General features: G+C 43.0%; 1 protein-coding gene across 1 annotated transcript; it reads left to right on the top strand.

Annotated features, from left to right (window-relative positions):
• Positions 1-39,916: 39,916 nt before the first annotated feature.
• Positions 39,917-71,216, top strand: LOC134496742 (vomeronasal type-2 receptor 26-like). Its single transcript, XM_063302451.1, has 6 exons — positions 39,917-40,163; positions 65,156-65,277; positions 66,237-67,100; positions 68,091-68,318; positions 69,126-69,252; positions 70,324-71,216. The coding sequence occupies exons 1-6, from the start codon at positions 39,917-39,919 to the stop codon at positions 71,214-71,216; spliced, it is 2,481 nt and encodes an 826-aa protein (XP_063158521.1).
• The last annotated feature ends 873 nt before the right edge of the window (positions 71,217-72,089 follow it).

The raw sequence follows: 72,089 nt of genomic DNA, 5'->3' as shown, positions 1-72,089 counted from the left end.
AACATTCTATATATCTACCACCCTAAAGCAATGTTGGGTGGGGTAAGTGGATTTTTGAAAAAAAGGAATTTCAAGACAAAATGCAGCTGCTTGACTTCCCTCCCTTGGCTTTCGCTCAACCTCATATTGGCTATGTCTCTGCCTTCTGCCTCACTGATCCCTTTTATAATATGGTATGAGGTATGAGGTATGATTAAAGCCATGAACATCTTAACTCTTCTCTGATTCTGGTCAGTTTCTAGAAGTTCATTATAACCTAGATATATCTCACAAAGCGTGTTGCTACTTCAGATTTAAAATCATTACACGCTGTAGTGTTTCTTGTTGTTGAAGTAGTGAAAACATGGCACTCCACAAAATATTTTGATTCTGTAAAGCAAAATACATGTCTTCAACTTCAGTTCCATGAGAATTCCCAACATGAGCTTCTTCTCCTGTAATTACAGCCTTGGTTTGACTGTGTTCCTTCTGGAAATCGCTACAGATTTTGAGAGACCATGTCAGCTTCAGAAAATACATGGTGATACTTATTCTTGGAACAAAGAGGAGACCTCAAACTCTGGCAATCTCAGAGAGTGTTTTCCAGGGAAAGCAGAACCTTTGGTCCTTTTCTTTTAGATGTGTGGGTTGCTAGCTCTGCTGCTGCAAATACTCCTTGTCCTAAGAGTGAGTGAAACTCATATTAAGATCTGCAGGGACAAGGAGCCACATTCTCCACTTCATGAGTATCATCAATTGGGAGATGGCATTGTTGGCTTCATTACTTCTCAGGCATACATAATTGATGATGCAATAACCTTTAATGTAGAACCTCCACCAGCAATGTTGGATGAAATTATGTATGAAACTGGCATTCTACTTTTGTTTACTAATTTCCAAGACTTTCTTTAGCAGCATCAAACTAAACCAATTTCTTGGGGAATGCATAAAGTTAATCAAATAAAAATATAGGCTGGTGGAAGAGAAATTGAATCCTTTCTTTACAGGGGATGTAATTTAACATGATAGGAAAAAAGAGTTGAAGCTTTTGAGTTTTGTACAATTCATTCCTAAGCAAAGAAGTTTAAAAGAAAGTAAGAATACTAAAATCAAGAATACTAAAAAAATGAGTACAGGTATTCAAGCTCTGATTTCTAAAGTTCACTCTGATTCTACCACCTTACCTTGACTCTGCTTTCAAACCTCAACTTCTGTTTTGGGAATTACTTTGTTGAGAAACTGCTTTTGGGAATTTTTTGATATGATCTGAAAAGGACAATATTTTTGGTAGGTTCTGTTTTCTACAATCACTAAACCTGGGGGGAACAACAATTTTCTCTTATGATTAGGTACAATCTAAAAGCAACAACACTCAAGATTGACTGATGTTGAAATTTGGCTCCTAGCAATATTGGCTGTGGATTTTAAAGAGGTTTAAGATGATCAAATGATCTTATGTAAAGGACCAATGTGTGCTTAGGTATTAATGTACAGTATCATCTGAGTCATGGGTTGAACAAAAAAGCAGTAGCATATCCAAATAGAAGAAAGAGTAGCATATTGGGGCGGGCGGGGGAAGCATCTATAAGGATCACTCCAGTAGCAAGATTCTTGAAGATCAGTCTTACAAAGAATACCTTGAGAGGCTAAGGAGCATTAAATCATTGGATGCAATTGCCAGGTCAGAGCAAATATATTATAATCTTAGACTAACTGAAACTCAGGGGAAAAGAGATCTAACATAGCATGTATACCAGCGACTAGGTTGAATTATTATTTTGCTTTTTGTGTATGAACAGATTATATGCTTTAGTCTCAATAATTACTTGCCATACACAGACAAAGGATGGCATATCCAGAAGATGGTATGATACCATTTGAGGTTTTACTTTTTCCCTTTTTCTTTTTGCATGACGTTAGGCTGTGAAATGGCTCATTCTTCCTCTTGTTGAAATAGCTTTAAATACGTTTTATAGCAATTTATAGCATTCATATTTATTAGGTTTTTTATTATACTTTCTTGAGTTTTAAGAAATGTTTAATACTTTGAGGAACTTCATCATCTGACCAGTTATTTTTGCTTTAGCAGTAGCTAAGAATAAGACATACACACATTCTTTAGAAATACTCTACTAAAACAGAGCTTCCTTTATAGTATGGTGCCTAAGAATTACCAGCATATTCTGGCCTTGACATTTGCAATAAAGGAAATTAATGAAAACCATCAGATTTTATCCAATTTTACCTTGGGCTTCCACATCTATGACAGTTATTTCAATGCAGAGTGGAGTTACCATGCTGTCATACAACTCCTATCTTCACTAGAGAACTTTGTCCCCAATTTCAAATGTGGCACCCAGAATAATCTGATGGCAGTCCTTGGAGGACTGGATCCAGATGTCTCCCTTTATATAGCCACTGTCTTGGAAATCTACAAAATTCCACAGGTAAGACATCCTTCTTTCTGTAAAGGTGTAAAACAAGTATTTACCTCTTTTTCTTTTCTCAAACTACATGCAGCTTTTCTTGTTTATTAAATTATACAGAATTTCAAAATTATACAGTACATTTCTCTGAAAGTGAAATGAAGCCCAACAGCAAAGAACAACAGCCAAACGTCCATTGTTGAATCAATTTGAAAAAGGGAAGAAAGAAATAACGCACTAATTCTATGCTCCATTGATTTCTGCAGCCTCTCCCATTGATTCACTACTCAACCTCATGGAACTGATTAAGTACTCAAACTGATGGCTGCAGAGTGTAGAATAGAAATAATAATAATGATATTAATAATCATAATGCTTGATTACATGTAGAAAGTAGACAGATGGGATGTATTAAGAGAGAGGTGTTTATTACCAAGTCTGTAGAGCAATTCTGATTCAACAGAATGAGAACTCTCCCTAAGAAGGATACCAACATTCCAATTATGCCTCCTGCCAATTTTCATTCATTCCCAAACTTCTTTTCTGTTAAGTCCCTCTCCCCTTCCGCCCGCCATCCTCCAGTGCTGCAATCAGTGGTGGCAAGATGGCAGGAAAAATAATTCCCCACCCATCCATACTACCATCAAAAACATCATAGTTAAAGATCCAGATACAAATGGTAGCTACATCCAGGAGTGCAGTGGGCTTCCTCAGCATTGGAACCACTGCTTGTTTCATTGATGGCCAATTTCTAAGGATTTAAAAATAGGAAGAAAGCTGATTATCAGGTTGAGTCAGGAAAAGTAAACATCGCAATTGTCTCTCATTTCTTTTACCACCTTGACTTGCAAACCTTCAAACATAATAGCAGTCTTCAAATTATTGCTGGTTACAGTATGTGCAAAATAATTTGTTATTTCAAATTAGAACAGGTGTGTCATTATCACTGGACTTTTCTCCTTTCCCTCCATATCTCTCTTTAGCTCATATATGACTCTCCTCCAGTGATGGAGGATAAAACCCCAGGTCTGCCTTTCTATCAGATGGTGCCTCGAGAATCCATCCAATATGCAGGGATTCTCTCTTTGCTTCTGCATTTCAGATGGTTGTGGATTGGCATCATTGCTATGGATAATGATAACGGAGAAAGATTTCTACAAAGAGTTGTTCCCTTGTTTTCCCAGAGTGGTATTTGTTTTTCCTTTATAGAAAAAAATTTAAAACCATCTTTTGATACAGATGGAAGAGAAAAAATGCTACGTGGGGCAAAAATACGAGATAAAATCATGCTCAGTGAAGCCAATGAATTAGTGGCCAATGGAGATTCTTATTCCATGGCTTTTTTTAGGTGGCTTCCATATCTATCACAATTAGAAGATATTACTAGTAATCCAAAAAGTAAGGTGTGGATAGTAACAGCCCAGGTGGAACTCACATCATTTGTCTTCCAAAAAGATTGGGATTCAAGACTTTTCCATGGGGCCTTGTCCTTCGGAATACACTCCAATGATCTACCAGATTTTGAGCTATTTCTTAAAAATAAAATCCCATCAAGAAATAACCAAGATGGTTTTATCATGGACTTCTGGCAACAGGCCTTTGGCTGTGTGTTCCCAAATCCAAGCCTGGGCAAAGTGGAAGGAGAGATTTGCACAGGGGAAGAGGACCCGGAGAGCCTTCCGGCAACTTTCTTTGAAGTGCAGATGACCGGTCACAGCTACAATGTCTACAATGCTGCTTATGCAGTGGCCCATGCTTTAAATGACATGTTTTCAGCTACAGGACTCAAACATAAGGGAAAAGGAATGGCTAATGAAGTGGAAGTTAGGGATTATCTCTTGTGGCAGGTAATTTTAAGAATATCTTTAGTTAGAATTACCCCATGACTATGAGTTCCACATTAAGCTTCAGAAAATGTAGTAAAATCCCCTGCTGAGCTCTGAGCAGCCTTCCTTGTTTGTTTTCTTTCCCCAACAACAAAAATCCTCCATTCTGAGACCAGAAAGTTGATGTGATGGCATATTTTGCTTTGAATCAGGAGTTACTTTCTTTCCCAATTCAACCAGCTTGAGAGACTTTTCTCCCTGCAACATTAGTTTGGACCTGAACCAGGGTAATGGCAGCAGAGGTGGCTTTGTCAACGGCATATCCCAAGACTCATATCTTTTTGTGTTGCAGAGTAGAAAGGGATATACATTTCCAGCATCTTCGACAGAAATATCATATTGCCAAAGTTATTTGTACTGTATAATAAACATAGAACTTGATTTTCCAAAAACAAACATGAGTTGTACAGTTTGATTCCTGTACTGAGCACTAAAACACTTCTCATGCTATGAAGCTCAGGGACAAGGACATTGAAGCTGGTGAGAAAGTCAAATGAGAGGATGAAAATGAGCACAGACCAGACACAGAATTTTGCTCATTTCTCATGGTTGCAGAAAGCCTATCTCTTGTTCTTATATTTAGTAGCAACTGATGAAAGACCAAACTTTGTCATAAGAATAATTATATTTTCGTTATATATGAACACTTACTAGAAGGCAGTTGTATGTTAAATGGACAATATAAATTAAATACATCCCAATCAATCAATCAATCAAATATGGTTTTGCATGCCACAGCTACTTGACAGAAATGTGCATAGAATTGAAGAAGACTCTTAAAGTGAGAACTGACTTTGGAGTCCAATCTATTAGTTACAGTATAATTGGATCACCTGAAAATTCAAATCTAAGAGAACCATCCATTGCAATATTTCCAGATGTTGCTCTGCTTGATCCTACCTAGTCATTCTTGTTTACCTTCCCTTTTTCTTCCCTTTTCCCTTTCCATGCAGCTCCACCAGTTTCTGAGAGCCATCTCCTTCAACAACAGTGCTGAACAGGGGAAACCATTTCTTTTAACCAGGATGGAGAGTTGGTAGCTGGGTTTGATGTGATCAACTGGATTGTTTCCTCCAACCAGTCCTTTCAGTGGGTGAAAGTTGGGAGGGTGGACCCCCAGGCCCCTCCAGGCAGAGTGTTCACCCTCAATGAGGACACTATAACATGGCACAGCTGGTTTAACCAGGTAGGACTTCTCCTGTTTTGAAAAGCAGACCCCTCACAAAAAAGCCATATTTCACTAATACCATGTTAAATGAATGTCATTAAAGAATGATGTTTCATGGTCAAATACTGCCCTAGATTAGAAAGTAGATCAGCATGTGGTAGAACAAATGAAGCTCAACAAAATTCTGTATTGTTTTCTCTGCTGCCGAATTAATTGAAACAGTGGCAGGAGACTCCAAAAATCTTCTGTATCATAATATTGCTTTCAGTTTCTGTATTATTAAAATTGCAGATTTTTTTTTCTTTAATTGGTTTCACTGAGATATTTAGTACTTAGAATAAAGGGAAAAAAATAACTTGTTTTAAGCATAGAGTTGCAACCTGACTTAGTTATGTCTAAGATATTGAAACTAATAATGAACAAATGTAATGTTTTCAATTTTAAAAACTTACTGTTTCTTTAAGAAGAAATGCAACTAACAATAAGAACATATTTTTATATTATCTACATGATGAGTTTTCTTTTACAGCTCATCCTACAGTTACTGCTTTTTAGATCTCAATAACATGATTGACAACACATCATTAAACAACATTAAACAACACATGATTAAAATTAAGGAGATATATTAATCGTAACTTAGTGTAGATTATTCACTTAGTCCATTACATTTACTAGAAGTTGGAAACACAGAGGACTTTTCCCTCCTTTCCTTTTTGCAACATTGGAAAAATTAGCTCCTGAGGAATTTCCTAGAATGATTCTCATTATACAGGTTTAATTTTTCCGATGAATATTCTCTTTCTTTGTTGCTGGATTAGGTACAACCAGTCTCTCTGTGCAGTAGAGTTGCATTCCAGGTTCCAGGAAGAAAATGAGGGAGGGGCAGCCATTCTGTTGCTATGATTGCATCCCATGTCCTTCAGGGAAGATTTCAAGCAAGAAGGGTAAGCATGATGATACACCCTTTTATCAGTCATGCATGATGCCACATAGAATGGGAGGTTGTTTCTGGTGTGAGTAGGATTCTTTGGGAATAATGTTTTGGCTGCTTCCATTCATTGAGATGTTCATGGCTGAGGATTCAAGAGACACCTATGATGATATTGCTTTATGATCACAGGTGATTACCACATCTTGATGTTGAAAGTTTAAGGAACCAATCTTACCACACCATCCTTACCACCGGAGGCACATTTGACATATGGCTGGAGGATTCCTTGCATTCTCATTCTCTACTCCCACTCCCTTGCAGTTCTCTTTAAGGCTTTATTAGGATCAGAATTCAGTCACAGTCTTAATATAAACTGGGAAAGGAAAGCATGTCATTTGTTATTACTATCCTTTTTTCCCAAAGGGGACTAAAATGTGTTGTATCTTATCTAGCAAAGCAATGCACAAGCTGAAACACCAGGACCACATATTATTCTTGGACCTTATAGATGAATCTAAGGAGATCTTATAACCATATTGGAAGCTGTAATATGAGAAGAAAGGAGAAGTTTTAATAAATGACTGTAGTGCAATCATAGTATTTATACTGATTTTTAAATTAAAATATACCATTTATTCCTTAAGAGTATGCAGTAACTCTCATTCTATGTATGTAATTTGAGAAATCAGATCCACCCTGTCAATGGGACAAATAGAAACTGTGGATAGGATTCCTCAACTATTTTCATTTTTAAAAAGAACCAAAAATAGAAGATATTCCAAGTATCATGGGTTTGTGAACATGGATCTCTCCAATTCATCCAAGAAAATGGTATTAATTGGATAAACCTTTTGGATAAACCTAAATCTCATTGATTAGATAAATCTATTTAATTACATGAATTCAACAGTGGTCAGTGTATAGATAATTTGGAATACACACACATGCACAGAGAGAGAGAGAGAGAAACAAACCATTAGGAAATGTGATGAAATGTTGCACAGTCTTAATAATAAGAAATATAGTTTCAGTTAGAAGAATTATATATCATTAGAATTAAATTATTAAAATCCATCTATACAAAAAGAAAAGATATAACCAAAGAATTGAAAAACAAAAATACAATGTTCATTTGTTTCAAGTATACAATCACTTTTGTTTGCAATGTTGTTAACAACTTGCAAATATGCAAGAATTAACTTGTATTTTTCTAAATCATGATTACTCTCTGAGTTAACATACAGCTTATTAAAAAGCTATTATTGTGGAATGTTGGTCAAGCTTTATATGAGAAAGTGAGTTTACAAAAAGCTTTTTTCCCCCTAGGTATGAATGACTGCTATAAATGTGCAAATGAAAACTATTCTAGCAAGACTCAGGATTTCTGCATCCCCAAAACTGCAACCTTCCTGTCTTTTGAAGAACCTTTGGGACTCTGTTTAGGGTTGTCTTCCTTTGCTCTGATTACAGCCTCCGTGCTTGGCATCTTTCTGAAGCACCACAACACTCCCATTGTCATCGCCAACAACCGGGACCTCACCTACATTTTCCTCATCTCCCTCCTGCTCTGCTTTCTATCGACCTTGCTCTTTATTGATCAGCCTGGGAAGGTCTTGTGTCTCCTTTCCCAAACCACTTTTAGTATAACCTTCTCAGTGGCTGTTTCTTGTGTGCTGGCAAAAACCATCATAGTTGTTCTGGCTTTTCTGGCCACCAAACCAGGATCCATGCTGAGAAAATGGGTGCGGAAAAGACTTGCCAATTCTATTGTTCTTTCCTGTTCTCTTATCCAATCAGGCATATGCATTCAATGGAGGACCAAATTGTTCTGGAATGTAATCAAGGTTCTGTGACCATGTTTTATTGTGTGCTGAGCTATCTGGGCTTTTTGGCCATGGTGAGTTTCACTGTGGCCTTTTTTGCCAGGAAGTTACCAGATGCTTTTAATGAAGCCAGGTTTATTACATTCAGTATGTTGGTCTTCTGCAGTGTTTGGTTATCCTTTGTTCCTACCTACCTGAGCACAAAAGGAAAGTATATGGTAGCTGTGGAGATCTTCTCCATCTTAGCCTCCAGTGCTGGACTGCTGGGCTGCATTTTTGTCCCCAAGTGTTTTATTATCTTGTTGAGGCCTCAGTTGAACAACAGGAAACAGCTAATAAATTAAATTAAATGAACTATTTGTATTACTGTGTATTTGGTTATCCCTTGCAGAGTAACAATTTGTGCATTTTTATTTCTCTTCTTTCCAATGTATAATGCCTGCCTGCCTGCCTGCCTGCCTGCCTGCCTGCCTGCCTGCCTGCCTGCCCGCCCGCCCGCCCGCCCTCCCTCCCTCTCTCTGGTGGACCTTAAAATCCAAAGACCATTTGGTCTTGCTACAGTTGATTCAAAACCTGTTGTTCCTCTTATAAATGACCAGACCTCCAGGTACTAAGAAAGAACATCAACAAGATTACTTGGTTGCCTAACTGGAAATGTATGGTTGAGTATCATCAATATACTGTTGAAACCTAACCCTCTGTTCTAGCCCTGGAGGAAGGAGGAGAAGCACACAGCAACATGCCACCCCAACCTATAGGTATATTATGATTGATGGTATTGTCAGTTGCTGACAGATAAGGACAGCGAGGATGGATGCACCACCCCCATCCCATCTCTACAAGAGGTCACCCACTAGTGCAATCAAAGTTGTTTCTGTTCCTTGCTTGGGTCTGAAACCTGACTAGATGGAATCCAGATAAGATACTTCCTCCAGGGCCCTCTACAGCACAACCACATTTTCCATGTTGGAAAATTAACTAACACATTTGGATTCAGAGATGGCTTCTATAGGAGAAGGTGGACCTCTTACCCCTTAGGGACCAGGCCCTTCTCTCAAGGATGATTTCATCACTCCCCTGGAACCAATTGCAAACCACTTCTCAGAAAGCCTTAGCCAATCAAGAGGGATATGGTTTTAAGGTGGAGATGGCTGAGCTTCCCAGTCCCACCAATGCCTCCATCACCTCACTGGGACATCTGCTACTGAGAGATGTCCCACAGCCACCTTAATCTGGACAAGGACATGCCAGATTCCTGCAGCACCATTTCTGCTGGTTCTGATCCTGTCATTGTACTGTACTAAACAGCTGATCAATGCTGATCCAGCAGCCCACATCAGGCAGCCCACAGAAACTTCAGAAAACCTCTGGCACAGACCAACATCAAGTGCAGCATCAAATACGATGGAGTCTCCATCCGCTACCACTTTCCGTCTTCCCAGAAGACTTTCTCATCATTAGTGTTGTCCAACTTCTGTGTCCTATGAGACATCCAATATCTAACCTGGTTGCCATATCAAAGTATATATTAAAAAGTAATTGTAACATAAAATAAACAGTGTAAAGTAAGTATTGCTTTGAATCTAGTCTGCATTCGTAATACTCCAGAATATCAGCTACAGACCAGAACTGGAAACATTCTTAGTACACATTCTCTCATTTCACAATGGAATCTATATTGTCATAAGGACAATTTCATTTTCCTAGATGAAACATGCAAAGACAAATTACTTGGGTCCAACACTCTTGAGTGGGATGAATTGGGGTGCTTTCAAAAGAAGAGGAAAGCTGCTGGGCTGAAACTGGAAAGAATGGCAATGAATACTGTACCTTCTGATGGTCTTGGAGTTGGCTGCTTGGAATTTCCAGGGAACTGGAAAATCCAGGGAAGTGGAAGCAAGAATGTCACCTTTTTCAATAATCCTGATTATTCCTATAGAACTATGGAAAAAGTTAAGGCAGGAATCTGGCTTTACACATTTCAATTCATTTCACTGTTTAGGTACTAAACTTCAATTATTTCTTATGCTTAAGTTGAGGAATCTTCAGCAAGGTCCGTTACCTTGCCGTGGTGCTGGAGCTTGAGCACCTCAATGATGCCATGAGCCAAACCGTGAAGGGCCACCCAAGACGGGAAGGTCATGACAGAGAGGTCAGACTAAATGCGATCCCTGGGGAAGGTAATGGCAACCCACCCCAGTATTCTTGCCATGAAAACTAAATGGATCAGTACAACCAGAGATATGTCAGTATACCATCGGAAGATGAGACTCCCAGGTCGGAAGATGGTCAAAATACTACTGGGGAGGAACAGAGGATGAGTTCAGCTAGCCCCAGATGTGACGACGCAGCTAGCTCAAAGCCGAAAGGACGGCTAGCAGCCAATGGTGCTGGTGGTGAACGGCGAATCCGATGTTCTAAGGATCAACACACCATTGGAACCTGGAATGTAAGATCTATGACCAGGGCAAACTGGATGTGGTTATTGGTGAGATGTCAAGATTAAAGATAGACATTTTGGGCGTCAGTGAACTGAAATGAACTGGAATGGGCCACTTCACATCAGATAACCACCAGACCTACTACTGTGGACAAGAGGACCACAGAAGAAATGGAGTAGCCTTCACAATTAATAGTAAAGTGGCTAAAGCAGTGCTTGGATACAATCCAAAAAAACGATAGGATGATCTCAGTTTGAATTCAGGGCAAGCCATCTAACATCACAGTGATCCAAATATATGCCCCAACCACAGATGCTGAAGAAGCTGAAGTAGAGCAGTTCTATGAGGATTTGCAGCACCTACTGGACAACATGCCTAAAAGAGACATTATTTTCATCACGGGAGACTGGAATGCTAAGATGGGCAGTCAAATGACACCTGGAATTACAGGAAAGCATGGCCTGGGAGAACAAAATGAAGCAGGACATAGGCTGATAGAATTTTGCCAAGACAACTCATCTGCATAACAAACACTCTCTTCCAACAACCTAAGAGACGGCTTTATACATGGACTTCACCAGATGGACAACACTGAAATCAGATTGACTACATCCTTTGTAGCCAAGGGGGCACAAATCCATACAGTCGGTAAAAACAAGACCTGGAGCTGACTGTTGTTCAGACCACGAACTTCTTATTGCACAATTTAGGATCAGACTAAAGAGATTAGGGAAGACCGAGAGATCAGCTAGATATGAGCTCACTAATATTCCTAAGGAATATGCAGTGGAGGTGAAGAATAGATTTAAGGAACTGGACTTAGTAGATAGGGTCCCGGAAGAACTAGTGACAGACGTTCGCAACATTGTTCAGGAGGCGGCAACAAAATACATCCCAAAGAAAGAGAAAACCAAGAAGGCAAAATGGCTGTCTGCTGAGACACTAGAAGTAGCCCAAGAAAGAAGGAAAGCAAAAGGCAACAGTGATAGGGGGAGATATGCCCAATTAAGTACAAAATTCCAGAGGTTAGCCAGAAGAGATAAGGAATTATTTTTAAACAAGCAATACACGGAAGTGGAAGAAGACAATAGAATAGGAAGGACAAGAGACCTCTTCCAGAAAATTAGAAACATTGGAGGTAAATTCCAGGCAAAAATGGGTATGATAAAAAAAAAACAAAGATGGCAAGGACCTAACAGAAGAAGAAGAGATCAAGAAAAGGTGGCAAGAATATACAGAAGACCTGTATAGGAAGGATAACAATATCGGGGATACCTTTGATGGTGTGGTCAATGAGCTAGAGTCAGACATCCTGAAGAGCGAGGTTGAATGGGCCTGAAGAAGCATTGCTAACAACAAGGCAGCAGGAGACGATGGTATCCCAGCTGAACTGTTCAAAATCTTGCAAGATGATGCTGTCAAGGTAATGCATGCTATATGCCAGCAAATTTGGAAAACTCAAGAATGGCCATCAGATTGGAAAAAAATCAACTTATATCCCCATACCAAAAAAAGGAAACACCAAAGAATGTTCAAACTATTGAACAGTGGCACTTATTTCACATGCCAGTAAGGTAATGCTCAAGATCCTGCAAGGTAGGCTTCAGCAATTCATGGAGCAAGAATTGCCAGATGTACAAGCTGGGTTTAGAAAAGGCAGAGGAACTAGGGACCAAATTGCCAATATCCGATGGATAATGGAAAAAGCCAGGGAGTTTCAGAAAAACATCTATTTCTGTTTTATTGACCATTCTAAAGCCTTTGACTGTGTGGACCATAACAAATTGTGGCAAGTTCTTAGTATGGGGATACCAAGTCATCTTGTCTGCCTCCTGAGGAATCTGTATAATGACCAAGTAGCAACAGTAAGAACAGACCACGGAACAACGGACTGGTTTAAGATTGGGAAGGGAGTACGGCAGGGCTGTATACTCTCACCCTACCTATTCAACTTGTACGCAGAACACATCATGGGACATGCTGGGCTTGAGGAAACCAAGGCTGGAGTTAAAATCTCTGGAAGAAACATTAACAATCTCAGATATGCAGATGATACCACTTTGATGGCTGAAAGTGAAGAGGAACTGAGGAGCCTTATGATGAAGGTGAAAGAAGAAAGTGCAAAAGCTGGCTTGCAGCTAAACCTCAAAAAAACCAAGATGATGGCAACCAGCTTGATTGATAACTGGCAAATAGAGGGAGAAAACGTAGAGGCAATGAAAGACTTTGTATTCCTAGGTGCAAAGATTACTTCAGTTGCTGACTGCAGTCAGGAAATCAGAAGACGTTTAATCCTTGGGAGAAGAGCAATGACAAATCTCAATAAAATAGTTAAGAGCAGAGACATCACACTGACAACAAAGGTCCGCATAATTAAAGCAATGGTATTTCCCATAGTAACATATGGCTGCGAGAGCTGGACCATAAGGAAGGCTGAGAGAAGGAAGACAGATGCCTTGGAACTATGGTGCTGGAGGAAAATTCTGAGAGTGCCTTGGACTGCCAGAAGATCAAACCAGTCCATACTCCAGGAAATAAAGCCAGACTGCTCATTTCAGGGAATGATATTAAAGGCCAAACTGAAATACTTTGGCCGCATAATGAGAAGACAGGACACCCTGGAGATGATGATGATGCTAGGGAGAGTGGAGGGCAAAAGGAAGAGGGGCCGACCAAGGGCAAGATGGATAGATGATATTCTAGAGGTGACGGACTCATCCCTGGGGGAGCTGGCAGTGTTGACAACTGACAGGAAACTCTGGCGTGGGCTGGTCCATGAAGTCATGAAGAGTCGGAAGCGACTAAACGAATAAACAACAAAAATGTTGAGGAATGGCTCATCATTCTCTCAGTTACATATTTGGGGACTGTGTTCAATCATTTAGCCTTACAGATTTTTTTTCTCTTTTGGTTCCTTCAATCAGTTTTGACTCTGGCAACTGCCTGGAGAAGTCCGTGAAGGTCACCAAGTGGGCTTCATGCTAAAGGCAGGGCTCAAATTCATGGTCTCCCGGTTTCTAGCCTCGTGCCTTAACCACTACACCAATCACTCTTAGGTCAATATATTTTTCCTGGAGTGATGTTAAAGTTGGAGATTAATGTCAGTAACATCAGAATAAGCAGTTTATTATGGACCACCTCATTTGATACAGAGTCTTAATGTCCCATCTTTCTTTGGGCGGAAGAGAACCGGTGCCCGCACTGGCGAACTAGCTGGTTCAATGAACCCTCTTGCCAAGTTTTTGTCCACAAACTCCCGTAACAAAGTTAGTTCCTTCTGAGTCATTGAGTAAATCTTTGGCTTAGGCAATTGGGTGTTAGGCACCAGCTCAATGGCACAGTCAGTTTTCTGATGGGGGGGAAGTTGATCCGCTTCTTTCTCCCCAAACACATCCGCAAATGCCTGGTATTCCTCCGGTAGACCCTCAAGAGAAGGGGTTGGGTACTGCGGAGTCGCAGCTGCCGCTACCCCCACCACCTCCTCTGGGGCTTCATTCCCCTCCGGTGCTTGATAAAATCCGCCCCTAAAGGTTACAGTTCGATAGACCCAATTTATCTGAGGATTTTGTTGGACCAACCATGGGACACCCAAAACCACCAAAGGACCCCCCACCGGAGCTACCACAAATGACAACCCTTCCCGGTGGCTACCCATTTGCAAGGCTACCAAACCGGTGAAATGCGTGACCGGTTTGCCCCCTGCCATGGATCCATCCAATTGGGTGAAAGCTATGGGTCGTTGCAATGGAAAGGTGAGCAACTCCAAGGCAGCTACCACGTCGGGATGCATTAAGCACCGTGAGCACCCAGAATCAATCATCGCCCACACTTCTATCATCTTCAAGCGGGATCCCAACTTTACTTTCACAGTGAGAATGCGATAGTTGCCACTCACCAACACAGGCTCGCGCCCCTCCTCTACCACCTGCCCTGCGACGCCCTTTAGAGCAGGTGGCTGGCGTTTCCCGCCGGCTGCAATTCTGGTTCACCCTCGTCCCCGTAGAATGGCACGCTTTCCAGCTCGCTGTCAGCCCCTGCTGCTTTCATTTTCCTTGGCAGAGAGGGGGACTTCGCAGTCAACTTTCCATGCCGGTCCTTGCCCTTCACCCTCGGGCACGCCGCCGCGTGATGCCCCTCCTTGCCGCAGCGCAGGCACTGCCCCTTTGCATAACGGTGCTCCTTCTCCTCTTCCCATGAACATTGTCCGGATCTTCCAAAGGAGCCTGAAGGGCGGGTGGGTTTTCCATCTTGCCCCGACTTCATCGCCTGTCTCTGCGCGAACACCTCATGGGCATGCTCAGCCTTTCCAGCGAGCTGGATCCACCCATACAAGCTGTCAGGATCATCTCGTCCCAGCGACCAGCACAGCACTTCGGTGTTTAAACCATCCTTGAACAACTCTATTACAGTTGCCTGCGACCAGTCTTCCACCTTCCCTGCTGGCGCTTTAAACTCCAGCGCGTAGTCAGCCATGGTTCTCGATCCCTGCTTGAGTTCTTTCAAGGCATGCTTTGCCCGCTCCTTAGCTAATGGGTCTTCGAAATGGTGCTGTGGGGCCCAGAGGAATTCGTCAAATTTCTCCAGTTCAGGGGCTTCTGACTGGCACATCTGTACATACCAGTCCACTGCCCTCCCCTTAAGCTTGGTGGCAATGGTGATGATTTTTGCTTTTTCCGAGCAAAAGAGCGACCCCCACTCTTCCATGTACGCCTTGGCATTCGTCAGAAAGAATGAGAGTTTTGTCGGGTCTCCATCGAACTTGACAGAGAAGTCCCTCAGTCCTCCGCCCGGCGGGCTGCACCCCCCCACTGGCGGTTCAGCTGCTTTGACAGCACCCAACTGCCTCCACTCAGGGACGAGCGGCGACGCTAGTTCCACCCTGGGAGTCCGGTCCCCCTCTCTCGGGCGAGCTCCCCTTCTCCGTTCCGGAGACTGTGCCTGGGAGGAAGGGGTCGAATGCCGCTGGCTTGACCCCTCCCGCACCTCTTTCAGCAAACTCAGGTCCATGCTCATTTTCTGCAGAATGAGCTCCAGAGAGTCCATCTTCGACTCTAGCACCCGAATTCAGACTGGAGTGGGGGAGTCCCCCCTCGGCGGCACCTGTACCACCGTTGGGGACAGCGGGTATCTCTGCCTCCAGGACAAGCCCCTCACCTCTGAGAAGTCCCCCCGACTGTCGTCCCAGGTGACCAGTTCGCCCGGGGTCATGACCGTGGTCTCTGGCACGGTCTTCATGCCCGCAGCTTCGCCTTCAGACCCCGAACTCGCCTCCTCCTGAATCGCGGAGAGTTCTCCCAGGGGGGCTCTGTCGGGGCGCATCATGCTAGAGTCGGGCTCTCCCTCACTCAACCCATCACTCTCCACAAGTAGCACATTTGGATCGGTCATCGCCAGCACTCTCCCTCACAGGATCGAAAGAACCCGTCTTTTCCTGGATAGGGACCAGCGGGATTTGAAGTTTTGGAATTCTCAGCTTTATGTAATGGTTGCCTACCCCAAACACTCAGACTCACAAGAGGTTACTTAAATGAAAACTGGTTTATTAGGGAAATTATGGCAGATACAGAGAAAGCTGAGAATGACTAAAAGCGCGCCAAATACAAACTAAAAACCCTCGGCTCCAAACGTAATCCCTCCCCCCTACCGGCCATAGCAACCACCCCCCTCCCAGGTGCTGGTAACTGTTTTCCACACATCCTGGGAAAGCAACCTTGAACACATGAAATAACCCAAACACATTCCAACCCAGCAGCCAACAGATAACAACTCCCCGAAGAGGAATCTTCCTCCCTCCCGAGATCAAACACGTATCAGGCAAATGACATGCGAAACATTACGATGTACCAAGCCCATTGAAACGGTGAACATGACACATGGGGTGATATGGTGGGAGACTGGGAGCGGACCTTCTTAGGGAACCTGGGACTGGTCTCTTATACTGGTTCTGCATTTCAATGCCTTGATCTTAGCCCCAGTACCCTGTCACCAGACCTTCAGTGGCCCTGGCTTCCAGCTGATTCTTCTAAATGCCGGGACGGTCTGTAATAAGGCCTCCCTCATTAGTGATTTAATCACTGATGAGAGGGCCAGCCTGGTGCTCACAATTTAAATTACTCACCATTTGACTCATCTCCACCTCTGCTCCGCACTTCTGTAACTTCTCTGCTCAGCCTTGTGCTGCCCAAATTAAGGCGAATTGGCTTTCTTCCCCAGGATCTTACCACTCATCCTTGTCAGACAATTAGAGTGACTGCTGTTGGTCGGACTGGTTGTCAGAACTGAGGACAATACTGTCAATCACTGAATCCAGTTCTGCTCCTCTCTTGCCTTTCTACCAGAGCATACCATGCAACTCTAAACCGATTATTAATTAGAATGATAGAAAATCAGTATCCAAACTATGCAATAGATCCATATAGGTACCACTGTAAACTAAAATCCATATGACAAGTTATTCATGTCTTAATTTTTCTTGAGTAAAATTAAGAAAATAATTCAGTTGTCACTATTTACCATCCCTCCCTCCCTCCCAGCCTATTCATGTACACCAAGTTATTATCAAGGCTTGAGCAAACAGGTAATGGAAGGGAAGCCATTTGTTGCTAATCTTGCACCCCAAGTCCAAAAGAAGGTAAAACTATACTATACATATAATCTCTCTCTCTCTCACACACACACATACAGACACACACTCATGCACACGCATCTCAAAACAGATTGGAGCTATTCAGTTTCTTTGAAAGCTTAACTATCAAATAGGTTCTTAATCACTTTTCTTTTTCTTACCTTCAAGAATCCATATTTAACTAATAATAATACAATGTTTGGTAATGATTATCACCAAAATGCAAAAGAAACATTTTAACATAATCTGAAAGTTTTATGCAGGATTTTTTTTACTCTTTCCAACTTACCGAGTCTTTAAATGGAAATAAAATTTTATTCTATTTTGTTTTTATTTCTTCAACTGATGCGGCCACCCACATGCCAAATGACTTGGGGTGGCTAAAAGAGGAATAAAATAATCAAAAGACATACAAGAGACATTTGAAAAACACAGACACAGCACTGGGGCAACAAGCCCCATATTGTACCTCATACTAAGCTGAGCTTGTGTAGGATCCAGGCCCAGTAAGAGGAGGGATTTTCAGTATGTTATAATTTTCCCCTAGATGGCACACAGTGCAGGACAAAACATTTTAGAGGTTAGTTCCTCAACGTTGGAAAGACAAATTTATAGCCTCAGTTACCCTGTGGGTTAAAGACCTGATGTTATTTGCATCTTATGAAAGAGTTGCCTATAGATATGAAACCTGCATGAAGGTTATAATTAAAAATGGTTATTTTATTGAAAAAAAAATGTGACTGTCTCCCCCCCTCCCAATTTTTTAACATTTCCTTCCCAGTTTTTCTCTGTTTTATTAAATACAGTAAAGAAAAATAAGAAAAAAAGGCAGAAAATGTTATTGTGGCCAGAATCACACATTTTTGTTGGAGAGATTGCAGGGGGAGTGGAAGTTCTTTTTCTGACAAGCAGAAACCACACTGAGATGAGGAATTAATCTCTAGTGTTTATTAATGCTAATGTAGACAGAAAATCCTACCAAACTGAAGAACCATGAGAAATCCCAGACTTATATCCCCCAAACGTCACGGTGGGTCTGTTCTGTGTCTCTTTGAATGACAACTTAACTCTTCTCTACTACGCATGCATTTTCCCCTCTGGATGAGAGCTTCCTCCTGCTCACCTCCCGATCTCATGACACTCTCTGTTTTTAATGCTCCTCTTTCTGCAAAGCAAGCCAGCATCTCTTCTCACTATAATGAAAATTTTACAGAAATATGCTTGGAAGTGTTTCCAAGAGCTAACTTATTCCAGGTGCTGATATTCGTTCCTTGGGTTTTTGCTAATCGTGTTGAAAAGCTGATTAGAACTATGAGAAAGTCCATGAATATCACCTGTAAAACAAAGTCTTAACTTTTGATCTCTCTCCTCCCAGTACTCCATTCCAAAGAAAAGTTAGTAATTTCTTACTCAAGGGGATGCATGGAAAAAAAAAAAAATCCTTTAAAAATGACAAATGTGTTTTCTTTAGAAATTCCAATGAGAATTCCAATTCTGAATACCTAACCTTTCCCTATTCACTGAATTAGCTTAAGGACTACAATTAAATTAGCTAATGTAAAACTGCAGTTGTTCCCAGAAATCAATGCAGTGACATAGTCAATTTATTATGGCATAAATATGACCTCAAGCATTTGGGGCTGAGGGTAAGAAACAGGTGTGTGTGTCAGTACAGTCCTCCATATTTAACACTTGGAACTCTAGGGTGGTCAGAGGAATGTTTCTGCATCTAAGTGAGATTTATAAAAATGACAACTGTAAGGAGCATGAGCAGATAGAAAAAAATCTGCAGAAGGAAATTTCCTTATCTTCAGGATGTTTATAGTAGTGATATTCCTGTTAACCTTGCTTCCATACCTGGCATACAAACCCCCCACTGTGAAATGCAACATCCAGTATCCAGGACATCCACTTCACAAATACCATCAGGCTGGAGACCTTATTCTTGGTGGGATTGCATCTCATGGGGTTTTCCTCTCCTCCACCAAAGACTTCACAAAAGAACCTCCACCACCCTTGCCAGAAGAGCTTATGTAAGGAATTCATGTTTTGTCTCATCCTATTTATGATTTTCTTGCACTGTTTGGTGGTCCTCCAACTATAGAAATTATATCAATACAACTAAATCAATTTCCAAGAGGTAGGCAGCTGTGATTTGTATACTTACACATAACCTTGATGGCACAGTTTGCTACAGTGTAGAAGGAAAGTATTTCATTTTTCTAAATGTTATTTTTGAGAAACATTTGTTCACCCCCATCTATTTCCTTTGAGGCAAAGGAGACCCTTTCCACCTCCAACAACTTAACTGTTACGCTTTTAAAAAAAAAAATCAAATAATCCTTTAAGAAGATTCTTTTAATAGAGAGGGGGCTTCTAAAGTTAGATCAGATTTATGATCTTCTCTCTTACCAAGTCCTGTATCCCAGCAAGTTCCTCTATGATTCTTCTGACTTGGGTTTCAATGCATCTTTCTACCTTATTCATGCTATTTTTATTCTAAGTTACTATTCCATGAGATCTCTCTCTCATTTGTCTACATATTTATCAGATTTTTTCCCAGTTAGGTTTATCCTGAAGTACTGTTCAGATTCACAAGAGTCATAACTCTTTTTTGAAAATGTCTTTTTCATCTTTATGAACGGTTATGTTGTACAATCAAAATTAGAAGAATTTGATTTTATGGTACCTTACAGTACGGTGAGTATTATACCCAAGAAAAATGATACATAACTTCTATGGTAAAGAGTAATAAATATGATAATAACGTATTGAATTTTGGACATGTGAATTATTTCACTGACATCCAACACAATTCTCACTGTAGAATACTTCCAATGAATTACCAGCACATCCTGGCCTTGGCCTTTGCAGCAAAGGAGATCAATGAAAATGCTCAGATATTACCCAATATAACCTTGGGATTCCATATTTATGACAATTACTATAATGCAAAATGGACGTTTCATTCCACAATGCTACTTATATATAGACTAGAAAGATTTTTCCCAAATTACAACTGTAACTTGCAGAATAAGCTCCTTGCAGTGATTGGTGGACTGGATTCTGTTACTTCTCTTGATATGGCAATTGTCCTGGATATCTACAAGATTCCCCAGGTAAGGTATGCAAATGAAGTTGAATACTGCTTTTTACCATTTCTTCAATTTGCTGGATATGTTTTTGTACTTTCACATACAGTGCTGGATATCTACAAAATTCTCCAGGTAGAATATGAACACAAAATGTAATGCTTTTTTTCAGTTGTCGTCACTGTTGTTCTGCTGGATGCCCTTTTGTAATTTTAATATATCTGAATCAGAATATCTGAATGAAATATCCAGTGTAAGAGTGTAGAACAGTTCGTCAGTGTTTAACGTGGACTTTATATATGATGCTTGATTCACCAATGTTTTGTCTTACACTTGAGAAAACATCCTTTAACAATCAGATCATTAACCCTCCCCCCCTTTTCTTGTAACAGATTTAGTTAAATCAAATTGTTAATATGCATTTTCAAACTTCTGAGTTTTCCAGAGATGTGACAGAGATTGCATGACATATAATTTAAGTGTGATTACAGGGACCTTCTTTCCTTCCTTCCTTCCTTCCTTCCTTCCTTCCTTCCTTCCTTCCTTCCTTCCTTCCTTCCTTCCTTCCTTCCTTCCTACCTACCTACCTACCTACCTTCCACAGATTGAATTATATGCCTTCAAAGTTACTTGAAAATGGAAGGCCTTTTCTGCCTACATAAACACAAATATAATTTTATCCATCTGAATATTAAAATGACATTGCTTTGATATATTAATTCAGTGAGACGTATCTCCTATGAAATAAGAAGAGGGCTGAATCAGAAATGCCTAAAGACCATATATTATTATAAGCAGTTACTTCTTGGAAAACCATATTTATGAACCAATATTTGTCCTTAGGTATCAGCACAAGTACTTTCCCCCCTTTCTTCCCTATGCTAATGAGGCACATAATGAAAGGATGGCATTACTAAGTAGAAAGAAGGTAGATCATGTGTTTTAAACAGTTCAGCATACTTATGGATACTATACTTATTCCTTTTCCTATCCTTTCTTCACGGATCTCTTTAGATCGCCTATAGCCCTGCTCCAGTGATGAAGGATAAATATCCCCGTCTGCCCTTCTACCAGATGGTTCCTAAGGAAGACCTTCAGTATGAAGGGATTCTTTCTTTGCTTCTGCACTTTGGGTGGATATGGATTGGGGTGGTTGTCATGGATACTGAGAGTGGAGAAAGATTTGTACAAGCAGTGACACCCACATTTTCTCTGAAGGGTGTCTGTTTTGCATTCATACAAAAAATCCCCATTCCAACCTTTATAACTAATATTGATGAGATGCTGAATCAAGGCAGCATGATATATGATACACTGACTGATAGCAAGGTTAAGGTGATACTGGCCTATGGCAAGTCATATTCCTTGGGATTTTTCAGATTCCTGTCCTATTTATCAGATGAAGAAGTAGAAAGTAAACATAAGAAGCCCCTAGGCAAAGTATGGATCACTACAGCCCAAATGGAGCTGACTTCCTTTGTATTTCAAGGAGATTGGGATTTAGACATTTTCCATGGAGCTATAGCCTTCACATTTCACTCCAAGAACATACCTGGCTTTCCTGAGTTTATGGAGAGTCAAAACCCTTCCAGTGCAACAGGAGATGGTTTCATCAAAACATTTTGGGAGCAAACTTTTCATTGTCTATTTCCGGGTACACTTGTAGATGAAATAGATGGGAAACACTGCACAGGGGAGGAAAAATTGGAGAGCCTCTCAAGCCCTACTTTTGACATGCACATGACTGGATACAGCTACAGTATCTACAATGCTGTTTATGCCGTAGCCCATGCTTTCCATGACATGGTTACATCTCAATTCAAATATAGAGCAATGATGGATGGTGAACTGCAGCTTCACAATCAACCATTTTGGCGGGTAATGTGCTCATCATACTCTTGAGCTCGGATTCTCTAGCACAGGAACATAATATCTTCATTTTCCTTTCCACCATTAGAATCATCTTAACTGAAATCAGTCTTGCATAGTCTCTTTTACAATTTATGATTCATGTAAAAGTGATCAATTATCCTGCCATCTTTGTTTAGTTCAAAAACAATTTCAATTGGTGATGTCTTATTAGAATCCAGTCTAAAAGATCTGAGTCTGCAATTGTAGTGATTTTAAACTAAAAAAGTGAACAAATCCATATTTTTATGAGTTATTTTTATCACAAAAGTTCATAGGTTGGTCTGAGTTCAGGATTTCAAGGAGAACTTTGGTTCTCTGAATGGTCTCTGCATTTTGAAGTTGCAGAAATTAGGATGATACAGGTCTTCTGAGGGATCTGGGAGTATAAATGGCAGTGGCTGTGTGGAGACAGAAAATGATATTTGAAGTTAGTTATCTAAACATATATTAGAATATTGTCAATTCTCTCTTGAGTACTTATAAGAGAACAAATAATTTTGGCTGTATAATTTGGTTGCCATCAATACTCTGCCTGCCTAGATGTAAATTCACTATAAGATTTCAGTGGCATCCTACAGAATGAAATGAAACCAGGTTTACTTCAAGGGCCATAGAACTTGTGTGGATGTAGGAATATACTCTATATGATTGACTTTTTCTGCTCATTGAGGATCTTTGAATTGTTTAGTAGCTATGATTTGTTGATGGTATCAGTTCTGATTTCAGAAAGAGCCTCAGGAGTTTCATCAGTCTGCCATGATCTTGGTAATTGATACCATCGAGCACAGGTTGTCATTTTATGTAACTGATGCTACCATAAAACAAATATTTTCAGGGCAATATACAGAATAGCTTAAAGAGATAAATTTTAGCTGCCACTGCTCCAAATATTAACAGAAATCTAAAGAGGGATAGCATGGGAAGGGAAACCTCAAAACGGATGTAGATAAGAAACAAAAGTTATCTTGAATGAACAATTAAAGAAATAGTTAAATGAATGAAACCAGAACCGGGGGTTTCTAATTGCACACAGTTTTCATCTACAACTTTTTTTCCCTCAACATCTGTCCTTTCTTTGTAATTTAGCTCCATCACTTTTTGAGGCACATCACATTCAATAACAGTGTTGGGGACAAGATATCCTTTGACCGAGATGGAAAGTTAGTGGCTGGATTTGATATTATCAATTATATTCTTTCTGAAAACCAGTCAAAAGTGACCATTGGAAAGATAGACCCTCAGTCTCCTGCAGAGCAATCGCTCATCATTGAGGAAGATGCCATAATATGGAATAGCTGGTTTAACCAGGTAGGTTGCAGGAACAGACAATCTAATATGGACAACAAATCTCAGTGATGATCAATAAAATTAATGAGGGCACGTAGGGTTCTTCTGGGGATGCTTTTCCAATTATAATACAATCTTTCTTAATCTGGAAACCTTCACTGTCTCTAACAGATAGCCCTTTTAGGAAATGTCCTGAACAAGAAATATTAAACTGATTGTTAAATACAGAAATGAAGTCACTATTATCCATGGAATTTTCAAACCTCACTCGATCAACCTGAATTTCTAATTTTTGTTGTTGTTGCTGTTATTCCTGAGCATAAAAATGATGTTCAAATTAACATTGCATAGCATGTTTCTTTAGGATGCAAGCAAAATCATTCTCATATTTTGAAACAATATTAAAAAGCTTTGGAAAGAAAATTAGAAAAATTGATTAGGCTATTGAATATTTGAAAAACAAAAGCTTGCTAATTTTGTCACACCTGAGCAGGGCAGCATGCTGGAAAACCATAGAATTATGACAGCCATATTACAGAGAATAAAAAAAGAGTTCAGAAGTACACTGCTGAAAGATTATCACCTTGCTGCTGCTGCTGTTGTTTTTGGTTTATAAGTTAGACACGTCCTGTTTCCATATGTACACCAAGCTGTTATCCAGGGTCTAGGAAGCAGGTGATGGAAGGGAAACCATTTTGCTGTTACTCGTGCATGTCATGTTCAGAAGGAAAGGTTTCAGAAAAGGAGGGTAAGGATATTTTATTCATTTGCTTCTAACTCCTTATAAACTGATATATATTATTTCATAGGGATTGTCTTTCTCTAATCATTTCTTTGACTTCTTGTACAGTTATATTATTATCAACAGTGGTAGTATATAACTACCTGGACTTTTTTCAGCCATTTTTTAAAAAATGTTCTCAATATTCTGAGAGCCAGTTTGGTGCAATGGTTAAGACACCAGGCTAGAAACCAGGAGCCTGTGAGTTCTAGTCCTGCCTGAGGTACACAACCAGCAAAGTTTCCTTGGGCCAGTCACTGTCTCTGAGCCCTAGGAAGGAGGCAATGGCAAACCACATCTGAAAATCTTGCCAAAAAATCTGCAGGGACTTGTCTAGGTTGTTGCCAGGAGTCAACACCTCCTTGAAGGCACCTTGGTGTTTTCTGATGACTCTTGCCTTCGTAATATGTGTCCAAAATACTTAAGCTTTAGCTTCATTATTATTGCTTTAACTACCTCATCTATCATTGAATTATTTGTTCTTATGGATCAATTTTCCAATAAACCAGACACAACAGAAGAAGGAGACCAGACAGGACTCAGTGTCATACTACGAAGAGACCCCTGTAGGGAGGGCATTCAAAGTATAGAAGGGAGTATGAAATCCATTGTGCTGCTCAATAAAATGCTTAAATTATGGCAACTGTGGTTGCAGGAAAGGTTATATAGAATCTTCCTGAAAAGTATATACAGTCCACCTTCCCTTAAGGTTCCTTAAATTTCCCAGCCTTCTTAGGGGTGGGGAGAATAGGGGGTGAAAGTCATGCAAAATCCTATGGCATAATGTAATATCTTTCCCTGAGAGCTTAAGGGAAAATGGACAGTATATGCCATTCTCAATCAATCAAACAATTCTTATATATGCCATTCTTATAGTTTCTCAAGTAACAGATATCTCTATTTCATGGATACAGTCACCATCCCTGTGAATTTCTGATCTTAGGAAGATAAAGTTTGTTGCTATTTCAAAATTCTTCTCTGCCAATCTCAATTAAGTGGGCATTACAATTGCCATAATTTAAGCACTTTATTGAGCAGCAGAATGGATTTCATACTCCCTTCTTTCATCTTCAACAAGAAGAAAAATGATGAAACAAGACATCAAAGTGGCATCATCAGCATCTCTGAGGTTGCTGGTCTTTTAGCAATTTTAATTCCAATTTTTACTTTTCAAGGATGCCCTGGCATTTCCCATTTTTCTACTGGAATATAAACTGATCTTTTCCAGTTCTTGACAATTGCTGTGTTTTCCATATCTTATAATGTGCCAAAGGAATGATTTATAGAAATAATGTGATTTTGGTTTAATGTAGAGTAAGGGATTGATTATGGAAAATTGTTGTATATCCTTGCTGTTAAAAGTTGTAAGTCACCTCTTTTTGTAATTCTGAAAAATTTTCTCTTGGGTTTCTACACTCTTTTAGTTTTTCCTCTTTTTTCTTTGTAGTTTTTTTTTTCTGTAGCTGTTATCTTTGCTTGAAACTTAATAAAATTCTTATAAAAATATTTTCTTGGGTCCTTTTAACTTCACTTTGCAAAATGACTCTCTGTAGTTCAATGTTTCTACCTTGGTATGTACTATTAATATGGGCTTTTTTGGTATATAGTTTTTCTGTATAATTTACCCACTTGCTTTATTTATTCCCAGTAGATGTTTGCCTACTCATACTCATATTTACCTGAATATTTTCTTTGATATCTGTAATTTTTCTCTGTAAATCTCTAGTCTTTTCTATCTGTTATTATCTTCAATTTCTCAATTATTCAGGTAAATTCTCTCTTCTTGCTCTTCTCTAGAACTCAATGTTTAGTTCCAAAGATTTTCCATAATTGTGGTTCTCTTTTGCTATCTGACTCTCCTCAACTATTTTATAGAAGGAACAACATTTTGCCCTTTTGATATTTTCCTTTTTTTCTTTCATGATGTTACAAATTTCAGTCCAGGGTTCCTTGTGCAGTCCATTTAGCACATCTAATCCATTAAATCTGAATTTTATCTTCCCTGCACAATTATTGATACATTGCTCTCATTGCTAGATTTTATTGTCCACTTTCTTTTTTATATATGTATAAATCTTATTAAAAGTTTTTAAAAGAAGATAAAAAGTAACAAAAATTAATATAAAGTAAAGAAAGAAAGAAAGAGGAAAAAGAGAGAAAAAAGGAAAGACAAAAGTGCAAAAAGAAAAGATAAAAAGAAATAGAAAGAAGATGCTTCCAATTTTCATGGTAGGAAATACAACTATGAATACAGATTTCTCTCTATAGTTAGAAAAAGAAAAGCTCTCTTTTTTCTATCACTCACTTTTATTTTCCTAATCATCAAAACCACAAATCATAAGTTCATTTTTTTTCTGTTTCATGCAGAAAGTCTATAAGGGTTTTCTAGTTAGCCATAAACGAAAATATTGTCTTATCTCTGATGAAGGAAGGCAGTTTAGCCATCTCTGCAAATTCCATCATCTTCACCAGCCATTCCTCCTTTGTGGGTAGTGCTGAACCTTTCCATATATGAGCATATAGTAATCTCACTGCAGTTGTCATATGTATATATAAAACTTTCCATGAGTTTTTTTTCCAGCTCTTTGTCCATTAATCCCAAAAGAAATGCCTCTAGTTTCAATTGTACCTTAGTCTTTAAAATCTTCTGAATTAGTGCATGTTTTTCAATCTAAAAATTTCTGCCTTCCCATCCACCAAACATGATAACAACATGCCCTTCATGTTGTTTATATATCCAGCATAAATTCAAAGTACCTTTATACATTCTAGACAATATCTCTGGTGACAAATACCAACAATAAATCATTTTATAAAAAATCTCTTTAAGATTAGAACATAATGTGAATTTCAATCCTTTTACTCTATAATTTCCCATTGATCCATTGGTATATTATAACCAAAAAAATTGGTCCATTTTATCATATGTTATTTTACTTGTTCTTTCTCTGTCTCAAATTTCAAGAAAAGTTTGTACATTATGGCAATAACATGGTCATTATTTGTACATAATTCTGTTTCAAACTCAGTCTTACATTATTCAAAACCAGAAAACCTTTCCTCCACTTTAAACCTTTGTAATAATTTTACATAGGAAAACCATTGACAAGTACAGTATATCCTGCTGTTATCAAATCTTCTCTTGATTTTATCTGAAGTTCCCCTTGAGAAAATTCTAGATATTACAGTTAACCATCTGTGCTTGCTTATCATTTCTCATCTATGAAATGCTTCTTGTGCTGAGAGCCACAAAGTGTTTTCAGGCAAAACCTACCTTTATTTCATACTCTCAAAATGGCCTGCCTAACATACTTTTTAGAAAATCTACATTAATCTTAGTTTTGTATTAGCAGATACCCATGCCACACAAATCTCAGATCATGTCCTTCTAAATTCAATAGGCTTTTATTTCTTAGCAACACCAACACTGTTATCCAAACTAAACAGCAGACAGCAAAATATAATTTTAAATCTTGTAGACTGAAACCAATTATTTCCTTTGCATCATGTAATACCTTTATTTCCTGTGCATCATTTAATACCTGCATCATGTAATACCTGAAAAAACTCAGGTTTTTTTCCCCGGCCATAAAATTTAGATATATCCTTCTGTCATTGTTTAAATGGTACATCAGTTGTCAAAACAGATATTGTCTGCAACAAAAATAACATTCTAGGCAAAACATTCATCAGAATGTTTTCACAGAAATTCTACCCAACAGTGACAGTTGTACTTTGTCCCATCTTAACATATCCTTTTTAACATATCTTAACATAATTATTTTGAAATATTATAAAATTCATCTTTGACATAGTACTACCCAAGTATTTTACCCTCTTCTCCATCTTAAAAACCATTTTATTCATCAATTCTTTTGATCTTGTGTTTTCATATTTTTGTTAACATCTTCGTCTTTTCTTTATTAATCTTAGAACCTGCTAGTGTGCCAAATGCTTTTAATTTACCCATTAATTATTCAATTCCCTTTAAAGGGTCTTCCAAAACCAACACCAAATCACCTGCAAAAGCTCTTAATTTATAAATCTCTTTTTCAATCTTTGCGCCCACAATCCTCTCGTCTTGTCTTATGTCTCTATCCAATATTTCAAGAACTTAAATAAAAAAGAAATAGGACAGAAGGCAACCTTATCTTGTCTGATTTAATTGTTCACTTTCTGACTGGACTACAGAAAGGATTTATTTGCTGAATTCACAAACATCGTCTTCATACGGTCTTTATTTCTTACTTTGTGCAATTTGGGCAACAAAGGACAGAAAATATTTATGTATAGGGTTGTAAGAACACTCCTAAGGTTTATGAATTTATCTGAGACTTAGACCAGATACTTTCCATTACAGATCTGAATGAATGTTATGGTTGCACAGATGAAAACTATCCCAACAAAAAACAGGATTCGTGTATTCCCAAGGACATAATTTTCTTGTCCTATAAAGAGCCTCTGGGAATCAGTTTAGCCTGCTTTTCTCTTTTTTGTTCTACAATCACAGCTCTGGTACTAAGGACCTTTCTGATGCATCACAACACTCCCATCGTCAAAGCCAGCAACCGGGATCTCACCTACATCCTCCTGGTCACCCTCCTACTCTGCTTCCTTTGTGCATTACTATTCATAGGTCAGCCAAATAAGTTGACATGTCTTCTCCGACAAACTGTTTTCAGCATCATCTTCTCTGTGGCTGTTTCCTGTGTGCTGGCCAAGACTGTGACTGTGGTCCTGGCTTTCATGGCAACCAAGCCAGGAAGCAGGATGAGGCAGTGGGTGGGGAAAAGACTGGGCTATTCTTTTGTTTTATCTGGCTTCTTAATTCAGGTTGGGATTTGCACGATATGGCTGTCCATCTCTCCTCCTGTCCCAGATGCTGACATGCATTCAGAGACTGGAAAAATTATACTATCGTGTGGAGAAGGGTCCTTGATTATGTTTTACTGTGCAAGATGTTATATGGGCTTCTTGGCCATGATCAGTTTCATGGTTGCTTTCCTTGCCAGGAAGTTACCTGACAGTTTCAATGAAGCCAAGTTCATCACTTTCAGCATGTTGGTCTTCTGCAGTGTTTGGCTCTCCTTTGTTCCAACTTACCTGAGCACCAAGGGGAAATACATGGTGGCTGTGGAGATCTTCTCGATTTTAGGCTCAAGTGCTGGGCTGCTGATCTTCATCTTTTCCCCCAAATGCTACATTATTGTTTTGAGACCTGAGCTGAACAACAGGCAGCTAAGAAGAAATGTTTTCTAAATATCATCAATTATTTGGTAAAACGTTAAATGCAGAGTTTTTTGTGTGTTTATTTGCATTTGTGAAGCAAAATATTCCTTAATATTTTCCTAATAATTTTATTAAATACATTTTCCTGAAAATTCTCTTCCCTGTTGCCCACACATTGATTAAGAATATATTTAGAAGTTATCTTTAAAATGTAATTATCATATGCATTCCCACTTTCTTTTTTTCCTTTTAAACATGCATCCAATATATATTATTTTAAAATAATATAAAGATCAATAGTAATAATTGATTACAAATTTTAATAATTTTAATTTAATAATGTTTGAGTCCTTTAATAAACTTTCATGACTGATTAGTATTACCCTGATCCTAATCCAACAGTTTAAATAACACTATACACAAATAAGTTTTTTTTAAACTTTTAATTAAAAGTTTTGAAAGTAAAATAAAGCAAAGTGTCATGTTACTCATAAATTTGGGGAGGGGGTAGAGAGTTTCTGATGATGTAAATTTAAATTTCAGAACAAGCACATATAAAAGATCTAAACAGAGCAAAGATGTGTATAGAAATAAATCATGATAAGTAGGACATAGAGGAAATAAAGGCAAACAACAGAGATCTCAATCCTAAAACTAGGGCACATCTACTTAAAAGTTCCTTTATGTGGCAACTATACACCTAAAAATTGCAGTGTTTTCTTATTCTTCAGTTTCAATCAAGAATGTAAAAATAATCATGCAAAATTATATAGTTTTGTCCAGGCCGCTGATGAAATGTTTCAAATATTTGAAAGCAGTATATAATATTATTATTCCAATCTTTTCTTTTTCACAAAATGTTCAGCTAATCTATAGTCCTGCTCCTGTGAGAAATAGTGAAGCCCAAGATGTTTGTTTCTACCAAATGATTCCTTGGGAAGATCTTCAGCATGAGGGGATTCTCGCTCTGCTTCTGCATTTCAGATGGACATGGGCTGGGGTCATTGTGATGGATAATGATGATGGAGAAAGATCTATACAAACAATTTTTCCATTGTTTTCACAGAGTGGTATTTATTTTCACCTCATTGACAGAATCCCTACACTAAGATATGTTATTGCATTTGATAAAATGATGGAAGAAAGAGAAAAGATTTGCCATAAACTAATACAGACCAAAGCAAATACCTTGTGGCCTATGGAGAATCTTATTCTATGGCATATTTCAGATGGCTTACAATTTTAATGGAGAGCCAAACTGTACAAGGCAAAGTGTGTTTAAGGACAGCTCAGGTGGAGCAAACTTCATCTATCAAAAGTACTGGAATGGAGAATTGTTTCATGGTTCCTTAGGTTTCACAGTTCATGTCAATTACATACCAGGGTTTTACCAATTTCTTGAGAGTCAAAGTCCTTTTCATGTACCTGGAGATGATTTTATAAAGACCTTCTGGGAAGTTGCTTCCAGATACAGCTGAGGGCAATGAGGTGAAGAATATTTGTTCAGGGAAAGAAAAGCTGGAGAGCCTTCCTATCCTATTGCTTGAAATGAGCATGACTGGCCATAGCTACAGCATCTATAATGCTGTCTATGCAATAGCTCATGCTCTGCAAGACATGTCCTTATTCAGACCCAAAGACAAAACAATGGTGGTCAAAGGAGTATGGAAGGGACAACTTTGAGAATTTTGGCAGGTAACTGATCAAACATGACCTTTTTCCTTGTATGAACAACACTTAATCTGTACAGAATTGTGCCTTAAAAAAAATCGAAACTTCTCTCTGCCAATAATTTAGAATTTTTTTAAAAAATAAATTGAAATATAAATCACAGTAAAATACTTCTGTATGGTTCATTTCATTTTTTTCTGTTTTTTCAACAATGAATTCATTTTGACTTAATTCCACATTCATTTTGTGACTTTCCTTTTAAACAAGCACCATGAAAATGCACGTGCCTTTATATGATCATTTTTCTCAGTATATGTAGTTTAAATTGTTTTTTTTTCTAATATATAAATATATTTGTAAGCAAATTCCAATAATCCACTAGATTTTTGTGCTGATTTTATTAGTAACATTATACAGTATATATACTTTTCCTTAGATATGCTCTTTTCCTTTATATCCTTTTTTGTAATTCCACATTCTTTGAACTACAGTACAAAATTCTAAATAATAATAATAATAATAATAATAATAATAATAATTTTGCAAAATGAGGAAATTTAGTAGGATTTCAACATTCCAATGAATAGGGGCACTTAGACAGCAAATACACTCAACATCATTGTTATAGAAAAAAAGAAGATATGGCTCATTGATGCAGCCATATCTGAAGATGGTTAAATTTATGACAATGGGAAAAAAATAACATAATACCCTATTTGCAAATTGTGGCTGAAAGACAATAGAGGAAAAAAAATGATTACCATACTGATTGTCTTGGTGCAATACCAAAAGGATTCTCCAATTAAAAAAACAAAAACAAAACTAAACATACTGGATTGACACCATCATGGCCTAAAGGCCCAAAAGCTTGGAGACACTGGTAAGGCCTCCATTTCCAGGACATGGCACTTCCAGGCCCTTGGTCCACCAACATGGAGGCCTCTCTAACTAGTGCAGGTGCCAGGTGGCATGTAGACCACCCTGACTGTAGCAGCAGCCTTTGAGGAAATGGCAGCCTCTCTGTCTCATCACTGATGTCAGCTGAACAAGAGCAGCTAAGGCTGTGTGCATCCAGCTGGGAGGGAATTTAAAACCCACCATTCCTGTTTCAGAGTTGCTGGAAGCAACACCCTCCTCATCTCCCTCCTGCTCTGCTTCCTTTCTGCATTGCTCTTTATTGGCCAGCCTAATAAGGTGACTTGTGTTCTCCAACAAACTGTGGTTAGCATTGTCTTTTCAGAAGCTGTTTGTTGTGTCCTTGTAAAAACCATCACAGTTGTTCTAGTTTTCATGGCTATCAAGTCAGGGTCAAAAATGAAGAAATGAGTGGGAAAAAGACTGGCCATGTCCATTGCTTTTTCATGTTCATTGTCCAAACAGGCATTTGTACCTTTTGGCTGGGGACTGCTCCACCCTTCCCAGATGCTGATATGCATTTGATAACTGAAGAAATTGTATTAGAATGCAATGAAGGGTCAGATATTATGTTTTACTGTGTTTTGGGTTACATGGGCTTTTTATCCATTTTGAGTATCATTGTGGCATTTTTGGCCAGAAAATTACCTGACAGTTTCAATGAAGCCAAATTTATCACTTTCAGCATGTTTGTCATGTTCGCCGTTTCAATGTCTTTGATACATCGTAACGTTTCGCATGTCATTAGCTGGATGCGTGTTTCATCTTTCTCGGGAGGATGGGAGTAGTTATCTTTTGGCTTTGCTTTGGAATGTATTTATATTATCTACTGCGCTCAAGGTTACTTTCCCAGGCTAGCAACTCTGACGATTGCTAGCACCTGTGCCGGGCGGGGCTGTTACGAGGGAGGCGGGATACGTTTGCACCAAGGGTTTAAGTTTGTATTTGGCGCGCTTTTGCTCATTCTCAGCTTTCTCTGTATTTGCCTTTAGTTCCTTAATAAATCAGAATTCATAAAGCAGCCTCTTGTGAGTCTGAGTATTTGGGCTAGGGCAATCATTACATAAAGCTGAGAATCTAAGATCCTAACTCCGCTGGCCCCTGTCCAGGAAAAGACAAGTTGTCTAACCCTGTGAGGGAGAGCGCCAGCGATGACCGAACCCGACATCGTGAGGATGGAAGAAGGGGAACCGGACTTGACCGTGAGGCGGCCTGACCGAACGTCCCAGGGAGGGGAGCTGTCCGCCATCCTAGAAGAGGCGAGCTCCGAGTCGGAGGGTGAAGCCGAGGGTCTGAAAACCGCCCCGGAGACTACCGTAAATTCTCCGGGCGAGCTGGTCACCTGGGACGAGACCCAAGGGGATGCCACGGTGGTGGGGGGCCCATCCTGGAGGCAGAGATACCCATTATCCCCCAACGTGGTGCAGGTGCAGCCAACGGAGGGCTCTCCCACCCCGGATCGGATCCGAGTGCTGGAGTCAAAAATGGACTCGTTAGAAGCTATCCTGAAACAGCTGAGCTTAGATGTGACCTCATTGCGGGAAGTCCGGGAAGAGTCAAGCCAATGGTATTCAACCCCTTCGTCCCATGTGCAGTCCCCGGAGCAGCGACGGCCAGTGCGGAGACGCGAAGGGGACCAGTCGGTCCAGATGGAAATCGCGGCATCGCCAGGGCGACCGCCCCGGGCCCCCGCGCCGCCGCGAGCCAGGGAAGCACAAACCCCTGCAGCACCAGCGGTGGGGCGCAGCCCGGCGGGAGGCGGGATGAGAGACTTCCCGGTCAAGTTTGATGGGGACCCGACCAAACTCTCATTTTTCTTGACGAATGCTAAAGCCTACATGGAGGAATGGGGGTCGCTTTTCCAATCGGAAAAGGCAAAGATCATTACCATTGCCACCAAACTGAAGGGGAAGGCGGCAGACTGGTATGTCCAGATGTGCCAGTCGGAAGCGCCTGAACTGGAAAAATTCGATGAGTTCCTCTGGGCATTGAAACAACACTTTGAGGATCCTTTGGCGAAAGAGAGGGCAAAGCGAGCCCTGAAGGAACTTAAGCAGGGGTTCAGATCAGTGGCGGATTATGCTTTGGAGTTCAAAGCGCTGGCTGGGAAGGTGGATGACTGGTCCCAAGCCACCATTATCGAGCTATTCAAGGATGGCCTGAATACAGAGGTGCTGCGCTGGTCCTTGGGGAGGGACGACCCATATACGCTGTACGAATGGATCCTGCTGGCGGGGAGGGCTGAACATGCCCATGAGATCTTCGCCCATCGAAAGACCGCCAAATCGGGGCGGGAGGTGAAGCCCAGCCGCCCATCGAGCACCGGGGGAAAACCAGGACAACGACCATGGGACGAGGAGCGAGAGAAGCGGTATGCGAAAGGCCTGTGTCTGAGATGTGGTAAAGAGGGGCATCGAGTGGCGGCGTGCCCGAAGGCAAAGGGAGAGGAAAGGCTTGGAAAACCGCCGGCGAAGTCCCCTGCCTTGCCGAGGAAGCAGAAAGCCGCGGTGGCTGAAACCAAGGGAGACGATGCGATGTTCTATGAGGAGGAGGGTGAGCCCGAAATCCTGCAGCCGGCGGGAAACGCCAGCCACCTGCTTTAAAGGGCGCCGCAGGGCAGGTGGTGGAAGAAGGGCGCGAGCCTTCATCGGTGAGTGGTAGTTACCGCATTCTCACGGTGAAATTGAAGTTGGGCTCCCAAACCAAGACTGTAGAAGTATGGGCCATGATTGATTCGGGGTGTTCCCGGTGTCTAATGCACCCCGATGTGGTAGCAGCTTTGGAGCTACCTACTTTCCCTTTACAGCGACCCATCGCCTTTACACAGCTGGATGGGTCCATGGCAGGGGGCAAACCGGTCACCCAGTTCACAGGGCGGGTAGCCTTGCAGCTGGGCAGCCATCGGGAAGATTTGTCCTTCGTCGTGGCTCCAGTAGGTGGTCCCTTGGTGGTGTTGGGGGTGCCCTGGTTGGTGCAGCAAAACCCCCAAATCAACTGGGTTTACCGGACTATCACGTTTAGGGATGGGTTCTACCAAGCGACTGAGGGGAAGGGGGCCCCAGAGGAGATGGTGGGGGTTGCGGCAGCTGTGACTCCGCATTGCCCGGCCCCTCCTCTGGAAGGCTTGCCGGCGGATTACAGGACTTTTGCTGATGTGTTCGGCGAAAAGGAAGCCGACCAGTTGCCTCCCCATAGAAAGACGGACTGTGCCATCGAGCTGCTCCCCAACACCCAATTGCCCAAGCCAAAGATTTATTCCATGACACAAAAGGAGTTGACTTTGTTGAGAGACTTTGTGGACAAAAATTTGGCGCGCGGATTCATCGAGCCGGCGAATTCACCGGTGGGGGCACCAGTTCTATTTCGCCCAAAAAAGGATGGGACATTGAGACTTTGTACCGATTTCCGCGGATTAAATGCCGTCTCAATTTCCAACAAATATCCCTTGCCATTGATCAAAGACATGTTGTCACATCTGGCTAAGGGAAAGATCTTCTCTAAACTGGATTTAAGAGAAGCATACTATCGTGTACGAATCAAGGAGGGGGATGAGTGGAAAACCGCATTCAATTGCCCGTTGGGAGCCTTCCAATATAAAGTGTTACCTTTTGGGTTGGCTGGGGCCCCTGGGGTATTTATGCAATTGATCAATGAAGTACTGCATGAACATCTGTTTAAAGGGGTATTGGTTTATTTGGATGATGTATTGATTTATACTGAAACCATGGAAGAGCATGTGGCTCTGGTAAAAAGAGTACTGAGTAAACTCAGATCAGCAGAATTGTATGCCAAACTGTCTAAATGTGCATTTCACCAGACCCAAATTGACTACTTGGGATATAGAATTTCAGATAAAGGCATAGAAATGGACCCTGCCAAGGTGCAGGCTATCATGGACTGGGAAAGCCCCCGCACCCGCAGGCAACTTCAAAGTTTCCTGGGGTTCAGCAACTACTACAGATTGTTCATAAGGGGGTTCGCTGAAATTGCCTTGCCACTCACCAAACTGCTTCGAACCAAGGGTGTGGGAGATACTCGGAGAGTAAAGAATCCAGGGGCGCTGTTGCGCTGGACGCCTGCTTGTCAAACGGCGTTCGAGCGGCTAAAAGCAGCTTTTGTCAAAGAGCCCATTTTACAACATCCTGATCCCTCAAAACCTTTTGTGGTGCAGGCAGATGCCTCCGATTATTCCATTGGGGCATTGTTGATGCAACAAGACGGGACAGGGTGCCTCAAGCCATGCGCCTACTTGTCCCGCAAGTTCTCTGAGACTGAGAGACGTTGGCATGTATGGGAAAAGGAGGCATTTGCAGTAAAAGCCGCATTAGAAGCCTGGCGGCATCTGTTGGAGGGGGCTAATCATCCCTTTGAAGTATGGACTGATCACAAAAACTTAGAGGCTCTTAGTACCCCTCGAAAACTGAGCCCCAAACAGGTTCGGTGGGCTCAATTTTTCAACCGCTTCAATTTTCAGTTGAAATTTATTCCGGGGAAAAGGAATTTCTTGGCTGATGCATTGTCCAGGCAACCTCAGGACTCCGGGGCAGCGCCAGAAGTGGTCAGCACCCTGTGGACAGCGCCCCAATTGGGTATGCAGGCTGTGACGCGTAGCCAAACACGCGCGCGGCAGCCTCCCACTGCGGACGCCGCCCAGCCGAACGCTTTGTCAATTCCCTCCCAGTTGCAACAAAAGTTTCTAAAAGAACTGAAAACGGATACTTGGTTGCTTGCGAATAAAGACAATGTTACTTTCGACCGAGGCTTTGCTTGGAAATCTAATCGCCTCTATGTCCCTGAAAGCCTCAGAAAAGACGTGTTACTACGTTCACACGATGACAAACTGGCAGGTCACTTCGGGTTTGTCAAAACCTTGCACCTGGTGCGGAGACAGTTTTGGTGGCCCACATTACGTAAGGATGTTAAAGACTACATTGCCTCCTGCACTGTTTGTGCCATGTCTAAACGCAAGGTGGGCAAACCCCAGGGACTGCTGCAGCCGGTGGCTGCTCCTTCTTGTCCCTGGGATGAAATCTCCATGGACTTTATTGTTGAGCTACCACCCAGTCAACGCAAAACTGTCATTTGGGTGGTCAAAGACTATTTCTCGAAACAAGCTCACTTCATCCCTTGCGTGTCCATTCCGTCGGCACGTCAGTTGGCCCGCCTATTTCTTGTACACGTGTACAGGCTACACGGATGTCCCTCACGTTTGATTTCAGACAGGGGCACACAATTTACTTCACAATTTTGGCGGGCGTTCCTTAAATTGTTAGGCACGAAGCAAGCCCTGTCCACGGCTTGGCATCCTCAAACGGACGGGGCCACTGAGGCTTTAAATTCTACTCTGGAGCAATACCTCCGGGCTTTTGTGAATTACCAACAGGACAACTGGGTAGACCTCCTCCCTTTTGCTGAAGTTGCGTATAACAATGCAGTGCATCAAAGCACTGGCCAAACCCCATTTCGTGTGGCCCAAGGCAGAGACTTTGTCCCTATCCCTGATCTACCGCAACCTACCGGCGGATCGGCCACTCCAGATAATTGGGCAACGCAATTGGCAGACTCCTGGCCAATGATTCAAAAGGCACTACCTGATGCACAATTGGATTATAAACAGTACGCTGATCGGAAGCGGGCTCCTCAGCCGGCATTTCACGTAGGGGACTCGGTTTACCTTTCCACCAAGTTCATAAAGTCCTCACAACCTTCCAAGAAACTGGCTCCTAAATTTGTGGGTCCTTTCCCAATTACCGCTCAAATTAACCCTGTGACTTTTAAACTTGACTTGCCTCATAACCTCAAACGCTTACACCCTGTTTTTCATTGCAGTTTGCTCAAACCGACTATTCCTTCTGACCGCTGGCACCGCCAACCTCCACCTCCAACCCCCATCATGATTGACGGTCAGCAACACTTTGAAGTTAAAGAAATTTTGGACTCTAGACGCCTTCGCAATACTCTCCAATATTTAGTTCGCTGGAAACATTTTCCTCATCCAGAGTGGGTCGCTGCACCAGATGTGGCTTCCCCTGTTCTAGTTGCCCGTTTCCACTCAGCCTATCCTGCTAAACCGGGACCCTAAGAGTATTTTTAGGGGGGCGGTATGTCATGTTCGCCGTTTCAATGTCTTTGATACATCGTAACGTTTCGCATGTCATTAGCTGGATGCGTGTTTCATCTTTCTCGGGAGGATGGGAGTAGTTATCTTTTGGCTTTGCTTTGGAATGTATTTATATTATCTACTGCGCTCAAGGTTACTTTCCCAGGCTAGCAACTCTGACAATTGCTAGCACCTGTGCCGGGCGGGGCTGTTACGAGGGAGGCGGGATACGTTTGCACCAAGGGTTTAAGTTTGTATTTGGCGCGCTTTTGCTCATTCTCAGCTTTCTCTGTATTTGCCTTTAGTTCCTTAATAAATCAGAATTCATAAAGCAGCCTCTTGTGAGTCTGAGTATTTGGGCTAGGGCAATCATTACAATGTTGGTCTTTTGCAGTGTTTGGATAGCTTTTGTTCCAACCTATCTGAGCACTGAAGGAAAATACATGACTGCTGTGGAGATCTTTTCCATCTTAACCTCTGATTCTGGGTTTCTGGGCTGCATCTTTTTCCCCAGATGCTGCATAATCATAATGAGGCCTAAGCTGAACAATAGAGAATACCTAATAAGAAGATGGCACTGAATAATGTTTATGAGTAATTTGCTATAATTTGCAATGCAATGTGTAGCATATGTGGTATGCTGTTTGAGTGGCAGTATGTGTCAAGTATCTGTTATGTTGGTGGAGCATATCTGGGTAAGAGTAGATGCATGTGTGATGGGTGCTTTTATTTTTCGGTAGTCATCAAACCAGCACTGGCATGTGAAGCTCGTGGAATTCCAATCTCCTGGGCAAAAAGGCTGTTTTCTGGAATTAGAAAACTAAATGTATAGATTTCCTGGTCCTGGATTTTGATCTCTCACTTATTTCAGTGGGAGGAGATGGGAGGTGACAAATTTGATAGACAGATAAATAAATAAATAAATGCTTCGTCTTCAGTTTTTAATCTTAAAGAAGCTTTTTATAATCACCAATGTTAGAAGAAAACAATACATACAATAGCAATAATTTTGTAGCAAGTTCTAAATGTTCTATGCATTCCTATCAGCCTAAGGCAAGGTTGGGACTCTCATGTGGAGGGAATAAATGGATTTTGAAAAGTAGAAATTTAGAGACAAAACAGACTTCTGGATTTGTCTTAACTCTGGCTCTAGTTCAGCCTCATATTCCCTAGGGCTCTACCCCTGCATCTTTGGTCTCATTAAGGAATATGACTAAAGCTGTGACCATCTTAACAGCTAAAGTTGTCAATTCTTTCTAGAAATTTCCTTTTATCCTCCATTAAGCTCACATAGCTTGAAACTCATAACTATCTTGAGTTTTTCTTATTGTAAAACATGTTAATTTAATCAGGAGGAAAACATGTTTTCATCTTCACCTCTCTTAGAATTCCCGATATAACCACCTGCTCCTGTAAATGCAGGCTTGCCTTGATTATGTACCTTCTTGAAATCCCTATAGATTTCTAGAGAACATGTCAGCTTTAGAAAATGCATGGAGACACGTATTCCTGGAAGAAAGGGGACACGTCAAGCTATGGAAACCACAGACAATACTTAAGATTGAAATAACGTGATTTGCTCCCTTTCTTTAACATGTCTGGATTGCCATCACCACTGTTGCCAATATTACTTTCTCAAATTGTGAGGATGGCTGACGCTAAGTTCTGCAAGGACAAAGAGCCACATTCCCCACTTCATGAATACCATCAGCTTGGAGATGTTACAGTTGGTTTCATTACATCTCAGGGATACATCATTGATGATGCAAACACCTTCAATATGGAACCACCACTAACAATGCCAGATGAAATTATGTATGAAACTGGCATTCTACATTTATTCTGTAATTTCTATGAATTTTTCTTAGCAGTTACAGCCTTATCCTACGTCTTGGGTAATGCATAAAATTAATCAGATGAGAAGTAGCCCGATGGAAGGAAAATAGAAAAGTGCATTGAGATTGGCAGGACATTTAGATCATAGGAGACAGTTGCTAGGTTGGATCCAAAGATATTACAATCATGTGCAAACTCACTGGGACAGAGATCTAACATTACATATACTGCACTGTCTATTAGGCTGGATTGCTATTTTGCTTTTAATGTATGAACAGAATGTATGCTTTATCCTCAGTAGTTACTTAGCCTAGAAGAATAACGGGTGGCATGTCCAGAAGATGAATATTGATATTGTTTGAGTCTTTGACCTATCTCTCCATGAAGTTAGGTTGTAAAAGTATTCTTTCTACTTCTGAAATAGTAGATGTTATATATTTTATAACTTCCTGTCCTATTTATTAACACATGTAATACCTTTCATGTTATTAGAGTTCCTCTTATTATAGTATTTTAGTTATTAGAAATATTTGATATTTCTAGGGACTTTGTCAAGTGCCTGAAAACTTTGCTTATGAGTTATGTAAAATGAAATATCTTAGAAACACTTTACTAAAACAGACCTTCCTTTATAGTATGGTGCCTAAGAATTACCAGCATATTGTGGCCTTGACATTTGCAATAAAGGAAATTAATGCAAACCATCAGATTTTATCCAATTTCACCTTGGGCTTCCACATCTATGACAGTTATTTCAGTGCAAAGTGGAGTTACCATACTGTCATACAACTCCTATCACCATGCCCCAAATTTCAAATGTGGCACCCAGAATAATCTGATGGCAGTCATTGGAGGACCGGATACAGATGTCTCCCTTTATGTAGCAACTGTCTTGGATATCTACAAAATTCCACAGGTGAGATTAGAAAGATAGATAGAGATGATAGATAAATTTCAATAAGTGTGTAAAAAAAATATGTATTTTAGGTTTAGGCAATTACACAAAATTTCACATTTGTCTGAAAGTGAAATGGAGCCCAACAGCAAAGACCTCCATACTTTAAGGGATAGCACTGTGTCCATCTGTGCAGTACTGGACCCGAGGTAGAAGCACATGGACATACTGTATTTTTCCATCTATAAGACGCCCCCATGTATAAGACAACCCCCACTTTTCCAACCCAGAATTAAGAAATCAATATTCTGAGTCACTGTTTATAGATGAGATATATGAGATGATTGGAGGAAGCCTGTTTGCAGAGACAAGGTATGGGCAGTTTCACAACCGTGTGGTTCTCTCCTCAGCTTACTTCCATGTATAAGACAACACTCCATTTTTAGTCTAATGATTTTAGAAAAAAGTAGCATCTTATACACGGAAAAATACAGTAGGTATCAAATGATGTCCTGATTTAATTTCTAAGATTTATATGCAGTGCAACATCCATTGCTGAGGAAATCTGAAAAAAGGAAGAAGAAAACCACACACTAGTACTGGTTTTTGCAGCCATCTCTCACTGACAGCTCAGTCAACCTCATGGCTGTAGCATATAGAAAAGGTATAATAAAAAGTTGGTTGATTATGTGTAGAGTTTAGACAAATATGATGTATTGAGTTAATGTGTTTATTTCAAGGTCGTTAAAGCAATTCTGATTGAATATATTAATTAGTTAGAGCCTTACTGCCTCCCAAAGAAGACCACTATAGTTCCAATTATGTCTCCTGCCAATATTCATTGATTCCCAAACTCCTTTCCTCTTACATTTCCCCTGCCAGTGCTGCAGTAAGCAACAGAGTTCAGGAAAAATAATTTCCCATCCACACTATCACAAAAAACGTTACATTTAAGGACCCAGGGACCAGTGGAAGCTACATGCAAGAGTCAAGAGGGTTTCAGTATTTCCTCAACATTTGAAACATCACTTCCATTGATTTCCAGTTTCTAAGTGTTTAAGAATAGGAAAAAAGCTGATTTTAAAGTTGAGTCAGGAAAACAAACAAAGAGTTTCTCTGATTTCTTTTACCACCTTGGGTTATTAAAACTTTATTAATTTTTCAAAGTATAATTTAAATACAAAATATTCTGAATTTTGTGATTTCTTTTACCACCTTGACTTGCAAACCTTCAAATAAAATAGTATTTCTAAAATTGTTGTTGATATAGTATGTGCAAATTATATTGTTCAAATTATACCTCTCATCCATTCATCCATCCATCCATTTATTTATGCATGCATGCATGCATGCATGCCTTTGAGTTAGCATTAACTCCTGGTAACTGCCCGAACAAGTCCCTGCAGTTTTCTTGGCAAGGTTTTTCAAAAGTGGTTTGCCATTGCTTCCTTCTTAGAGAAAGTGACTGGCCCATGGTCATCCAGTTGGCTTTGTGCCTAAGACAGGACTACAATTCATGGTCTCCCAGTTTCTAGCCTGATGCCTTAATTACTACATCAAACTGGGTTTTAAATCCCCCAATTACTGAACTCTCAAAGACGTAATCTAAATATAAGGCCTGACCCAGACTTCAGTATTTCATCTTATATTTACGTGAACATAGGATTGTGATGGCTTCTTTCAGGTATGTAGCCTGTAACCCTTAAACTCCAAACACTTCTCTTTGGGGGAGGGGCCAAATTCATTTATTTAACCAACCCCCCCCCCCCAATTTTTTTTTAAAAAGGACATGGTGACATTTGTTTATGGAACTAAGGGGAGAAGTCAAGCTATGGTAATCACAGACAGTGCTTTCCGAGGAAATAAGGACATCTGTTTCTGTCCATATATAGTGACCAGATCCTATCTTGTTTTGATTTTTTTTAATGGTAGTAAATTGGATCTTGGGGGTCTTGGATGTGGGGATGGGGTTTGCTGTTGGAGGCGCGGAAGCAAGCCATGATATAATAGTGGTGACAGGCATGGGGAGATATGGTAGGAGACTGGGAGCGGACCTTCTTAGGGAACCTGGAACTGGTTCTGCATTTCAGCACCTTGATCTTAGCCCTAGTACCCTGTCACCAAAACTTCAGTGGTCCTTGCTTCCAGCTGCTTCTTCTAAATACCAGGATGGTCTGTAATAAGGCCTCCCTTATTAGTGATTTAATCACTGATGAGAGTGCCAGCCTGGCATGTTTACCAAGACCTGGCTGAGTCCAGAGTGGTTGTTCCCTCCTGGAAATGTGGCCAGCTGTGTTTGGGTGTGGCACCAGCCAGAACTCTGGGGCAGGGGTGGGAGTGTGGTGATGGTCATCTGAGAATACCTTATGGCTTTCAGAGCTGCTGCACCACAGGTCACTGGATGTGAAACCCTGTTCATGAGTTTGGGTTCTGAGGGTGAGTTGGGATTGTTGCTGTTGTACCAGCCTCCCTGCTGCACAGCAACCTCCCTGCCTGAGCTCCTTGACTCCACTTCTGGGTCAGCAGTGGAATTCCCCAGACTGATATTTCTGTGAGACTTCAATCTGTCTTTTTGAGGAGTGGGGTCTGAGGAACCTCAGGAGTTCATAGCCACCATAATGGCCATGGGACTATCCAAAATCATCCAGAGTCCACCAGGGGACAGTGGTCACAGACCAGATCTGGTGTTCCTGTCAAAGCAGTGGCTATGTAATCTGAAATTGGGGGAGCTTTCAGTGTCTCCTGTGTCATGGTCAGATCACACCTTGATTTCCATAGAATTCTCTAAGGCTACTATCTACTGCAGAGAGGCTGGACCCATTTGCTTGGTCTTTCCCCAGCAACTGATAGACCCAAATGGGTTTCAGAGGGAGCTGGGGGCTTGTCCTGCTGGTCTAGTGCACTGTCCATCAGAAGCCTTGGTTCTACTTGCAGTAAGAGGGCAGTTGAGGCTTTGGATCAGATTGCGCCCATGCGACCTCTCCCCTCTTAGGGATCCTGTCACTCCCTATGTTTCATGGAGGAGTGGAGAGTGAGGAAATGAGAGAAGAGAGATCTGGAGAATTGTTGACACTCAACAAATGACAAACTCAACCGAACATGGGTTAGAGCTGCTATTAAAGCCAACATTATTTATTTCTTTATTTATTTGATTTCTATAGCCACATATCTCAACAAGTGACAAGTGATTATGGTGGTAAGGGTGGCAAAGTGTCAGTACTTTGCCCATATTATGTCCCAAGATAGCTGCCCCAAAGCCCTGTTTCAGGTGACACGAGCTCTCTTGGGTAATTCTGAGGTTGTTGATGTTTCTCCCAGCAATTTAATTGTACTTTCTATTTATTTTGTTCCAGTATTTAGCATTATAGGGTATGCATATAAATTAACTAAGTTAACTAAATAAGGTGATGAATACCTTAGTGCATTCATTTCCTGATTTAGGAACCACAGTATGTAGTTATTCCATATGTTCTACTGTTTCTTCATGAAGCAAATTTTTCAATAGGCAGATGAGGTTTTAATGGCTACCCCCAATTTGTTGTAGTCTACATAGTAAAAGGGGGACGCGGTGGCACTGCGGGTTAAACCGCTGAGCTGCCGATCGGAAGGTCGGCGGTTCGAAACTGCGTGGCGGGGTGAGCTCCCGTTGCTCGTCCCAGCTCCTGCTCACCTAGCAGTTCGAAAACATGCAAATGTGAGTAGATCAATAGGTACCGCTTTGGCGGGAAGGTAACGGCGTTCCGTGTTGTCATGCTGGCCACATGACCCGGAAGTGTCTATGACAACGCCGGCTCTAAGGCTTAGAAACGGAGATGAGCACCGCCCCCTAGAGTCGGACTCGACTGGACTTTACGTCAAGGGAAACCTTTACCTTTACCTTTACATAGTAAAAACAAACTTTGTATAATCAAGAAAGGAAAAAAAACAACAACTATCTTTGGAGGTCTCTTGCCTATTCCTTTAACCAATAGATGCTAGCACTGCGGTCTGAAATACCCACACCTACTCTGAATCCAGCTTGTACATCTGGCAGAGCCTCATTCCATGTATTGTGGAAGGGGGTTCCATAATTTACTGCTTGAAACATGGAAGATTTCAAGGATTTTTCAGAGTCATGTTATGAACCTGAGTAGTCCTTCAAAGAGGTTTTTTTTTAGAGTTGTCAACCTATTCTGCAGACTATTTGGGACTTTGGGGAAGAAATTAATTCCAAGCTACAGTATGTTATCTGGCTGAAGATGTTATGGAGAAAGATGAAGATTTTGACAAGGAGTGAGATTTTTTTACTGACAGCAAGACTGAGGTAGTGCCAAAGACTACATTTTGCTACTGAAGTGGTTAAACAGACAGTCTGGTCTGCAGATTACATGGAGGACTATTTTTCAGTGGGATTGTTATGGCTTTCTGAGAGATTGTTATGGGAGAGAAGAGAATCTGCTCTGTGGGAGTTTTTTTGTTGATTTTTCTTAAGGTTTATTTGATTTGTAAGACTTAAAAGGTATTTACAAGGTATAATAATAATTGCTTGGTTTTTAGGTTTTATAGGATTAAGATTGCTGTAGTATTATTAATTATACAAGTAGACAATTTATATGTTTTTACAATTTGATTTTTATTATAGTGGACAGAAATATATAGAATAGTGGTGGGAAGGAAATAATTAAATTAATGTTGTTTTATGGAGGAGGGAAGTTGATTTAGAAATTTATATAAACATATATATTCTTTATACAAGGGGAAGGAGCAATTGCATTAGTGATTTGTATATGTGTTAATGGAAGGGTTTATAGAAACATTGTGATTTTGGTTTGATATAAAGTAAGGGATTGATTATGGAAAAAGCTGTATATTCTTCCTGTTGAAAGTCAGAAGTCACCTTTCTATGTAATCTTCTTTCTTGTGTTTTTTCACTTTTTCACTTTTTTTTTTTTTTTTGGTTTTTTGTAGGTTTTATCTTTGCTTTAAATTCAATAAAATTCTTTAAATGGGGTGAAAGTGATTATTGAAGCATGATTACTAAAGCAGAAGTATTTATCAAATCTATATGCCAATAAACAGAACAAATTTTAAAACTAAGCTGTCTCCCAAGAATATTCCATTTTTTTATAAGACAGTACAATAATATAACTAATGGTGATTATATCCAAAGTGTCTCATTGATTTGTGGGCAGAAGTCTGTCACTGCAACCAGTATTTCACTTCACTCCTTTCTCTCTGTGTATTTTATATAACTCATGAACATTATTTTCTTGTTCTTGATTGGTGATCATGCCAGAGCCATTTATCGCATGTAAAGCTGCCCAGAGACTTTTTGAAAGCCACTCAGAGTGTTTTTGGAGTTGGTGGCTTTAACAAATCCAGGAAGAGCCAGTTTGGTGTAGTGGTTAAGGCACCAGGCTAGAAACTGGGAGACCCTGAGTTCTGGTCCCACCTTAGGCACAAAGCGAGCTGGGTGACTTGAGCCAGTCACTCTCTCTCAACCCTAGGAAGGAGGCAATGTCATACCACTTCTGAAAATCCTTGCCAAGAAAACTGCTGGGACTTGTCCAGGCAGTATCTGAGAATTGGTGTGATAGATTTCAGTAACATCACTGCTGCGTGAGCTGCATTGGGTACCAGTTTGCTTCCAGGTCCAATTCAAGGTGTTGGTTATTCCCTTTAAAGCCCTACATGGTATGGGGCCAGGTTACCTGAGGGACCGCCTCTTCCCCATTACATCAACCCGTCCCACCCGATCATGCAGAGAGGGCATGCTGCGGACCCTGTCTGTAAGAGAATTTCATCTAGCGGGGTCCAGGAAGTGGGCCTTCTCCACAGTAGCTCCTGCCCTGTGGAACATGCTGCCCCCGGAGGTGAGATTGGCCCCATCGCTCCTGGCCTTTTGGCGGAGTCTGAAGACCTATTTCTGCCGCCTTGCTTGGGGTGGAGAGAGGAATAGATCTATATGGGGATGGTTGCTATAGACCACTCCTCCCACACTTGGACTGTTTTAGATTCTTCACCACATGGATTCTTTATTTTTATCTCTATTTATATTATTTATTACTGTATTTTATTTTGTGTATTTATGGTTATGGTTTTTAATTGATTGTTGTAAACCACCCAGAGTCCCCCGACAGGAGAAGCAGGGATAAACTAGATAGATAGATAGACAGATAAACAAACAAACAAACAAACAAATAAATATAATGGTGGTGACAGGCATGGGGAGATATGGTAGGAGACTGGGAGCGGACCTTCTTAGGGAACCTGGGACTGGTGTCTTATACTGGTTCTGCATTTCAGTGCTTTGATCTTAGCCCCAGTACCCTGTCGCCAGACTTTCAGTGGCCCTGGTTTCCAGCTGCTGCTTCTAAATGCCAGGATGATCTGTAATAAGGCCTCCCTCATTAGTGATTTAATCACTGATGAGAGCACCAGCCTGGCATGTATGGCTGGGTCGAGTGGGGGTTCCCCATTTGAAAATGTGCCCAGCTATGTTTTGGGTGTGGCATCAGCCAAGACTCTGGGGCAGGGGTGGAAGTGTGGTGATTGTCATCTGAGAATACCTTATGGCTTTCAGAGGTGCTGCACCACAGGTCACTGTTCATGAGTTTGGGTTCTGAGGGTGAGTTGGGATTGTTGCTGTTGTACCAGCTTCCCTGCTGCACAGCAACCTCCCTGCCTGAGCTCCTTGACTCCATTTCTGGGTTGGCAGTGGAGTTCCCCAGACTGATCGTTCTGGCTGACTTCAATCTGCCTTCTCGAGGAGTCGTGTCTGAGGAACTCAGGAGTTCATGGCCACCATAATGGCCATGGGACTGTCATGAGTACTGATGGTGAGCAGGAGGAGGCCCCTATCCAGGGGGGGGAATGGATGTGTAGTTTAGAGAATTTGAGCTGTTATATTAAGAAACCCAGAACAGACCCGCCTTGACTTTTGGGGTTTATCTGTCTGGGTTTTCTCACGCTTCTTCAGTTTGGTAGGATTTTCTGTCTACAATAGCAGTAATAAAACATTAGAGACTTCTTCCTTGTCTCGGCATGGTTCTTGCTTAGTCAGGACATCAACCCTACCAAACTCCTACTCCCATCGAAAGAGGGAGGAAAGAAAAATTTTTTTTTTTTTGGCAAAATGTCTTTGGAAAACCAGGAGCTACGACAAGCCATACAACAACTGACAGCAACACCAGCAGCAAGTAGATCTCCAGGTCAACACATTCCAAGTGGCTATGCTTCAACAGTTACAACAACCAGCTCCGATCATCCCACAGCCGGTGCCAGCAGGAGCAGCAGCTCCACCAGTAGTCATGAGATCCCAGGGCAGCTTACCAGAGAAGTTTGGGGGAGAAGCCAGACAGTTGAGAACCTTTCTTACCTAGTGCACAATGTTTTTTGACAGCAGACCAGCAGAGTTCCCAACAGACCGAACCAGAATCACCTTTATTTTAAATTTGCTAAAGGGTCCAGCAGCCAAATGGGCTATCCCCATGGTAGAGAACAACAACCCAATTCTCAATGACTACGAGAATTTTCGGGCAAGGTTCTGAGTACACTTTGATGACTTGATCGGAGAGGTCACTGCCAGCCGGGAAATTTGGAAGCTCAAGCAAGGCAACAAAAGAGTGGGGATTTATATTGCTGATTTCAAGCTGTTAGCAGGAGATCTGGACTGGAATGAGAGTGCTTTGAAAGACCAATTCAAACAGGGGCTGGATGAGAAGATAAAAAATGAATTGGTGTGCCAGGGAACACCAGCTACTTTAGAAGATTTATATCAGCTGTCTGTGGTCATAGATGCCAGGCTAGAAGAGCTCAGGCAGCTACAGCCTGGGAGAGGCAGGGGCTTCAGAATGCTTCCAGGATTTCCAGCCCTCTCTGCAGCATTTCTCTACTCAGGACCAGAGGAGCTGATGCAGATCAGGGCAAGCAGGAGGCTTACTTCCGAGGCTGAGAGACAGAGAAGGAGAGAGAGAGCTCTCTTTTTCTACTGCAGCGCCCCAGGGCATATGGTGAGAGCTTGCCCAGCGAGAAACCAAGTGAATTCCACAAGAGCCCCAGGGACTAGGGACTTCTTCCTCGTTTCGGCATGGTTCTTGCTTAGTCAGGACGGGGACTATCCCAAATCATCCAGAGCCCAACATAGGACATCAGTCACAGATCGGATCTAACCTCCCTTTTTGGGGGAAGGTGATTGAGAAGGTGGTTGTGCAGCAGCTTTAGAGAGCATTGGAAGAAGCAGATTATCTGGATCCCTTTCAGTCAGGTTTTAGGCCTGTGTATGGGATGGAAATGACATTGGTCATGCTTTTTGATGTTCTCTAGCAAGGGCAGGATGGGAGTTGTGCATCTTTCCTTGCCCTACTTGACCTCTCGGAAGCTTTTGATACCATTGACCATAGTATACCTGTGGTTGACTAAGAGGATCCAGGGCCGCTGGCACAGTGTCGTGCTGGTCACCTCCTTTCTCTGGGTCAATTCAAGTTGAGGTTGATGGGGCGAAGGATGCTGCATGGGTCTACATGAGACTGATGGGTAAACTCATTCATTGCCATGTGGTGAGGTATCATCAGTATGCTGATGATACCCAGTTATCCATCTCTGTCTCTGGTGAATTAAATGATGCGATGGATGTCTTATCCCGGTGCCTGGAGGCTGTGAGGGTCTGGATGTGGAACAACAGGGTTCAATTGAACCCTGGCAAGACTGAGGAGCTTTGGGTGTTCAGGCCCACCAGTTCTAGATCTATGTCACCTTTAGTGCTGGATGGGGTTGCACTGTCCCAAACACACCCCATGTACAATCTGGGGGTCCTCCTAGACTCATGACTCCTGCTTGAAGAGCAGGTGGCAGTCATGGCTAAGAGATCCTTTGCATAATTTCGTATTGTGCACCAATTATACCTGCTCCTAGATCAAGGGCCTCTGCTCATGGTCATTCATGCCCTCATCACTTCCCAGTTAGAATACTCTATTCAGCTGTACATGGGGTGCCCTTGTCATGTTCCCGTTCCGATGTTTATGGTTCCTCGTAACGTTTCACATGTCATATCTGCAGTTGCGTGCCTGCCTGGCCACGCTGGTAAATTTCCTTTGTGCTGACTTGTGATCTTCTGGAATGTATGTTTGGGTTATCTCTGCTGTTCAAGGTTACTTTCTCAGGCCGATTCTAACGGTTGCTAGCATCTGGGGTGGGTGGTTGCTATGCTAGCCTGAGGGGAGGGTTCGCAACGGGAGCAAGGCTTTTTAAGTTTGTAATTGGCGCGCTTTTGCTCATTCTCAGCTTTCTTCGTACTTTGCATACTATTCATTCAATAAATTAGTTTTCTCTAGTAATTACTGATGAGACTCCTTTTATTGGAATAGGCAATCATTACATAAAGCTGAGAATCTTTAATATCAGTCTGCTAGCATCCATCCAGTTTCCTGTGAGGAGTTTAATTAGCGATGACTGAAACTGCCCCAACCTCAACCACCGGCTCGGGGGAAAGTCAGCTCTCCAGAGGTGGGGAACAAGAGCCCATGGGACCGCGGAGAGAGGGGACTCTCACGCCAGGGTCGGATGACCTCTCCGAGGCAACGGATTCCAGTTGCGATACGGAGAAGGCAGTGAAGTCAGTGGTAGTCAAGAAGACGGAGGGACCCTTGTATGGGTCGCCACCAGCCCCAGCCAAGCCGGTGTATTCCTCGCTGTTTCCGACCGTGCAGATCACCAAAAGGACAAGAGCAGTGACACCTACGGAGATGGAGACGGAGAAATCCCAGCAGCTGGAGGCGAGGATGAAATCCATAGAGGATTTGTTGGCAAAGTTAACCTTTACCAGGGACACTCAGAAAAAGGAAAAGATGGGAGGTGAAGAAGGTAGTGACTCTCCTGACACCTCCGCGTCCCCAACCCCCCCTTCCCCCGTAGACAAACAGGGAAAGCAACGGAAATATTGGGGGGGAGGGCCCCCGCCGAGCAGGCCTCCAAAGAAAGCCTCCTTACCTTCCCCAAGTAGGGAGCAGAAGGAGAGAGGACGGAGCCGGGAGGGGGGGAGACGTGTGAAACTTCGACTGGCAGAGGCTCAAGAAATAGCGCCAGAGGGGCAGGAGGAAGAGCCACCACAGCCACGAAGGGCTAAGCACAAAAAGAGACACGATAGCCCAACCCGGGTCCGATATCGAGACTTTAATGTGAAGTTTAATGGGGATCCCACAAAGCTGTCATTTTTTTTGACGAATGCACACAGCTATATGGAAGAGTTTGGGAGCGTGTTTCGTTCTGAGCGGGCTAAGATTAATGCTGTCGCGACCCAACTAGAGGAGAGGGCAGCAGACTGGTTCGTGAGACTGGTTGACATGGACGCTTTGGAGTTGGATTGCTTTGATGATTTCATGTGGGCAATGAAAATGCATTTTGGTGATCCTCTAGCTGAGGAAAAAGCAAAGGTAGCCCTAAGGGAGTTGGTTCAAGGCTCCAGATCAGTCTCGGATTATGCGCTGGAGTTTCAAGCACTCTCCGGCAAAGTACAGGATTGGTCTGCCACCACCCTTGTAGAGATGTTCAAAGATGGACTAAGACCAGATATACTACGATGGGCGGTTGTACGGGACGACCCAGCAACGCTGTATGAGTGGATACAATTGGCTGCGAAGGTTGAGCAAGCCCAAGCTAAGTATACTCAAACTAAAAGAGGTCCCAAACAACAAGCGATGGGGAAACCTACAAGGCCAGCAGCTACTGCTAGCAAACCAGTGAGACGGTCGTGGCAAGAAGAAAAAGAAAGCCGTTTTGCCAAAGGATTGTGCCTGCGGTGTGGTAAGGAGGGGCACCTGGCAGCTGCATGTCCCCGCAGGAAGCCAGAGGAACGGAGAGACAGATCGGGGGGGAAATCACCAGTGGCACCGAGGAAGCTGAAAGCGACAGTGTCATGCGCTGCCTCCCCCTGAATAACATTCAGACACTGGTTTGCGAATCAGGCTCTGGTTTATTGCAGGGCAGGTACAGCGTTGGTAGAAAAAAGCTGAGAGTGACAGGAGCGCGCCGGTGCGGGGTTTAAATACCCCGCGCCGGTCAGCGCCCCCTCGCTCACGGTCACGTCACCCCCCTTTGTCCCATGCGTTGCCCTGCCGGTGGGTGAGGGTTTCCGGGATCGCCCATCATCAGGTTTCCATTCCTCTGCTGATTGCTTTCAGCTGGGCGATCCCCGTTGTATTGCCGCTGATGGCTTGGGTGGCTCCGTGATCCGTTTGGCTATTGTTTGTTGGCCGTTAGTCGTTGTGGGTTGATGGCTACTTAACTTGTACCCCTTCACCTATTTCCTTGTCATTGTCATGTGTGCCATTGCGCTGATGACTTTAGCTCAACGGCACTCATGACATACTGCCCCCTTTTCGAATAGTGTTCTCCCCCGGTTTTCTGGGTTTTCCCCGTGGAGCTGTCAAAACGCCAAATTTTTTTTTTTTTTTTTTCAAAGTTCCCGCCGGAGTAGTTGTCGCCCCTCCCTTCGCTCCTCCCTCTACCACGTGCCTTCCCAGGGTGTGTCCATGGTGCGCATGCTCGGGTCCTGACCTGGCGTGCGCATGCTCCAGCCACACCCTGTTTGTTTGGCTCAGTTCGGCGAGGCGAGAGGCGTGGCTGGTCGGGTGCTTCTCAGCTCCAGGTAGGGCCCTTCTTTTCTTATTTAGAGTGCGTCGCCTTTGTTGTGGCTCCTGGGCGTTGCCCCCAGGTTGCCCTGTTGACTTGCTTGCCACTCCCCCGCGGCCGGGGGGCGGGGGGAGGGTGCTGGCGATCGTTTGTCACCACCCCGTGGGCCCGGGGCGGGGGGAGTGAGTCCCGGGGGGGGGAAGGTCCACCCAAGTCGCGGGCTTGGGGGGGGCCCTTTCCCTTGGGGCACGGGAGGCGGGGGGGGCCTGCGGGGGGGGGGTTAGTTTTGCTGACCTTGGTTGCGGTTTGTCGGGGTATGCCCGGTGAAATTCTCTGGTCAGGTCAGGCGCGTTAACGTTGTGCGCCGCCACCCATTCCGGGTGGGGGAAGTGTTTCCACCTGACCAGGTAGTGTAGAGTTCCTCGTTGCTTGCGGGAGTCGAGAATGTCCCTTATCTCGAAGTGGTGTTGCCCGTCGATCATTAGCGGTGCGGGCTGTGGCGTGCTTGGGTGCCATCGGGAGGTGGTTGCCGGTTTTAGGAGGCTGGTGTGGAACACCGGGTGGAGTCTCCGGAGGTTGTGTGGCAGGTCCAGGCGTATTGCTACCGGGTTCACTATTTGCGTGACTCGGAACGGCCCGATGTATTTAGGCCCCAGTTTTTTCGAGGGTTGGGTTGACTTTAGGAACTTGGTGGATAGATAGGCCATATCCCCCGCCTGGAACGTCGGTTGTTGGCGCCGGTGCTTGTCGGCCTGCTCTTTGTAGGCAGCCTGTGCCTCCTTCAGCGCCGCCGTGATTACTGGCCATGCTTCTGCGATCTTCCGTCCCCAGTCGCTAGCGTCCACCTGGGGTTCCGGGGGTTGAGGTAGCTCCGGTATGGGGACGAAGTCGCGCCCCGAGACTACTTCGAACGGAGTTTTCCCCGTGCTCGTGTGGACGGCGTTGTTGTATGCGACTTCGGCGAACGGGAGCAGTTCAGCCCAGTCGTCTTGGTGGTAGTTGGTATAAGATCGTATAAATTGCTCTAAGGTGGCATTAAGAACCTCAGTGGCTCCGTCCGTCTGAGGGTGCCAAGCCGTAGATAGGGCCTGTTGGGTCCCCGTCAGCTTCAGGAAGGCCCGCCAGAATTTGGAGGTGAACTGTGTGCCCCTGTCGGTCACCACACGTGCGGGACATCCGTGTAGCCTGTACACGTGGATGAGGAAGAGTTTGGCTAGCTGTTGTGAGGATGGGACCGACGTGCAGGGGATGAAGTGGGCCTGCTTTGAGAAGTAGTCCTTCACCACCCAAATGGCCGTTTTCTTCTGGCTGGGTGGGAGGTCCACTATAAAATCCATAGAGATTTCCTCCCATGGGCGGGAGGGTTCTGCCACCCGTTGCAATAGCCCCGCGGGTTTGCCTGGTGCCCGTTTGGCCCTAGCGCACGTTGGGCAGGACGCCACGTAGGTTTTTACGTCTCGCCTGAGCGCGGGCCACCAGAATTGACGCCGTGTTAGGTGTAGGGTCTTGAGGAACCCAAAGTGTCCCGCTTGCTTGGCGTCGTGTGACCTATGCAAGATCGCCTGGCGTTGCGAGTCCGGGACGTAGATTCTGCCTTCCCCCCATGCCAGGTCTTGCGCCATTGTTACCTTGTTGGGGTTCGCCAGGAACCAGGGGTCGGTTTTGAGGGCGGCAGCGAGGTCCGTGCGCATTCCCCCTGGTAGTTGCGGTTGGCTTCTTTCCGTCGCCGGTTGTCCCGCCGTCGGCTGCGCCGTAGAGTCGAGCTGCCTCCGTGCGCCGCTTCGGGTGGTCACGGCCATCCCCAGTTGCGAGGCGGATAGGACCGTCCCAATGGTGTCTGGGGCGGGCTCTTCGTCTTGGGGCAGTCGGGAGAGGGCGTCGGCCAGGAAGTTCTTCTTGCCCGGCATGAACTTCAGCTGGAAATCAAAGCGGCTGAAGAATTGGGCCCATCGGACCTGTTTTGGGCTAAGGCGTCTAGGCGTTCGTAGGGCCTCGAGGTTCCGGTGGTCCGTCCAGACCTCGAATGGTTGGGTGGCTCCCTCGAGTAGGTGTCGCCAAGTCTCTAGTGCCGATTTCACCGCGAAGGCTTCTTTCTCCCAGACGTGCCATCGCCTCTCTGTCTCGGAGAACTTCCTTGACAGGTAGGCGCATGGTTTCAGGAGTCCCGTGGGGTCTTTCTGTAGCAGGATGGCTCCCAGGGAGAAGTCTGAGGCGTCGGCTTGGACCACGAACGGCCGTTCTGGGTCCGGGTGCGCGAGGATTGGCTCCGTAGTGAACAGCGCTTTCAGTTTGTCGAATGCGGTCTGGCACGCGGGAGTCCAATTCAGCACTGTGCCTGGGTTCTTGGCGCGTCGGGTGTCCCCCACCCCTTTGGTTTTGAGGAGGTCCGTTAAGGGGAGGGCTATCTCAGCGAACCCCCGGGCAAATGACCTGTAGAAATTCGCGAATCCCAGGAAGCTCTGTAGTTGCCGTCTGTTGCGGGGCCGCTCCCAGTTTAGCACCGCTTCGACTTTTGCGGGGTCCATTTCGATGCCGTCCCCGGAGATTCGATACCCCAGATAGTCTAGGCGCTCTTTGTGAAACTCGCACTTTGTAGGCTTTGCATAGAGCTGCGCCCTTCTGAGCTTGTCGAGGACTTGCCTGACTAGGGTTACATGTTCCTCGTGCGTTTTTGTGTAAATAAGGACGTCGTCGATGTAGACCAGGACCCCTTTAAACAGATGTTCATGCAGTACCTCATTGATGAGCTGCATGAACACCCCAGGGGCCCCCGCGAGTCCGAAGGGCAGTACCTTGTACTGGAAAGCGCCTAGGGGGCAGTTAAACGCCGTCTTCCATTCGTCCCCCTCCCTGATTCGGATGCGATAGTACGCCTCGCGAAGGTCCAATTTGGAAAAGACTTTGCCCGTGGACAGGTGGGCGAGCATGTCCTTCACCAGGGGTAAGGGGTATTTGTTGGACAGGGAAGCCGCGTTTAGGCCCCGGTAGTCGGTGCAGAGCCGTAGGGTCCTGTCTTTCTTCTCCCGGAATAAGACGGGGGCTCCGACCGGTGAGCATGCTGGCTCTATGAATCCCCTGTCTAGGTTGTTATCGATGAACTCCCGGAGGGTTGCCATCTCCTTCGGGGTCATCGAATAGATTTTTGGTCGAGGTAAGGGGACGTCGGGCAGTAGGTCGATCCGGCAATCCGTCTTGCGGTGGGGGGGTAGTTGGTCAGCCTCTGCCTCTCCGAAGACCTCGGAGAAGTCGGCGTATTGTTCTGGTAGGTCTGCTGTGGTAGCGGCGTTGTCTTGTATGGTCGCCTCCGCTCGTCCTACCGTGGGGTTGCTTTTGCCAGCTGGAACTGGTGCTCGATACTCGCCGTCGCCGAATGTGAAGGTGCGGGTCGCCCAGTTGATCCGCGGGTTGTTTGTCGCGAGCCATGGCATCCCCAGGACTGCAATGGGCCATCCGATGTGCGTGACTACGAACGATGTGCGCTCGGTGTGAGTGCCCATTTGCAGGGTGACCGGCTCGGTTTGTAGCGTGGCTGGTTTCCCTCCCGCTGTAGAGCCGTCCAGCTGGTGGAATGCCAGCGGCGTGGGGAGGGGGAAGCAGCGGAGGTCGAGTTTGGCGACTAGGTCGGGGTGGATGAGGTTTTTTGAGCACCCCGAGTCCACTAGTGCCGCGGCCGTGGTGGCTCCGTTGCCGGTAGAGAGTTGAATTGCTGCCAATATTACGGAGCTTTTGTCGTTTCGTTGAGGTGGTCCGCGTTGCTGTCCCACCGCCTGCCTCGCCACGCGTCTCAGAGCAGGCGGGGAGCATTTCCCGCCGGCTGGTCGGGGTCGGTATTGTCCTCTTCCCCCCAGTAAGCGTCCCAGCCCTCTTTCGGTGTCGCTGTGGCCACGGTCATTCGGCGGTGAGGCGGCGGCCCCGGGTTGGGTGGTTTGGGGCTAATTTTCGGGGTGGGCTTGGGCGCGCTGGTCGGCGGTCGGTTGGCGAAGCAATCCGCCGTCTTGTGCCCTAATTTGCCACACCTCCCGCAGGGCTCCCGGTTGAACTTCTTTTTTGGGTATATGGGGCCGGCCATCCCCCCGTGTGGTGCGGGTACCTTTTTCCTGGCATCGTTTGTGTCTTCCGTGATTGTCATGAGGAAGGTGCGGTGTGCGTGTTCGGCTTTCCCCGCGAGGTGGATCCACCCGTGTAACGTTTCTGGGTCGTCGCGGTAGAGGGCCCATTGGAGAACGTCGCGGTTGAGCCCCCTTTTGAAGATTTCCAGCAGGGTGGTCTCGGACCAGTCGCTGACCTTCCCCGCGAGGGCTTTGAACTCCAGGGCGTAGTCAGGGACCGTGCGGGTGCCCTGTTTAAGTCTTTGGAGTGCGCTTTTCGCCCGTACTTTGGCTAGGGGGTCTTCGAAGTAGTTTTTCATCTCTTTGATGAAAGCAGGGAAGGTGGCGAGGGCGGGGGAGCTGGACTCGTACAGTTGGACGTACCAGTCCGCCGCCCTGTCTTGGAGTTTGATCGCCACGGCGGCGATCTTGTCGGCCTCGGAGTCATAGGAGTGTCCGTGCCTCCCCATGAACTCCCTAGCGTTGGTCACAAAAAACGAGAGTTTTGTGGGGGTCCCATCGAAGAAGATGGGGAAGTCCTTTGGGGCCCGGGCGTTTTGTGCGGCCCCGCCTCTCGCTTCTCGGGGTGTGGTGTCGGCCGCCTGTGCCGTCTGCTGGCCCTCCGCTGGCCCGTGTGGGTTCGATGCTTCGCTCGGGGTGTGGGCTTGTGCGGGGACGTCGTTGGGTGGCGCGGGGGGCATAAGCGCCTGGAGCATGGTCCGGAGTTCCGTCAGCTGAGCCCGCATGGCCGCGAGTTCAGCTCGTGCCTCCTCGTCCACAGCCCGCGCCGCCGCTGGGGCCGGTTCCGTTGGCGCGTCCTCGGGGGTGGGTTGCCGGCGGGGTTCATCGTCCCTCTGCCGCGGGTCCGCTTCCTCCGCCGTCTGATGGGTGTCTCCGTCGTCCTCCTCCGTGTTGAGCGCCGTGGGGCTGTCGCTCCACGCCCGTTGCTGGGGTGCGATGTGGGGCGCGGCGTCCTCCGCTGATTTCGGAAGTCGTGCTGCTCCCTCCCGCGGTCGGGTTGCCTCCATCGCCATCTCCCCTTGGGGTTGGAGCTGAGGCTCGGGTCGGGTGGGGTGGGCGTCCATGGCTCCGGGAGTCCGCGGTGCCTCTGGCCTTGGTCGGTCCTCCTCTGTCTCTTGCCGCGCGGCTCGCCCTCCTTGCCCGCGCCGTTCCGGCCTCATCTTGCTGGTCTTCTCGCCGTCTACTCCTCCCGCGGCTCGTTGTCGTCCGGTGGGGCTCGGCGAGGCTGAGTTTATGACTCTCAGCTTTATGTCATGCGCTGCCTCCCCCTGAATAACATTCAGACACTGATTCGCAAACCAGTGTCTGAATGTTATTCAGGGGGAGGCAGCGCATGACAGACAGTAGCAGAGCTGGTGGAGGATGCAGACTTGTTTTATGGTGGGCAAGACGAAAAAGAAGCCTCCCAACCGGCGGAAAACTCCAGCCACCTGCTCTAAAAAGCGCCAAAGAGCAGGTGGAAGAAGAGGGGCGCGATCATGTCTCGGTGAGTGGAAATTTCCCAACGTTAACTGTGAGACTTAAGCTCGGTTCCCCTACAAAAACTGTGGAACTATGGGCTATGATTGATTCTGGATGCTCACGTTCCTTAATGCATCCTGATGTAGTAGCTGCTTTGGAGTTACCCACCTTCCCGTTGAAACGTCCCATGATTTTCACCCAATTGGATGGATCTATATCGGGGGGAAAACCAGTCACCCAGTCTACAGCGTTAGTGGCTTTGCAACTGGGTAGCCACTGGGAAAAGTTGCCCTTTGTAGTTGCACCGGTGGGTGGTCCCTTGGTCATTCTGGGGATGCCTTGGTTTGTTCAACAGAACCCTAGTATAAACTGGGTACACCGAACTGTTACTTTTGCAGATGGGTTCTATAAAGCCCCTCCTGGGGATGATGAGGAGGAGGATACCAATGTGGGGAGGGCCGCACTGTCAATGCTGCATACCCTCGCTGTACCATTGGAAGGGCTCCCGGACCAATACCAGGACTTTGCCGATGTGTTCGGGGAGAAGGAGGCAGATCGGCTGCCGCCTCATCGGAAAACTGACTGTGCCATTGAAATTCTTCCCAATGCCAAGTTGCCCAAACCAAGGGTATATGCAATGACCCCAAAGGAATTGGCTACTCTTCGTGAATTCATAGACAAAAACTTACAGCGGGGCTTCATAGAACCAGCCAATTCACCAGTGGGTGCTCCAGTACTCTTTAGATCAAAGAAAGACGGAACTTTAAGACTATGCACGGATTTCCGTGGGTTAAATGCAGTCTCCCTATTAAACAAATCTCCCCTCCCGGTCATCAAGGAAATGTTAGCCCACTTGGCGGGGGGGAAAATCTTCTCTAAATTGGACTTAAGGGAGGCGTATTATCGCATTCGCATTCGGGAGGGGGATGAATGGAAAACAGCTTTTAATTGTGCATTTGGGGCTTTTCAGTATAAAGTGTTACCGTTTGGATTGGCTGGGGCACCTGGGGTTTTTATGCAGTTGATAAATGAGGTCTTGCACGACCACTTGTTCAATGGGGTTTTGGTTTATTTAGATGATGTGTTAATATATTCAAAAACCATGAGGGAACATGTGCAATTGGTTAGGCAAGTGTTAACCAAATTGAGAAAGGCTGACTTGTATGCCAAGCTATCCAAATGTGCATTTCATCAAACACAAATTGATTATTTGGGGTATAGGATTTCAGATAAAGGCATTGAAATGGATCCTGCCAAAATTGAGGCTATTTTAGTATGGGAGCCCCCACGCACACGCAAACAGCTGCAATCGTTTCTCGGATTTGCGAATTTTTATCGTCCATTTTTGGAAAAATTTGCTGAGATTGCCTTACCCCTAACCGAATTACTCAAAACAAAGGGTGTGAGAGACACCCGCAAATCAAAGAATCCAGGGGCACTCCTAAAATGGACGCCTGCTTGTCAACAGGCGTTTGACCAACTCAAGCGACTGTTTACCTCTGAACCAATCTTGCAACACCCCGATCCTGACAAACCATTTGTGGTGCAAGTCGATGCCTCAGACTTTTCTATTGGTGCCCTCTTATTGCAAGGCAATGAGCAAGGACAATTAAAGCCTTGTGCTTATCTGTCACGTAAATTCTCTGAGACAGAGAGACACTGGCATGTTTGGGAGAAGGAGGCTTTTGCGGTGAAAGCCGCTTTGGAGAATTGGAGGCATCTATTGGAGGGGGCGGCACACCCTTTTGAAGTGTGGACTGATCATAAAAACTTGGAGTCCCTTACTGCCTCTCGTAAACTCAGCCCTAAGCAAGTGCGATGGGCTCAGTACTTCAGCCGCTTTGATTTTAAACTCAGATTCATTCCGGGAAAGAAAAACTTTTTAGCTGATGCACTGTCGCGCCAACCCCAGGATTCAGGAACAGCCCCAGATGTGGTGGGAACCCTCTGGACAGATTCCCAAATGGCACTAGCAGCAGTCACTCGCAGTCAGACGCGAGCGCAGCAACCTGACACCCCTGCCGGTCCTAGAGCGATACATGTATCCGTTCCTGCAGATTTGCAACAAAGGTTTCTGGCAGAGTTGAAATCGGATACTTGGTTGCAAAACAATCAGAGCGCGGTTACTTTGAAGCAAGGTTTGGCATGGAAAGATGATCGCCTCTATGTGCCTGTAACCTTGCGCAAAACCGTGCTATTCAGGTCTCATGACGATAAAACAGCTGGGCATTTTGGCTTTACAAAAACTATTCATCTAGTGCGTCGACAGTTCTGGTGGCCAACCCTCCGGCGAGATGTAAAAGCCTATGTCAAGTCTTGCCCTGTCTGTGCTACTGCAAAACGAAAAGGGGGGAAACCCCAGGGCTTTGTGCAGCCAGTGGCCAATCCCTCCCACCCCTGGGAGGAAATCTCTATGGATTTTATTGTGGATCTACCTCCTAGCCAGAGAAAGACTGTCATTTGGGTTGTTAAGGATTTTTTCTCGAAGCAAGCTCATTTCGTCCCTTGTGCGTCTCTACCATCTGCACAACAGCTGGCACGCCTCTTTCTAGTTCACGTGTACAGATTACACGGTAGCCCCGCCCGCTTGGTGACCGACAGAGGAACACAATTTACTTCACGCTTTTGGCGGGAATTTATGAAATTATTGGGCACTAAACAGGCGCTATCCACGGCTTTTCATCCCCAAACAGATGGGAATACTGAGGCGGTTAATGCCACGTTGGAGCAATATTTATGTGCTTTTGTTAATTATCAACAAGACAACTGGGTAGACCTCCTGCCATTTGCTGAAGTTGCTTACAATAATGCTGTGCATCAAAGTACTGGGGCGGTGCCCTTTCGTACTGTATTTGGCCATGACTTTGTCCCTATTCCTGAATTGCCTCCACCGTCTACTTCGCCCACCTCCCCGACCGATTGGGCCTCACAACTGGCAGATTCCTGGCCAAAACTACAGCAAGCTTTAGCCGATGCTCAAGCCACTTATCAACGACATGCCAACGAAAAAAGGGCACCACAATCTCTTTTTCAAATAGGGGATAGAGTATACCTTTCCACCAAATACATCAAATCCCCTCAACCATCCAAAAAACTGGCGCCCAAGTTCATAGGTCCATTTCCTATTGTTGCTCAGATTAATCCTGTTACCTTTAAGTTGGACTTACCTCACAATCTCAAGCGCTTACACCCTGTTTTTCATTGCAGTTTGCTTAAACCATTCGTGGAGTCTACCCATTGGCATCCTGAGCCGCCTGCACCTCCCCCCATAATGATTGATGGTCAACAACATTTCGAAGTCAAGGAAATACTAGACTCTAGACGTTTCCATTCCACTCTGCAATATCTGATTCGCTGGAAGCATTTCTCTCATCCAGAGTGGGTCCCTGCACAACATGTGCGCTCTCCCCACTTGGTTGCTCAGTTTCATGCTGCTTACCCTGATAAACCTGCGCCTTAACAATTAAGTTTTTTTTCTTTGTGGGGGGGCGGTATGTCATGTTCCCGTTCCGATGTTTATGGTTCCTCGTAACGTTTCACATGTCATATCTGCAGTTGCGTGCCTGCCTGGCCACGCTGGTAAATTTCCTTTGTGCTGACTTGTGATCTTCTGGAATGTATGTTTGGGTTATCTCTGCTGTTCAAGGTTACTTTCTCAGGCCGATTCTAACGGTTGCTAGCATCTGGGGTGGGTGGTTGCTATGCTAGCCTGAGGGGAGGGTTCGCAACGGGAGCAAGGCTTTTTAAGTTTGTAATTGGCGCGCTTTTGCTCATTCTCAGCTTTCTTCGTACTTTGCATACTATTCATTCAATAAATTAGTTTTCTCTAGTAATTACTGATGAGACTCCTTTTATTGGAATAGGCAATCATTACAGCCCTTGAAGAGTATCTGGGAGCTTTAGCTGGTACAAAATGCAGCAGCGCAGGCAGTTATGGGTGTTTCTAGAACAGAACATGTTCCTCTATTCTATGAGCTGAATTTGTTACCAGTCTGTATCTGGGTCCAATTCAAGGGGCCAGTTTTGACCTTTAAAGCCCTACATTGCACGGTGGAGGGGTATTTGAGGGACTGCCTCCCCCTTATTACATCTCCCCACCCCACCAGATTTGGCAGAAAGGACATGCTATGGGTCCCATGAGCTAGGAAGCTATATTTGGTGGGTCCTAGGTTGTGGGCCATCTCTGCTGTGGTCCCTGCTTTATGGAACATCCTCCCCCTTGAAGTGAGGTTGGCTCTTTCCTTGTTGATTTTATGGAAGTCCTATGAAACCTAACTGTTCCATCAGGCCTGGGACCGGTGATATACTGAGGTGGCTCCATTGTTATTAACATCTGCTGCTCTCCTTTAGCCTTGTGTTTTTTAAAAGTTTTTAATTAAAAAAAATATTATTATTAAAAACTTAAGAACTGGGCACATGAAACTCTTCCCATCTGCTCCTGAAATATCTATCTATCTATCTATCTATCTATCTATCTATCTATCTATCTATCTATCTATCTATCTATCTATCTTTGGAATTAGACAACTAGACTTCTAGATTTCCAGGCCCTGGATTTTTCTCTCTCACTCATTCCTCTTCCTCAACTCTTCAATTGTAAGATACTGTTTACACTTAGTCATGATAAGAGAAAATAATAGCACAAGAGCAACCATTCTCTGCCCATAGCAAGTTCTCAACATTCTATATATCTACCACCCTAAAGCAATGTTGGTGGGGTAAGTGGATTTTTGAAAAAGAGGAATTTCAAGACAAAATGCAGCTGCTTGACTTCCCTCCCTTGGCTTTCGCTCAACCTCATATTGGCTATGTCTCTGCCTTCTGCCTCACTGATCCCTTTTATAATACGGTATGAGGTATGAGGTATGATTAAAGCCATGAACATCTTAACTCTTCTCTGATTCTGGTCAGTTTCTAGAAGCTAATTTTAACCTAGATATATCTCACAAAGTGTGTTGCTACTTCAGATTTAAAATCATTACACTCTGTAGTGTTTCTTGTTGTAAAAGGAGTGAAAACATGGCACTCCACAAAATATTTTGATTCTGTAAAGCAAAATACATGTCTTCAACTTCAGTTCCATGAGAATTCCCAACATGAGCTTCTTCTCCTGTAATTACAGCCTTGGTTTGACTGTGTTCCTTCTGGAAATCCCTACAGATTTTGTGAGACCATGTCAGCTTCAGAAAATACATGGTGATATTTATTCTTGGAACAAAGAGGAGACCTCAAACTCTGGCAATCACAGAGAGTGTTTTCCAGGGAAAGCAGAACCTTTGGTCCTTTTCTTTAAGATGTGTGGGTTGCTAGCTCTGCTGCTGCAAATACTCCTTGCCCTAAGAGTGAGTGAAACTCATACTAAGATCTGCAGGGACAAGGAGCCACATTCTCCACTTCATGAATACCATCAATTGGGAGATGGCATTGTTGGCTTCATTACTTCTCAGGCATACATAATTGATGATGCAATAACCTTTAATGTAGAACCTCCACCAGCAATGTTGGATGAAATTATGTATGAAACTGGCATTCTACTTTTGTTTACTAATTTCCAAGACTTTCTTTAGCAGCATCAAACTAAACCAATTTCTTGGGGAATACATAAAGTTAATCAAATAAAAATATAGGCTGGTGGAAGAGAAATTGAATCCGTTCTTTACAGGGGATGTAATTTAACATGATAGGAAAAAAGAGTTGAAGCTTTTGAGTTTTGTACAATTCATTCCTAAGCAAAGAAGTTTAAAAGAAAGTAAGAATACTAAAATCAAGAATACTAAAAAATGAGTACAGGTATTCAAGCTCTGATTTCTGAAGTTCACTCTGATTCTACCACCTTACCTTGACTCTGCTTTCAAACCTCAACTTCTGTTTGGGGAATTACTTTGTCGAGAAACTGCTTTTGGGAATTTTTTGATATGATCTAAAAAGGACAATATTTTTGGTGGGTTCTGTTTTATACAATCACTAAACCTGGGGGGAACAACATTTTTCTCTTATGATTAGGTACAATCTAAAAGCAACAACACTCAAGATTGACTGATGTTGAAATTTGGCTCCTAGCAATATTGGCTGTGGATTTTAAAGAGGTTTAAGATGATCAAATGATCTTATGTAAAGGACCAATGTGTGCTTAGGTATTAATGTACAGTATCATCTGAGTCATGGGTTGAACGAAAAAGCAGTAGCATATCCAAATAGAAGAAAGAGTAGCATATTGGGGCGGGCGGGGGAAGCATCTATAAGGATCACTCCAGTAGCAAGATTCTTGAAGATCAGTCTTACAAAGAATACCTTGAGAGGCTAAGGACCATTAAATCATTGGATGCAATTGCCAGGTCAGAGCAAATATATTATAATCTTAGACTAACTGAAACTCAGGGGAAAAGAGATCTAACATAGCATGTATACCAGCGACTAGGTTGAATTATTATTTTGCTTTTTGTGTATGAACAGATTATATGCTTTAGTCTCAATAATTACTTGCCATATACAGACAAAGGATGGCATATCCAGAAGATGGTATGATACCATTTGAGGTTTTACTTTTTCCCTTTTTCTTTTTGCATGACGTTAGGCTGTGAAATGGCTCATTCTTCCTCTTGTTGAAATAGCTTTAAATACGTTTTATAGCAATTTATAGCATTCATATTTATTAGGTTTTTTATTATACTTTCTTGAGTTTTAAGAAATGTTTAATACTTTGAGGAACTTCATCATCTGACCAGTTAGTTTTGCTTTAGCAGTAGCTAAGAATAAGACATACACACATTCTTTAGAAATACTCTATTAAAATAGAGCTTCCTTTATAGTAGGCTGCCTAAGAATTACCAGCATATTATGGCCTTGACATTTGCAATAAAGGAAATTAATGAAAACCATCAGATTTTATCCAATTTTACCTTGGGCTTCCACATCTATGACAGTTATTTCAATGCAGAGTGGAGTTACCATGCTGTCATACAACTCCTATCTTCACTAGAGAACTTTGTCCCCAATTTCAAATGTGGCACCCAGAATAATCTGATGGCAGTCCTTGGAGGACTGGATCCAGATGTCTCCCTTTATATAGCCACTGTCTTGGAAATCTACAAAATTCCACAGGTAAGACATCCTTCTTTCTGTAAAGGTGTAAAACAAGTATTTACCTCTTTTTCTTTTCTCAAACTACATGCAGCTTTTCTTGTTTATTAAATTATACAGAATTTCAAAATTATACAGTACATTTCTCTGAAAGTGAAATGAAGCCCAACAGCAAGGAACAACAGCCAAACATCCATTGTTGAATCAATTTAAAAAAGGGAAGAAAGAAATAACGCACTAATTCTATGCTCCATTGATTTCTGCAGCCTCTCCCATTGATTCACTACTCAACCTCATGGAACTGATTAAGTACTCAAACTGATGGCTGCAGAGTGTAGAATAGAAATAATAATGATATTAATAATCATAATGCTTGATTACATGTAGAAAGTAGACAGATGGGATGTATTAAGAGAGAGGTGTTTATTACCAAGTCTGTAGAGCAATTCTGATTCAACAGAATGAGAACTCTCCCTAAGAAGGATACCAACATTCCAATTATGCCTCCTGCCAATTTTCATTCATTCCCAAACTTCTTTTCTGTTAAGTCCCTCTCCCCTTCCGCCCGCCATCCTCCAGTGCTGCAATCAGTGGTGGCAAGATGGCAGGAAAAATAATTCCCCACCCATCCATACTACCATCAAAAACATCATAGTTAAAGATCCAGATACAAATGGTAGCTACATCCAGGAGTGCAGTGGGCTTCCTCAGCATTGAAACCACTGCTTGTTTCATTGATGGCCAATTTCTAAGGATTTAAAAATAGGAAGAAAGCTGATTATCAGGTTGAGTCAGGAAAAGTAAACATCACAATTGTCTCTCATTTCTTTTACCACCTTGACTTGCAAACCTTCAAACATAATAGCATTCTTCAAATTATTGCTGGTTACAGTATGTACAAACTAAATTGTTAGTTCAAATTAAAACAGGTGTGTCATTATCACTGGACTCTTCTCCTTTCCCTCCATCTCTCTCTTTAGCTCATATATGGCTCTCCTCCAGTGATGGAGGATAAAACCCCAGGTCTGCCTTTCTATCAGATGGTGCCTCGAGAATCCATCCAATATGCAGGGATTCTCTCTTTGCTTCTGCATTTCAGATGGTTGTGGATTGGCATCATTGCTATGGATAATGATAATGGAGAAAGATTTCTACAAAGAGTTGTTCCCCTGTTTTCCCAGAGTGGTATTTGTTTTTCCTTTATAGAAAAAATTTTAAAACCATCTTTTGATACAGATGGAAGAGAAAAAATGCTACGTGGGGCAAAAATACGGGATAAAATCATGCTCAGTGAAGCCAATGTATTAGTGGCCAATGGAGATTCTTATTCCATGGCTTTTTTTAGGTGGCTTCCTTATCTATCAGAATTAGAAGATATTACTAATAATCCAAAAAGTAAGGTGTGGATAGTAACAGCCCAGGTGGAACTCACATCATTTGTCTTCCAAAAAGATTGGGATTCAAGACTTTTCCATGGGGCCTTGTCCTTCGGAATACACTCCAATGATCTACCAGATTTTGAGCTATTTCTTAAAAATAAAATCCCATCAAGCAATAACCGAGATGGTTTTATCATGGACTTCTGGCAACAGGCCTTTGGCTGTGTGTTCCCAAATCCAAGCCTGGGCAAAGTGGAAGGAGAGATTTGCACAGGGGAAGAGGACCTGGAGAGCCTTCCAGCAACTTTCTTTGAAATGCAAATGACCAGTCACAGCTACAATGTCTACAATGCTGTTTATGCAGTGGCCCATGCTTTAAATGACATGTTTTCAGCTACAGGACTCAAACATAAGGGAAAAGGAACTGCGAATGAAGTGGAAGTTAAGGATCATCTCTTGTGGCAGGTAATTTTAAGAATATCTTTAGTTAGAATTACCCCATGACCATGAGTTCCACATTAAGCTTCAGAAAATGTAGTAAAATCCCCTGCCGAGCTCTGAGCAGCCTTCCTTGTTTGTTTTCTTTCCCCAACAACAAAAATCCTCCATTCTGAGACCAGAAAGTTGATGTGATGGCATATTTTGCTTTGAATCAGGAGTTACTTTCTTTCCCAATTCAACCAGCTTGAGAGACTTTTCTCCCTGCAACATTAGTTTGGACCTGAACCAGGGTAATGGCAGCAGAGGTGGCTTTGTCAACGGCATATCCCAAGACTCATATCTTTTTGTGTTGCAGAGTAGAAAGGGATATACATTTCCAACATCTTCGACAGAAATATCATATTGCCAAAGTTATTTGTACTGTATAATAAACATAGAACTTGATTTTCCAAAAACAAACATGAGTTGTACAGTTTGATTCATGTACTGAGCACTAAAACACTTCTCATGCTATGAAGCTCAGGGACAAGGACATTGAAGCTGGTGAGAAAGTCAAATGAGAGGATGAAAATGAGCACAGACCAGACACAGAATTTTGCTCATTTCTCATGGTTGCAAAAAGCCTATTTCTCATTTTCTTATATTTAGTAGCAACTGATGAAAGACCAAACTTTGTCATAAGAATAATTATATTTTCGTTATATATGAACACTTACTAGAAGGCAGTCGTATGTTAAATGGACAATATAAATTAAATACATCCCAATCAATCAATCCAATATGGTTTTGCATGCCACAGCTACTTGACAGAAATGTGCATAGAATTGAAGAAGACTCTTAAAGTGAGAACTGACTTTGGAGTCCAATTTATTAGTTACAGTATAATTGGATCACCTGAAAATTCAAATCTAAGAGAACCATCCATTGCAATATTTCCGAACGTTGCTCTCCTTGATCCTACCTACTCATCCATGTTTACCTTCCCTTTTTCTTCCCTTTTCCCTTTCCATGCAGCTCCACGAGTTTCTGAGAGCCGTCTCCTTCAACAACAGTGCTGGGGAAACCATTTCTTTTAACCAGGATGGAGAGTTGGTAGCTGGGTTTGACGTGATCAACTGGATTGTTTCCTCCAACCAGTCCTTTCAGCGGGTGAAAGTTGGGAGGGTGGACCCCCAGGCCCCTCCAGGCAGAGTGTTCACCCTCAATGAGGACACTATAACATGGCACAGCTGGTTTAACCAGGTAGGACTTCTCCTGTTTTGAAAAGCAGACCTCTCACAAAAAAGCCATATTTCACTAGTACCATGTTAAATGAATGTCATTAAAGAATGATGTTTCATGGTCAAATACTGCCCTAGATTACAAAGCAGATCAGCATGTGGTAGAAAAAATGAAGCTCAACATGGTTCTGTAGTGTTTTCTCTGCTGCTGAATTAATTCAAACAGTGGCAGGAGACTACAAAAAATCTTCTGTATCATAATATTGCTTTCAGTTTCTATATTATTAGAATTGCAGATTTTTTTTCTTTGATTGGTTTCACTGAGATATTTAGTACTTAGAATAAAGGGAAAAAAATAACTTGTTTTAAGCATAGGGCTGTAACCAGACTTAGTTATGTCAACATATTGAAAATAATAATGAACAAGTGTAATGTTTTCAATTAAGAAAATCTTGCTCTGTTTCTTTAACAAGAAATGCAACTAACAATAAGAACATATTTTTATATTATCTACATGATGAGTTTTCTTTTACAGCTCATCCTACTCTTACTGCTCTTTAGATCTCAATAACATGATTGACAACACATCGTTAAACAACATTAAACAACACATGGGTAAAATTAAGGAGATATATTAGTTGTAATTTAATGTAGATTATTCAGTTAGTCCATTACATTTACTAGAAGTTGGAAACACAGAGGACTTTTCCCTCCTTTCCTTTTTGCAACATTGGAAGAATTCACTCATGAAGAATTTCCTAGAGGAAGATACGCATTATACAGGTTTAATTTTTCCAATGAATATTCTCTTTCTTTGTTGCTGGATTAGGTACAACCAGTCTCTCTGTGCAGTGAGAGTTGCATTCCAGGTTCCAGGAAGAAAATGAGGGAGGGGCAGCCATTCTGTTGCTATGATTGCATCCCATGTCCTTCAGGGAAGATTTCAAGCAAGAAGGGTAAGCATGATGGTACACCCTTTTATCAGTCATGCATGATGCCACATAGAATGGAAAGTTGTTTGTGGTGTGAGTAGGATTCTTTGGGAATAATGTTTTGGTTGCTTCCATTCATTGAGATGTTCATGGCTGAGGATTCAAGAGACACCTATGATGATATTGCTTTATGATCACAGGTGATAACCACATCTTAATGTTGAAAGTTTAAGGAACCAACCTTACCACACCATCCTTACCACCGGAGGTACATTTGACATATTGCTGGGGGATTCCTTGCATTCTCATTCTCTACTCCCACTCCCTTGCAGTTCTCTTTAAGGCTTTATTAGGATAAGAATTCAGTCACAGTCTTAATATAAACTGGGAAAGAAAAACATGTCATTTGTTATTCCTATCCTTTTTTCCCAAAGGGGACTAAAATATGTTGTATCTTATCTAGAGAAGCAATGCACAAGCTGAAACACCAGGACCACATATTATTCTTGGATCTTATGGATGAATCTAAGGAGATCTTATAACCATATTGGAAGCTGTAATATGAGAAGAAAGGAGAAGTTTTAATAAATGACTGTAGTGCAATCATAGTATTTATACTGATTTTTAAATTAAAATATACCATTTATTCCTTAAGAGTATGCAGTAACTCTCATTCTATGTATGTAATTTGAGAAATCAGATCCACCCTGTCAATGGGACGAATAGAAACTGTGGATAGGATTCCTCAACTATTTTTGTTTTTAAAAAGAACTAAAAATAGAAGACATCCCAAGTGTCAAGGGTTTGTGAACATGGATCTCTCCAATTCAGCCAAGAAAATTGTATTAGTTGGATAAACCTTTTGCATAAACCTAAATCCTATTGATTAGATAAATCTATTCAATTCCATGAATTCAATAGTGGTCAGTGTATACATAATTTGGAATAAACACAATCACACACAAACAGACACACACACACACACAATTAGGAAATGTGATGAAATAGTATAGCTTGTTCAAATGCTATTATTGTGGAATGTTGGTCAAGCTTTATATGAGAAAGTGAGTTTACAAAAAGCTTCCCCCCCCCCAGATATGAATGACTGCTATAAATGTGCAAATGAAGACTATCCTAGTAAGACTCGGGATTTCTGCATCCCCAAAACTGCAACCTTCCTGTCTTTTGAAGAACCTTTGGGACTCTGTTTAGGATTGGCTGCTGTTTCCTTTGCTCTGATTACAGCCTCCGTGCTTGGCATCTTTCTGAAGCACCACAGCACTCCCATTGTCATCGCCAACAACCGGGACCTCACCTACATTCTCCTCATCTCCCTCCTGCTCTGCTTTCTATCGGCCTTGCTCTTTATTGATCGGCCTGGGAAAGTCTTGTGTCTCCTTTCCCAAACCACTTTTAGTATAACCTTCTCAGTGGCTGTTTCTTGTGTGCTGGCAAAAACCATCATAGTTGTTCTGGCTTTTCTGGCCACCAAACCAGGATCCATGCTGAGAAAATGGGTGGGGAAAAGGCTTACTAATTCCATTGCTCTTTCCTGTTCTCTTATCCAATCAGGCATATGCATTATATGGCTGTCAACCTCTCCCCCCTTCCCAGATGTTGACATGCATTCAATGGAGGACCAAATTGTTCTGCAATGTAACCAAGGTTCTGTGACTATGTTTTATTGTGTGCTGAGCTATCTGGGCTTTTTGGCCATGGTGAGTTTCACTGTAGCCTTTTTTGCCAGGAAGTTACCAGAAGCTTTTAATGAAGCCAAGTTTATTACATTCAGTATGTTGGTCTTCTGCAGTGTTTGGTTATCCTTTGTTCCTACCTACCTGAGCACAAAAGGAAAGTATATGGTAGCTGTGGAGATCTTCTCCATCTTAGCCTCCAGTGCTGGACTGCTGGGTTGCATTTTTGTCCCCAAGTGTTTTATTATCTTGTTGAGGCCTCAGTTGAACAACAGGAAACAGCTGATAAATTAAAGGAAATGAACTATTTGTATTACTGTGTATTTGGTTATCCTTTGCAGTGTAACGATTTGTGCATTTTTCTTTCTCTTCTTTCCAATGTATAATGCCTTCCTTCCTTCTTCCCTCCCTCCCTCCCTCCCTCCCTCTGGTGGACCTTAAAATCCAAAGTCATTTGGTCTTGCTACAGTTGAATCAAAACCTGTTGTTCCTCTTATAAATGACCAGACCTCCAGGTACTAAGGAAGAACATCAACAAGATTACTTGGTTGCCTAACTGGAAATGTATGGTTGAGTACCACTTTCCTGCTTCCCAGAAGACTTTCTCATCACTAGTATGGCCCAACTTTTTGAAACCATTCTTTCTCCTTGCTGCGGAAGGACAGTAATGTTCAATCCTTGGATCAAAGCTTCTTGTTGAGGGTAAAAAAAAATGAAGTTTCTTGTTTTTTTACCCTTGGCACCCCTCCATCAAATAAAAAAAGTGTTTGGCCTTTATAGGTCAGAATGGTGGGTTCAGATAAATATAAAATACTGAAGTCTGGGTCAGGCCCTATATTTAGATGAGATATCTTAGAGTTCACTAAGTGGGGGATTTAAATGATAGTGCTACATAGAGTAGGATAGCGGTGTCTCCATTTAATGATCTTCTCATGATCCAGGGAGGTCCTTTTCTCAGCTTCAGCCAGTGGAGGTTCTGTACAGTGGAGGAATTTGAATTTTGGACAATTTGTAACTTTGACACAGCTAGCTGTATAATTCAATCATTAGTGAAGGGAAACTTTCAGTTCTCACATTCCACTGCAAACCCATTGTGTATTTCAGCCTAGTACTTCTCTCCAACCACATTTTGACTTCATTCATTTGGTACGCATCAATGGTGTACTC

The sequence above is a fragment of the Candoia aspera genome, chromosome 4 (assembly GCF_035149785.1).
Source record: "Candoia aspera isolate rCanAsp1 chromosome 4, rCanAsp1.hap2, whole genome shotgun sequence".
Classification (NCBI taxonomy): Eukaryota; Metazoa; Chordata; class Lepidosauria; order Squamata; family Boidae; genus Candoia; species Candoia aspera.
The sequence above is the reverse complement of the archived record's forward strand: the minus strand, read 5'-3'. Positions and strand labels throughout refer to the sequence as shown.

Coding starts and splice junctions, on each gene's coding strand:
- LOC134496742 (XM_063302451.1), top strand. CDS start 39,917: ATGGCTGACGCTAAGTTCTGCAAGGACAAAGAGCCACATTCCCCACTT. Junction 68,319..69,125: donor GGCACAGCTGGTTTAACCAG/GTAGGACTTCTC, acceptor TTGCTGGATTAG/GTACAACCAGTCTCTCTGTG. Junction 69,253..70,323: donor GAAGATTTCAAGCAAGAAGG/GTAAGCATGATG, acceptor CCCCCCCCCCAG/ATATGAATGACTGCTATAAA.